This window comes from Panthera leo, chromosome F2 (genome assembly GCF_018350215.1).
Source record: "Panthera leo isolate Ple1 chromosome F2, P.leo_Ple1_pat1.1, whole genome shotgun sequence".
NCBI lineage: Eukaryota > Metazoa > Chordata > Mammalia > Carnivora > Felidae > Panthera > Panthera leo.
This window is the reverse complement of record NC_056695.1, coordinates 24192361-24264449: the sequence shown is the minus strand read 5'-3', so window position 1 is coordinate 24264449 and position 72089 is coordinate 24192361. Positions and strand designations below refer to the sequence as shown.

The 72089-nt window shown below is 36.7% G+C and overlaps 1 non-coding gene across 1 annotated transcript; it reads left to right on the top strand.

Moving 5' to 3' along the window:
* The first annotated feature begins 42591 nt into the window (after positions 1-42591).
* On the top strand, positions 42592-42697 carry LOC122211348. Its single transcript, XR_006198647.1, has one exon. It is a non-coding gene; the product is annotated as a U6 spliceosomal RNA (small nuclear RNA).
* Positions 42698-72089: the final 29392 nt, after the last annotated feature.

Here is a 72089-nt window from a genome sequence, read left to right as displayed (position 1 = left end):
CTCTTTCTTAAATCAATCCAAGACAACAGCCTTAAGGAACTATGCAGAATGAAGGGGCCTGGAACAGTCAGTTGAGTTAGTGGTGCAAAAGGGAGAAACCATGTTGTATATAGTCTCCCTTCCATCATAATTTATGCCTTTTTCACTTTTGGCTACGAATTGTTTATTCTCTGAACCCTGAGAAAGAATTATCACCCGATAAGGACTTTTTACTCTATCCACTGGGTTAGGCATTAAAACTAACAAATATTGGGCGATGAGTTCATTATCTCTATTATATAACCATGAAAAACCATAGACAATCAAGAAAGAGTATGTCTGTGAACAGGCTTAAACACATATGCAGCTTTTCAATAAGTCCATGTGATGTGATTTTGAAATATCTTCAGGCATCAAGGTAATGAAGGGAGGCTATAAACAATGCAGAGACACTGGACCATTATCTAACCTCATAAAAAGTGAAGCAAACAAACACACTTCTATATACCCCAACAAGGTAGAATATGAACATATGAAAATATGTTTATATTCATGTGCACTTATATGCATGTGGTAGAATGATGTCTCTGACACTTTTCAAATCCAGAGAAGGGGAGATTTACACTCATGTTGCCTATTACCTAATATCTAAGTCCTCAAACAAGCACAATAGCTTAAAAAGTGAATGTAAGTGGAAGAAACAATTCTCTCTTCCTTTCTCTTTTTATCTCCATTTAGTTTCAGTAAGTCAACAACTACTTAAGAATTCACTGTACCAAACAGTATGGAGAGTTAAAATGGAAAATGAAGGTTCAGTTTTCCCTAAAGTAGTTCACAAAATAATGGAATTAAAAGGACAGATATAAGTGATCTTTTTGTCTCAATCAGCTTAACAACCACAAGAACACCTGTTTAGGTGAAGAAAACCGCAATGGAGTGATCCATCTGCAAAAAAAATAAATAACTGAACTTCTGCACAAAACTTGTGCAAGGTGGGGAGGAAAAGGAAAAAAGAGATTAAATTGACTTTGAGTCTGGGTTAAATAAGAAATAATGTAACTATATAAAATTCACTCAAATAGTAATAAAGACTGTAAATGCAATATTATCAGCTTCTTGATTATTACTTATTAAACCACTCCTATACTCTTAGACTTCAGTAACTGTTGGCCCATACTACCTTTAACTGGAGGATTTAGATCACCTTAACTCCCATACAGGTTTCAAGGTCTATTCGTAGGTGCTGTAACAGAATCAGTCTATTTACTCCTACCTGATAACTTCATTATGTGGAAAGATCCCCACTGACATCCTCAGAACTTGAAAGCCTCCTCTATTCTCAGTTTTCATGATGAAGTTAAAGCTCAGAGAGCTGAAGTAACTTACCTAAGGAAGACTTGCTGTGGTCTAAATGTTTATGTGTCCCCAAAATTAATATGTGGAAATGCTAATTCCCAAAGTGATGGTGTTAGGAGGTGGGGCCTGTGGAAAGTAATTAGGTCATGGGGGTGGACCCCCCACTAATGGGATTACTGCTCATTTATGTAGTGGGAAAGAGACCCTAGTGAGCTCCCTAGTTCCTTTTGCCATGTGATTTAACAAGAAGTCTGCACTCCAGAAAAGGATCCTCACCATGCTGGCAGCATAATCTCAGACTTCCAGTCTCCAGAACTGTGAAAATAAGTATTTGCTGTTTATAAGGATCAATATGTGGTATTTGGCTATAGCATCCTGAAGGGACTAAGACAAGACTTGGAGTTAATAACAGATGCAGCAAGGCTTTGAAGCCAGGTGATCTGACTGCATAGGCCCTGATCTTTGTGCTACAAATTGGCCATCAACCCGATCTCTGTGTTTTTTGTTGTGAACATTCTAGACTTTCTCCCATCTTGAGTACTTTGCACTTTGCACTTTGCACTAGCTCATTCCTCTTCCTAAACCTCTCTTCCCCTAGTTCGCTGGGAGACAATTCATGGCCACCCTCAAATTTCTGCTTAAAGCCACCTCAATAATTCCAATCTTCACAACTCTACTTAAAATTACATCTCTTCACCCTGTACTCTTTATTTTATTCCACAATGCTGATCACCTCTAATACATAATTTACTTGTTCTGTTTCTGTATCTTTCTACACTACAGCAGAGATTTAGACTTCTTTGTCCACTGGTGGATTCTAAGCCCTTAGAGCAGTGACTGGCAATCACGGTTCACAGCCAAGATACTCGACTTGGTCAATGGAGCAATTCACCTTGATCGAATTCAACTGTTATGGGTAAAGAAATGTAATTGAATATGCAAGGACCATGCATGTTGAATAACTTAATGTTTAAATAACTACCATAAAAGGGAACTCCTATGTCACATCTTCCTTAGACTGCTATGAGTGTTAGATGTGTTGTTAAAAAACCACTCTCTGCCCCTTCAATGTCTACAATTGCTCACTAGTCCTATTCTCCATAGCATGTGAAGCAAGCTTTCAAAGGAAGAATTTGGGAATAAAGAAACAGGATAAAGGCCCAGAGACAAAAAAATATGAAGAAAAGAAGGATTGGATCAAAGAACAATACCTTTCTTATATTCACAGTTAATATTTCTCCTCATCTTGCCCCCATTGAATAACAAATGTGCTTATATTAGAATACTTTATTTCATCATAAACATTTATAATTCTGTTTATAATTTTGTACACTCTATCTTGAAATAAATATACCTGTATGTAAACATATACCCACCATGTTAAAAGTCCCAGTGGTCCTATTACCATCACCACCAGGAGCCCCCTCTAAGATAAACCTTGAACAGAAATCTCTCCAAATATTTTTTATGTTCATGTAGTAATATAAAAATGTTTGAAGTTGATTCATACAATAAATACTATTTTCAACTTTTTTTCATTAAAACTTAGATATTTTACTATGCCTATAGTTAAATTTTTTTTCAGTTTTGAGATAGAATTGTTGTACAACAACGTATAAGGCTGAGGTGTACGTGTACAGCATGACTTGACCTAAGTATTTGTGAAATGATTGCCAAAATAAGTTTAGCTAACATACATCACTTCATAGTTACAAAAAAGCTTTTTCCCCTTGTGATTAGAACTTTTAGGATTTACTCTTAATTTTGAAATACACCATATAGCTGTGTTAACTATAGTTGTGACATCATAATATGATCACCAACAGTTATTTATTTTTAACTAAAAGTTTGTAACTTTTGACCACCTTCCCCAAACTTCCCTCCACCCTCTGACAGCCAAAAATCTTTTTCTTTAAGCTTGCTTTTTGTTGTTTTTCAGATCCCGCATGTCAAATTGTACAGTAATTTTTTTTTTTTTCCGTCTGACTTCATTTTGCATAATTCCGTCAAGGTCCATCCATGTTGTCACAAATGGCAGGATATCATTCTTTTATATGGCTTAAGTATTGTATGTGAATGTGTGTGTTAATCTTTATCCATCCATCTGTTTCCATGACTTGGCTACTATAAATTATGCTACAATAAATATAATATACTGACTTCATTTCCGTCAGATATATACCCAGAAGTGTAATTGCTGAATCACGTGGTCATTCTATCTTTAATTTTTGAGGCACCTCTATGATGTTTTCCATAGTGAGCACACTAATTTACATTTCCACCATCACTGCACAAGGGTTCCCTTTCACATTTTGCCAACACTTGTTATTTGTTGTCTTTTTGAACGTAACCATTCTAACAAGTGTAAAGTGATAGCCTATTATGGTTTTCACTCACATTTCCCCAATGTTTAGTGATGTTGAGCAGATTTTCATATACTTTTTGACCATTTCAGTACCTTCTTTGGGAAATGTCTATTCAGGTCTTTTGCCCATTTTAATTGGATTATTTGGGGTGGGGGGTGCCATTGAGTTGTAGGTGTTCTTTATAGGTTTGGGATATTAACCCCTTGTTAGATGTATGATTTGCAAATATCCTCTGTCATTCAGTAGGTTACCTTTTTGTTAGCTGTTTTGCTCTGCAGAAACTTTTTAGTTTGCTGTAGTCCCACTTTATTTTTTTATGATGTTGCTTGTGCTTTGATGTCATATCCAAAAAAATCACCACAAAGACCCATGTCAAGAAGTTTGTCCCTTATATTTTCTTGAAGGATTTGTGGTTTCAGGCCTTACATATAAGTCTTGAATCCATTTTGAGTTAATTTTTATGGGTGATGTTATGATAGGGAATCTAATTTTAATCTTTTGCAAGTGAATATCCAGTTTTCCTAGCACTATTAAGGAGACTGTCTTTTCTCCATTGAATATTCTTGACTCCCTTATCAAATATTAGCTGTCCACATATGTATGGGTTTATTTCTGGCTCTCAATTTTACTATATTGGTTTGAATTTTCTTTTCCAGCACGTTGTGATAACTATAGCTTTGTAATATAGTTTGAAATCATGAAGTGTGGTGTTGTATTCATTCTCAGGATTTCTTTGACTAATGAGGGTCTTTTATAGTTCAATACAAATTTTAGAATTGTTTTTTTTCCCTAATTCTGTGGAAAATGCCCTCAGAATATTAATAGGAATTGGATTGAATCTATAGATGAATTTGGATAGTATGAACATTTTAATAATATTGATTGTCCAATCCAAAAACATGAGATTTCTTTCCACTTATTTCTGTCTTTAATTTCTTTTACCAATATCTTGTCATTTTTACTGTCATGATCTTTCACCTCCTTGGCTATATTTGTTAAGTATTTCATTGTTTTTGCTGCTATTATAAAATGGGTTTGATTTCTTTTTTAGATAATTCATTGTTAATGTATAGAAATGCTACAGATTTTTTGTATGTTTATTTTGTATCTTAGAACTTTTCTGAATATGCTGATCTAACAGATTTATACTGAAGTATTTAGGGTTTCTATATATAAAATCACATCATATGCAAATAGAGACAATTTTACTTCCTTTCCAATTGGTTGCCTTTTATTTCTTTTTCTTGCCTAATTGGTCTGACTAGGACTTCAGGTACAATGTTGAATAGGTATGGTGAGAGTGAGTACCCTTGTGTTTCTGGTCTTAGAGGAAATGCTTTTAACCTTTTACCATTGGATATAATGTTAGCTGTGAGCTTGTAATATATGGTCTTTGTCATGCTGAGGTGTGTTCTTTCTATACCTAATGTGTTGAAAGATCTTCATAAGGTCCCAGTAATTCATTTTTGCTTTTAATTCCCTTGCCTTTGGGGATGTGTCGAGTAAGAGATTGCTACGGCTGAGGTCAGAGAGGTCTTTTCCTGCTTTCTCCTCTAGGGTTTTGATAGTTTCCTGTCTCACATTCAGGTCCTTTACCCATTTTGAGTTTATTTTTGTGAATGGTGTGAGAAAGTGGTCTAGTTTCAATCTTCTGCATGTTGCTGTCCAGTTCTCCCAGCACCATTTGTTAAAGAGACTGTCTTTTTTCCATTGGATGTTCTTTCCTCCTTGTCAAAGATTAGTTGGCCATACGTTTGTGGGTCTAGTTCTGGGGTTTCTATTCTATTCCATTGGTCTATGTGTCTGTTTTTGTGCCAATACCATGCTGTCTTGATGATGACAGCTTTGTAGTAGAGGCTAAAGTCTGGGATTGTGATGCCTCCTGCTTTGGTCTTCATCTTCAAAATTACTTTGGCTATTCGGGGCCTTTTGTGGTTCCATATGAATTTTAGGATGGCTTGTTCTAGTTTCGAGAAGAATGCTGGTGCAATTTTGATTGGGATTGCATTGAATGTGTAGATAGCTTTGGGTAGTATTGACATTTTGACAATATTTATTCTTCCAATCTGTGAGCAGGGAATGTCTTTCCATTTCTTTATATCTTCTTCAATTACCTTCATAAGCTTTCTATAGTTTTCAGCATATAGGTCTTTTACTTCTTTGGTTAGATTTATTCCTAGGTATTTTATGCTTCTTGGTGCAATTGTGAATGGGATCAGTTTCTTTATTTGTCTTTCTGTTGCTTCATTGTTAGTGTATAAGAATGCAACTGATTTCTGTACATTGATTTTGTATCCTGCAACTTTGCTGAATTCATGTATCAGTTCTAGCAGACTTTTGGTGGAGTCTATCGGATTTTCCATGTATAATATCATGTCATCTGCAAAAAGCGAAAGCTTGACTTCATCTTTGCCAATTTTGATGCCTTTGATTTCCTTTTGTTGCCTGATTGCTGATGCTAGAACTTCCAACACTATGTTAAACAACAGCAGTGAGAGTGGGCATCCCTGTCGTGTTCCTGATCTCAGGGAAAAAGCTCTCAGTTTTTCCCCATTGAGGATGATGTTAGCTGTGGGCTTTTCATAAATGGCTTTTATGATGTGTAAGTATGTTCCTTCTATCCCGACTGTCTCGAGGGTTTTTATTAAGAAAGGGTGCTGGATTTTGTCAAAGGCCTTTTCTGCATCGATTGACAGGATCATATGGTTCTTCTCTCTTTTTTTTTTTTAATGTGATATATCACGTTGATTGATTTGCGAATGTTGAACCAGCCCTGCATCCCAGGAATGAATCCCACTTGATCATGGTGAATAATTCTTTTTATATGCTGTTGAATTCGATTTGCTAGCATCTTATTGAGAATTTTTGCATCCATATTCATCAGGGATATTGGCCTGTAGTTCTCTTTTTTTTACTGGGTCTCTGTCTGGTTTAGGAATCAAAGTAATACTGGCTTCATAGAATGAGTCAGGAAGTTTTCTTTCCCTTTCTATTTCTTGGAATAGCTTGAGAAGGATAGGTATTATCTCGCTTTAAACGTCTGGTAGAACTCCCCTGGGAAGCCATCTGGTCCTGGACTCTTATTTGTTGGGAGATTTTTGATAACCGATTCAATTTCTTCGCTGGTTATGGGTCTGTTCAAGCTTTCTATTTCCTCCTGATTGAGTTTTGGAAGAGTATGGTGTTTAGGAATTTGTCCATTTTTTCCAGGTTGTCCAATTTGTTGGCATATAATTTTTCATAGTATTCCCTGATAATTGTTTGTATCTCTGAGGGATCGGTTGTAATAATTCCATTTTCATTCATGATTTTATCTGTTTGGGTCATCTCCCTTTTCTTTTTGAGAAGCCTGGCTAGAGGTTTGTCAATTTTGTTTATTTTTTCAAAAAACCAACTCTTGGTTTTGTTGATCTGCTCTACCGTTTTTTTAGATTCTGTATTGTTTATTTCTGCTCTTACCTTTATTATTTCTCTTCTTCTGCTGGGTTTAGCCTGCCTTTGCTGTTCTGCTTCTATTTCCTTTAGGTGTGCTGTTAGATTTTGTATTTGGGATTTTTCTTGTTTCTTGAGATAGGCCTGGATTGCAATGTATTTTCCTCTCAGGACTGCCTTCGCTGCATCCCAAAGCGTCTGGATTGTTGTATTTTCATTTTCGTTTGTTTCCGTATATTTTTAAATTTCTTCTCTAATTGCCTGGTTGACCCACTCATTCTTTAGTAGGGCGTTCTTTAGCTTCCATGCTTTTGGAGGTTTTCCAGACTTTTTCCTATGGTTGATTTCAAGCTTCATAGCATTGTGGTCTGAAAGTATGCATGGTATAATTTCAATTCTTGCAAACTTATGAAGGGCTGTTTTGTGACCCAGTATATGATCTATCTTGGAGAATGTTCCATGTGCACTCGAGAAGAAAGTATATTCTGTTGCTTTGGGATGCAGAGTTCTAAATATATCTGTCAAGTCCATCTGATCCAATGTATCATTCAGGGCCCTTGTTTCTTTATTGACCATGCGTCTAGATGATCTATCCATTTCTGTAAGTGGGGTGTTAAAGTCCCCTGCAATGACCACATTCTTATCAATAAGGTTGCTTATGTTTATGAGTAATTGTTTTATATGTTTGGGGGCTTTGGTATTCGGCGCATAGACATTTATAATTATTAGCTCTTCCTGATGGATAGACCCTGTAATTATTATATAATGCCCTTGTTCATCTCTTGTTACAGCCTTTAATTTAAAGTCTAGTTTTTCTGATATAAGTATGGCTACTCCAGCTTTCTTTTGGCTTCCAGTGGCATGATAAATAGTTCTCCATCCCCTCACTCTCAATCTAAAGGTGTCCTCAGATCTAAAATGAGTCTCTTATAGACAGCAAATAGATGGGTCTTGTTTTTTTTATCCATTCTGATACCCTATGTCTCTTGGTTGGTGCATTTAGTCCATTTACATTCAGTGTTATTATAGAAAGATATGGGTTTAGAGTCATTGTGATGTCTGTATGTTTTACGCTTGTAGCGACGTCTCTGGTACTTTGTCTCACAGGATCCCCCTTAGGATCTCTTGTAGGGCTGGTTTCGTGGTGACAAATTCCTTCAGTTTTTGTTTGTTTGGGAAGACCTTTATCTCTCCTTCTATTCTAAATGACAGACTTGCTGGATAAAGGATTCTCGGCTGCATATTTTTCCTGTTTAGCACACTGAAGATCTCGTGCCAATCCTTTCTGGCCTGTCAAGTTTCAAAAGAGAGATCAGTCAGGAGTCTTATAGGTCTCCCTTTATATGTGAGGGCACGTTTATCCCTTGCTGCTTTCAGAATTTTCTCTTTATCCTTGTATTTTGCCAGTTTCACTATGATATGTCGTGCAGAAGATCGATTCAAGTTACGACTGAAGGGAGTTCTCTGTGCCTCTTGGATTTCAATGCCTTTTTCCTTCCCCAGTTCAGGGAAGTTCTCAGCTATAATTTCTTCAAGTACCCCTTCAGCACCTTTCCCTCTCTCTTCCTCCTCTGGGATACCAATTATGCGTATATTATTTCTTTTTAGTGTATCACTTAGTTCTCTAATTTTCCCCTCATACTCCTGGATTTTTTTATCTCTTTTTCTCAGCTTCCTCTTTTTCCATAACTTTATCTTCTAGTTCACCTATTCTCCCCTCTGCCTCTTCAATCCGAGCCGTTGTCGTTTCCATTTTGTTTTGCATTTCGTTTAAAGCGTTTTTCAGCTCCTCGTGACTGTTCCTTAGTCCCTTGATCTCTGTGGCAAGAGATTCTCTGCTGTCCTGTATACTGTTTTCAAGCCCAGCGATTAATTTTATGACTATTATTCTAAATTCACTTTCTATTATATTATTTAAATCCTTTTTGATCAGTTCATTAGCTGTTGTTATTTCCTGGATATTCTTCTGAGGGGAATTCTTCCGTTTGGTCATTTTGGAGAGTCCCTGGAGTGGTGAGGACCTGCAGGGCACTTCCCCTGTGCTGTGGTGTATAACTGGAGTTGGTGGGCGGGGCCGCAGTCAGACCTGATATCTTCCCCAGCCCACCGCTGGGGCCACAGTCAGACTGGTGTGTGCCTTCTCTTCCCCTCTCCTAGGGGCGGGATTCACTGTGGGGTGGTGTGGCCTGTCTGGGCTACTTGCACACTGCCAGGCTTGTGGTGCTGAGGATCTGGCGTATTAACTGGGGTGGGTAGGCAAGGTGTACGGGGGCAGGAGGGGCAGGCTTAGCTCGCTTTTCCTTAGGTGATCCACTTCAGGAGGGGCCCTGTGGCAGCGGGAGGGAGTCAGATCCGCTGCCGGAGGTTTAGCTCCGCAGAAGCACAGAGTTGGGTGTTTGTGCGGAGCGAGCAAGTTCCTTGGCAGGAACTGGTTCCCTTTGGGATTTGGGCTGGGGGATGGGTGGGGGAGATGGCGCTGGCGAGCGCCTTTGTTCCCCACCAAACTGAGCTCTGTCTTCCGGGGGCTCAGCAGCTCTCCCTCCCTTTGTCCTCCAGCCTTCCCGCTTTCTGAGCAGAGCTGTTAACTTATGACCTCCCAGATGCTAAGTCGCGCTTGCTGTCGGAAGACACTCTGTCAGGCCCCTCCGCTTTTGCCAGCCAGACTCGGGGGCTCTGCTTGGCCGGCAGGCTGCCCCTCTGCCCCGGCTCCCTCCCGCCAGTCCGTGGAGTGCACACCGCCTCGCCGCCCTTCCTACCCTCTTCCGTGGGCCTCTCGTCTGCGCTTGGCTCTGAAGACTCCGTTCTGCTAATCCTCTGGCGGTTTTCTGGGTTATTTAGGCAGGTGTAGGTGGAATCTAAGTGATCAGCAGGACGCACGGTGAGCCCAGCGTCCTCCTATGCCGCCATCTTCCAACCGTCTCATGTTGGGAAATTTTTAATTAATGATTCAATCTCCTTACTAGTAATTGTTTTGTTTAGATTTTCTATTTCTTCCCAATTCAGTGTTGTGAGGTTGAATTTATCCACTGTTTCTAGGTTGTTGTTTTATAGTGGTTCATAGTAGCTTCTTAAGATTCTTTGTAGATCTGTGGTATCAGTTGTTAATGCTTCCTCTTTCATGTATCATTTCACTGATTTGGGTCCTCTTTTTTCTCAGTCTAACTAAAGTTTTGTCAATTTATTTATATTTCCAAAGAAATAACTTACTTAACTATTGTTTTTCTGTTCTGTTTCATTTATTTCTGCTTTATCCTTACTATTTTTTTCCTCCTGCTAACTTTGAGCTTAGTTTGTTCTTTTTCTAGTTACTAAAGGTGTAAAGTTAGGTTGTTTATTCTTATTCTTTGTATTTTCTTGATACATGTGTTTAGAGCTATAACCTCTTTTAAAACAGCTTTTGCTCTACCCCATATGTTTTGGTATGTTTGTTTCTATTTTTGTCTCAAGATACTTTTTAATTTTCCCTTTAACTTCTTTAATCTGTTTGTCATTCAACTGAGTGTTGTTTAATTTTCATATATTTGTAAAATTCCAAATTTCTTCTTGTTGTTGATTTCTAGTTTCATACCATTGTGTTCAATATATACTTGGTATGATTTGAATCTTCTTAATTAGCTAAGATTTGTGGCCTAAGATATGGTCTATCCTAGAAAATGTTCTGTGTATACTTGAGAAAAATGTATATTCTGCTGTAGTTAAATACAATGTTCTGTATGTATCTGTTAGGTCTATTTGGTCTGTGGTCAGAAAGAAATCCACTGTGTCCTTATTGATTCTCTTATCTGAGTGATCTATCCATTGAGATTAGATTAATAAAGTTCCCAACTATTACTGTATTCATACCTATTTCTCCTTTTAGTTCTGTTAGTTTTTGCATTATATATTTAGGTGCTTTGATGTTTGGGACATACATATTTATTTATATTGTCTTCATGGAATAACCTCTTTATCACTATATAATGACCTTTTTTGTCTCTTGTGACCATTTTTAACTTAAAGACCATTGCATTTGGTATAACTACCTCTGCTCTTTTTTGGTTACCATTTGTTTGAAATATCTTTTTCCATCCTTCACCGACAGTCTATATGTTTCCTTAACACCGTAGTGTCTTATAGGCAACATATCATTGGGTCTTTTTTTTATCCATTTGCTATTCTGTATTTTTGTTTGGAGAATTTTGTTTAAAATAATTATTAGTAGATGAGAGGTTACTATTGCCATTTAATTAATTGTTTTCTGACTATTTTTTAGATGCTTCCTCTCATACTGTCTTTGTGATATGATGACATTTTGTGGTGGTATACTTTGATTCCTTTATCATAAACTTTTGTGTAACTTCTACAGGCTTTTTCTTTGTGGTTACCATGAGGCTTATTTAAAATACCTTATATTTATACCACTCTGTTTTTAGAGGATAAAAAATTAACTTCAATAACATTTCTAAACTTTAATTTTTACTCTCCCCCAACACACACGTTAGTTTAATATTAGAATTTACATATTTTTATATGTGTATTCATTAACATATTATAGTTATTATTTTGATAATTTTTTTAAACTTTTAAACTAGACTTGTAAGTGAATTACACATCGCTATTATCATATTAGAGAATCTGACTTTGGCTATTCTTACATTTACCAGGGAATTTTACACTACCTTTATATATTTTTATGATGTTAATTAAAATCCTTTTACTTCTGGTTGCGGGACTCTTGTTTGCATTTCCAGTAAGAGAGATCTAGGAATTTTGGACTCCCTTAGCCTTTTTTTTTTTTTTTTTAATTTGAGAAAGTCTCTCTCCTTCACTTCTACAGGACAGCTTTTCTGGATATAATATAATATAATCTAGGTCTACAGGAGTTTTTTCCCCAATATTTTTAATATATCATACCATTTTCTCCTGTCTTGAAAATTTTCTGTTTAGAAATTCACTTAAAGTCTTTTGAGGGTTCCCTTGTATATGTCCTGTTACTTTTCCCTTGCTTCCAAAATACTTTGACTTTTTTTTCTTCCAGTATTTTATTTAAATTCAAGTTAGTTAACATATAGTGTAGTATTGGTTTCAGGAGTAGAATTTAGTGATTCATCAGTTACATACAATACCCAGTACTCATCACAAATGTCCTCCTTAATGCCCATCGCCCATTTATCCCATTCCCCAACCTACCTCCCCTTTCACAACACTGTTTGTTCTCTATAATTAAGAGTCTCTTATGGTTTTCCACCCTCTGTTTTTATCTTATTTTTCCTTCCCTTCCACTATGTTCATCTGTTTTGTTTCTTAAATTCTACATATGAATGAAATCAAGCGATATTTTTCTTTCTCTGACTTATTTCACTTAGCATAATGCACTCCAGTTCCATCCACCTTGTTGTAAGTATGTATGTATCTATCTGTATGACATATCTTTACCCATTCATCAGTCAATAGACATTTGGTTTCTTTCCCTAATTTGGCTTTTGTTGATAATTCTGCTATACACATTCATGTGTGCCCCTTCAAATCCGTATTTTTGTATCCTTTGGAATAAATACCTAGTAGGGCAATTCATGGATCATAGGGTAGTTCTATTTTTTTTAAAGTTATTTATTTTGAGAGGGAGAGAGAGAGAGAATCCCAAGCAGACTCCACACTGTCAGCACAGAGCCCTGATGCAGGGCATGAACTAACGAACTGTGAGATTATGACCTGAGCCAAAATCAAGAGTCAGATGCCTAACCCACTGGGCCACTAGGTGCCCTGGGTAGTTCTATTTTTAACTTGTCCTTGACATTTAACAATTTAATTATAATATGTCTCAGTGTAGCCCTTTTCGGATTCAACCTATTTGGTATTATTTGGGCCTCAAGGATCTGGATGTCCATTTCTCTTCCCAGGTTTGGGAGTGTTTGGGCCATTATTGCTTTAAACAGACTTCCTGTCCTTTGCTCTTTCACTTCACCTCTGGTAATTCCATAATGTGTATATATATTTTTATGGTATCCTATAAGTCCTCAAAGATTTCTTCATTGGTTTTCATTCTCATTTTTTTTTTTTTTGCTCCTCTGCCTGGAGAATTTCAATCAGGTGTTCTAGGTCACTGGTTCTTCTGCATGGTCAAGTCTGCTATTGAAACCATTGAATTTTTCAGTCATTATATTCTTCAGCTCTAGGATCTCTGTTTGGTCTGTTTTATGGTTTCTATTTATTGAACTGCTTGTTTTGTCCATGCATTGCTTTCCTGATTTCATTTACCTGTCTAGGTGTTCTTGGGGTTCACTAAACTTCTTTAATGTGATTATTCTGAGTTCTTTGCAAGTTCATAGATCTGTTTCTTTAGTGTCACATTGGAGCTTTATTAGTTTCTTTTGGTTGTATCATGTTTACCTGTCTTTTTTGTGAGTCTTGATTCCTTACATTGTATCTGCAAATTGTAGTGAACAGAATTCTCTTTCAGACTTTACAGGTTTGTTTTTGCAGACAGTCCTTCACCAGGCAGCTCAGCTTAAAGTTTTGGACATGTCAGCTGATAGCATACTTGGGCAGGTGGAGCTTATTATCAGGGTCTTTTTGGGCAACACCTCTGCCCTAGCTCCAGGGGGTGAGTGGTGCAGCACTGCTTGGAAACAGTTGAGTAGTAATGCTGGCTTTGTTCCCTGTCTAATGGAGGCAGTAGGACAGGCTCCACAGTTCAGTTCTTTTGATCAGGCTTCCTTGATGGTCAGGACTAAGGATTATACTCAGCAGTAAGCAGGGCTGTATATTAGCTTCCTTGCCCAGATGAGGCAGCAGGATGGACCCCAAGGATAGGGGGCCCCATGGACCCCATGATTATGGACCTGAATTAAGCAGAATGTGCATTGACTTTCTTGGCCCAATGAAGCCACTGGTTTTGCTCTGCAGACATGGAGAGCTGCTGGCTTTGCTCTCTGATTAAGCACCACTATAAGTGAGGCTATAAGATGGGCTATGCAATTTTCTGTGGTTCTGGTTGCATCTAGGTGGGATGAATTGAGGGCTGTATTCAATAGTAGGAAGGCCTATGTATTAGTTTCCTGGCCTGGGAGGGCCCACTGTACAGGCTCCAAAGCCAGCAAAGCTTTTGTTTGGGGATCAAATTGGGAAGAACTCTGCACCAAGTTTTTGGCCTTAAAGAATCACTGTCATGGTTCTGCAGGTGGAGACAGCCATCAGCCAAGGTCTCCACTCAGATGGGCTATGCAAATTCCCAGGAACTCTGGTTTGGTTTCTTGGTCAGGCCAGCTGGGGGCTGCATTTTGCTTTGGGAGGGCCTATAAATTAGCTTCCCTGCCCAGTTGAGGCTGAAGAACAGTCCCAAGGCTGGCAAGGTTCTTTGGGGACTGTATCAGGTAGAACTGCACACTGTGCTCCCTGGACAAACAGAGCCACCATCTTGGTTGTTTTTTGTTTTGTTTTGTTTTAAGATACAGGACCACTGGCTGGGCTATCCAATCAAGTGTCAGTGTAATCAGGCCTGCAGAGTGGACAACACTGATTCCCAGGAGCTCTGGTTAGTTCCTGATTATGTCATTTTTAAAGGGTCTGATGATTATATTACATTTAACAAAGTTAACTTGTCTCAAATTCTTTAGCGAGAAATATTCTTTCCTATTTATCTCCCCAGTTCCTTACAGATTGCCTACCACATAGTAAGAGCTCAGTGAGAGAAAATATTTCTAACATTTGTTGACCTGTAAACATGGTTCAGGTGCTAGAACATGTGTGTCATCTAAAGCTTGAAACGACTATGCAGGTATAACCATATCTACTTTCAAATGAGCAAACTGCGACTTCGAAAAGTTTAAACAACTTGTCCAAGATTGCAGAGCTAAATGGTGGTGAGCCACTATTAGGACAAGTTTTAGGTCTGACTCTAAAGGCCATGCTTTCAGGCCCCATACCATACTGTGTTGAGCTATCATAAATACAAATTGAATAAAATCTCACTTGTAAAAATCTGTGTTTAAACCAAGTATCATGCCCTGTGTGAACTCTCTATGGAAGTGAAAAGTTAAGGGAAGAAAAAAAAAAGACTAAAGCCAAATACAGAGCTGAAAGAACACTGAAGAGGGTAGATAATGATCAGAGAAAAGGGCAGATGGAGAGGATGATGGGAAAGGAGACTGGAAAGGCAGAATCTCCTCAAATCATGGGGACCTTGGGGGTGAGTGTTAGACTAAGGAATACATCAATGGGTAATTACTATGGACTGTGATTTTAACATGAATTGATCAGAGTAGTGCTTCAGGAGGAGGCAGTGAGGGATAAAGTAGAAGTATCAGGTACAAATAATAGTTTTTCCATAATCCAGAAGAAAAGAAAGGAAGAACTGAGCAAAGTAAAGGTGTTAATAATAAAGAATAAGGATTCAGTGTGGGGGATATACAGAAATAAAAATGAGGAATGCATCTGCTGGTTGGATATGAAAAACAGAAAGGAGTCTAAAATGATGGTGTTAGAAAGTGTCAGAGAATGTGGGCCTGTGAACAGGCCTGATCAAGAAGAAAGGAATCAAAAGGAAAATGATGAGTTTAATTTTGGAAATTTTTATTTAAAAAATAAAGAACATCGGAGTGGATTACAGAGGGGAAAGTCTAAGTTATTCTTTAATATACCATCTCTTATTTCGGTGGGATACAAAGGGAAAATAAGAGTGAACAAAACTACAAATATTTAATGTCGACTCAATGTCAGTCCTTGGCTAGGTCTTGTAGTCTAGGAGGAAAACTGACACTTAAGCTGGTGATAACTGTGGAAAACTGAGAGGAATAAACTTTCAATGATTTCCATAGTTCTTACTCTCTCCACAAGGAAATCTAGAGAACAAGAGTACTAGAAAATGAAGAAGGGCTCAGTGTTACTCAACTCTCTCCTTACAGTATCAGAATGCCCTCACTTTGTCTCACTTCTGTTCATTTTTTTTTTTTAATCCATGTCCAGGATAAAGACATTGAAGACAGCTCATCAAATATAGAGCAAATGTGAACTTCCTTAGTTTGGCAGGTTAGGGGAGGACTGGTAAAATCAGAATTCAAAATTATCTCTGACAACTAAAATAATAGAATCTCAAGAAGTATTTTTAAATGATAAATATTTAGAAAAGTTGTTTTGTAATTTTTTATATGAAAAAACATAACCCATGGTTTCAAGTTCAATAAAAGCCAGCATGTAAACCTGGACCACATTAAGAAAGGTTAAATTTCAAATTCTTGGCAAAAAAAAAAAAAATCCATCATATTCTTTACTGGTCAGTACACATCTGAATAGTTGACTGAATTTTAGATACTCAATTTTATAGGGAATTTGGTAAACTTGTGCAGTATAAGGAGAATATTGATGAAGGGTATGAAGATTTATATCCTATTTTTTTTAAGTCCAAAAAAGACTCAAAAGGAGTAAGGGACAGAATACTGTCTTAAAGGAGTTCAAGTGTGGTAATACGGGAAGAGTAAGTAAGCTTAACCCAAATTAGGTCCAGAGGGCAGAACTAGAAACGGGCATTACCAAGAGGTATATTTCACTCCATTTGAGAACAAACTTTCTAAAAATTAAAGCTGTTTAATAGAATGGACTATGACATGAATAACCTGACTGAGATTGTAAGGCATCTATCTCTAGTATGGGAGGAAGTCACCTACTAGGTAGGAGGTTGGTTTTGATAACTTTGTGTGACTAGATGACCCTACATTTTCCAAATCACATGAAAAAAGAGGTATTAGTACAATGGAGAGGAAGAGTTAGAACTTAGAGTGTGGAACCTTGGATTTGAATCTTGATTCTGCCAATTGTCAGTTGTGTCATTTTACAAAATTCAGTTTCCTCCTATAAAGATAATGATAATACCTGCCTGACTTTATCCTTATGGGAAGATTAGGTGAGATAATGTATGTGAAGTACCATGTACTACTTTTTGAAAGACATGATAAATAGCTAGTTTTTATTACTAAATATCAAAAATTAGTCTCAAATCTTCTAATTGGGAAATTGAAACCATTCTGCCTTCATTAAACTTATACTGCAGGGAAAAATTGGTTTCTTCAGAAAGTTCACACCAAGCATCTTAAAACATCAAGTAGCAGGACTCCAGGAATTAATTAAAACCTTGTGCAAATGATGTTGTCCCTGTAAATCATTCAGCATCTATTTCTTAACTTTACCTATTGCTAAAAATCTTTATTACACTATAACTTATCCATCGGTACAAGAAAAGAACAATATTTGAATATCATTATATGTGTGAAGAGTTTATATTGTAGAATATTTCTATGACCAATAAGTACCATATTTTTCCATTTATTCAGTTTTGGCTTTGATGTTTTATAATCTTATAAAGATCAGGTCTCAGGCACAGTGCAGACTTGTTATTCTGCTCTTTCCTCTTTTCCTTAGAATTATCTTGCTTCTTTAATGTTTTCCAGACTGGAGTAGCTTTTCAGAAAAAGAAGGCCCTGATACTGGTTTGCTCCTATCGGAACCCATGCTAAGACAAGTTGTTGAGCCAACAGTGGGTGCCAACACAGTGATGCAAGATCTTTGCATACACTTTTTCGAGCAAATGCCAACTCTTTTCGTGCTATTTCCAATATCCAACCTGCTTGCCAGTATATTTCTAACATACTGCCGTCTGGTTTATCTGTGAGTTGGAGACAGAGCTATATTTTAACATTAGGAACAAGGCATGACCTCAAATCCCAAAGTTAAGCACTTGGTCTTCTCATTGAAAGGTACAGAATAAAGTGCAGTCTGAGAGTATACTGTGTGTCAGCATCAACCAAATACCCAATTACGTTAATGCTTATCCTCTCAAGTGTCAGAGATGACCTTTTATGTTTAGATTTAGTTATAAATTTGGAAATAGCGAGAGAAGTAAAATTCATAACACAAACTAAAATCAACATGCCAGTGTGTAATCTCTTTCCAGGAGAGCACAGTTAACAGTTTGGTGGGTGGTTTTTTTTTTGTTTTTTTTTTTTTTGGTTTTTGTTTTGTTTTGTTTTGTTTTGTTTTATGGACTTTATCACTCATCTTGGAACAAAGAAAGGATAAATGTGATACTATTATATTATTCCAAATATCTATTCAGTATCTAATATTTTCCAATACAGGATTTCAAAGTTTCTATCCTTTGGGGAATTTAATTGGTTTCATGAAAAGATGAATTAAGAGTCCATACATCTAGATTTTATTTCAAGATCTGTCAAGTAACTGTGTGAATGTGTGTAAATAACTTAACCTCTTTACAACTAGCTGTCTCATCCATATAACGAGGGAGTGAGCGAGTTTAGCTACCAATTCCCCACCTGTTCAAATGGTTTGATATTTATTCTCTTTGGGATTTCTTGACACCTTGCTAAAGGTAAAAATGGTGTGTAGTTATCTCAAGTTAATAACCTGTTATGTAAATTAGCTGCATTTTGGAATAGGAAAAAAGAATAGGGGCACCCAGGTGACTCAGTTGGTTAAGCGTCCAACTTAGGCTTAGGTCATGATCTCACAGCTCATGAGTTTGAAGCCCCACATTGGGCTCTGTGTTGACAGCTTGGAGCCTGGGGCCTGCTTCAGATTCTGTGTCTCCCTTTCTCTCTGCCCTTCCCCTGCTCATGCTCTGTCTCTCTCAAAAGTAAATGTTAAAAAAAAAAAAAAAAACAACCCAGAATGTTTGGGGTTGGCACAGATCAAAATGAAGTTGAATACAGTTAGTTTAAACCATGTGGTCAGGAAACTGAGTAAATAGTCTCCAATATGTAGCAGAAGCTTATTTGTCTACCTAGTTTTGCCTAAGTGGATAAAATTATATACAGCGTACATCTTTTCCTAAAAGAATTAGACTCCTAATTGATATGGTCTGACATAATACCTACATTAAAGTGGTGCTTTTGCTTTTACTAAACTACTGGTTTATTTTTTTTTATTGAAGTATAATTAACATATAGCGTTTGAGGTCTATAATACAATACATGATTCAATAATTATATACATTTCTCAGTGTTCATTGAGATAAGTATAATCTTAATCCCCTTTATGCATTTCACCCATCCCCTATCTGCTAAAACAGCTCTTTCACACACATTATGAAAGAAATCGTCTACCGAGATTTTTCCAACTGTCATTACTCTGATAACACCAAAAGTTCTCAAAAGAGAGCTTTTCTGCATATTACCTCATTATTCCAGACAACTGCCTTATGATGTAGATTACCTTATCATCCTTATTTGTCAGCTGAGGAAATGGAGATTCAGGGAAATTAGATCACAAAGAACAAACATTCAGAGAATCCAGGGTTTCAGCCTCTTTAGAATGTATATTTTTAAATTTCTCTTGTTTATTTTTCTTTCCCTTCTTTATTCTTTGTGATTGCCTCATTTTTTAAAAATATAATTCAACAAATGTATATTGAGCACCTAGGAGTCCAGCATTGGAATAGTGATGGGTAGGTTAAACAAATTATACGAATATGACTTCATTAAATTATTGTTAAATAGTTAGCATCAAAAAACCCCTCCCTATTCCATTCTTGATTCAGGGGTGATAACTTTTCATCCCTCTTTCCTACCTACCTCATCATACATAAACTCAATAATATATATTTTTTTACATAAAAGTAATTATTAGCATATTTCTGTGAAAACCTATTTGGTTTCTTTGACCTATTCCAGCCCAGAAGATGGAGAGTATAAGATACAAAAGATCTTACAACCAATAGTCTGGATACCTCCTAACATCCTGATTCCATATCTGTATTCTATCTAGAATTATGAACTGGTTACTAGATAGATAATTGCACAGCTATCTTCTAACCAGCACTCTTATCTACAGTGACCTTGTTCTATTAAATTCACAAATAGATGTCAGGAACATGGGACCAATAAAACAGGGGAAGTGCAGATATTTATTTAATCTGTTACTTAAAGCCCAAAGTATCTCCTTACCTCTGAAAATATGTTGTTTGTTTATACTTCATTATTAATCACATAATTAGTCTGTGCTATTTGGTGGGGGGGTGGGGGGGGGGAAATGGTAGCGTTCAAAAGTATGCTAACATTTTTAAAAGTTGGTAATTAAACAACTTTAAAGATTTTGTCAACATTCTGGTGTCTTAGTGTATATTGGAGGTTAGTGTTACAGATAGAATTATGCTTCATGTTTACAGTGTATAGACTCTGGAGAAAATCTAGCCTGTTATAGAAAAAAAACTAGAACAGGTTATTCTCTTAATATGCCCAAATGGGCCAAAAATGACCTAATTTCTCCATAAGAGAGTCCAATAGTAGTAACTTCCAATTTTTTTTTCAAAATAAGAAAAGTACTCTTTCTCACTTTTTCCTGAATTTTTAAAATATAAATGGCCTATAGACAAATTCCACATTTTTTGACTATAAATCTAAAATCTAATCTCAAGAGCTGGGAGTTTTAAATAACTGACAATACTTTTTTTCAGTATATCTAATTTTTTCCTCCAACAGTGAAAATTCATGTACTAAAAGAATCACATCAATGTAGTTTACTAGTCTGAGGCTTGAGTTACGCCAATAACAACAAAAATCAATTTAATTCCGAATAGAACTGTTGTCACCATAAAGGAAATTGTGCGCATGAGTGATAAACCATGACTTAGTCAGTGCTACCTACTTTTAGAGATTTAACAATAAAAAAAGTACTTATTAGCTTGGATCTGATTATTTCTGAAACAAGAATTCACCATACTATTTTATTAAAATATTATCCTTAGGATATGCAATGATATATCCCTTCTGTCCTCCTAAAGGTTCATTTTGATGATCAAGTTGTATCTGAAAAACATTTATATCCATCGTCTTTATGCTTTTTACTATTTATCTCAAAAAGTTGAGACTTCTAGAAATCAGCTAAGTATTTTAAATGGAAATAAAAGTTAAAGCAGTAAAGAAAACAAGATGACTTACATTCCCACTTCTCTATAATGAATAATATATTTGATATTTTAAAAAAGAACTGTATGATCCCATATGTTGATATTTTATTAGGAGTCCAAAGCCAGTTCTGCCAAATATAAAAGCATTGGATTGGAATGGGATCATTTAATCAGGCTGGTTCTTATAAAACCATTTTAATAGCCTTTGAGCAAAAGAGTCCATCTGATTATTGACATATAAGCCACCAACAAATAGGAAAATGAACATATTTCAGTGTATAGGTCCATCACTATGAAGTAAACCATTTCAGTCAACTTTAAACTGGTCTTTCTCCCTCGTCAATCATTACATTAGTCAAAGTCAATGGCCTTTTCCAGCTTTAGCTATGACAGTTGGCACAGGTGGCTCTAATTGGCACATTTTTGGCAACTTTTAAATTACAAAACAGACATTAAGAATGTATTCACTTTATTTTTAGAATTCACTTGTAAACAACTTAGTGATAGTACTTCAGTTAATCTATAATTTTTTAGCACTCTTCAAAGCCTTCCTATATTTTGGTTATGTGATCATTATAAAATTATTACTCCATGTTATTATTGAGGTACTAAAAATGAGAATGTCCCCCAAATTATAAATTGAGATATTAGAGCAGAGGTGTTCTCAAGGTAATAATGTGGAAGACAATCACCCTTTGAATTACAACATATATGTAGCTAGCTATTTGGGAATTTTTCAGAAAAAAAATCAGAACATTGTAGGAATCGTTATTTTCTTTTGTTTTTTACCTACACTTCTCATGAGAGTTGACAAGATGAGAGTCCACATCTGTGTTCTCTGTGCATTCTTTGACAGTTTGTGTCCTATAAGCCACCACAATTCTTAAGTGAAAGTATATAACAGAGCCCTTCTAGTTCAATGGAAAGAAGACCCTCCCTGTGTCCAAAAACTCCTCTAAGCAGGTGTTAGGCCAGGACTAGTCATCTTGAGAGAAGGGGCTATATCTTGTCTGTTTATAAACCAGGGCCTGCCTAGCATGGTACTTGTCACTCCATAAATACTCAGAAAATAATTATTTAATGGAATTAATGGATGGATAAATAGTACTGCACCTTAATTTCAGGAGACAGAAGATTTGGGGAAAGGAAAATAGCCTACCATTGTTCTCGTAGTGGAATTAAGCAATGCTCAAAACTCATATGTGAAGTTCATGCCTGTGGGGGACAATCTTCTGCTTTTAGAGAATGTGTTGCAGTGAAGAGGAAACAACATTACTGTTACTTCAAGGCAGAAAACTGAGCCTTTGCACTGTTTTTGTCATTTCTCTATGACTTTGTATGAATCATATCAGTTCTCTGAAACTTAATTTCATCACCTATCAAATGGGAAGACCAATAGCACCCTGAGTATTTCATGACTCATCCTATCAAGTGAGATGCTCTCTATGTGGAAGGTGACAATATTGTCATGACACATATAGTAAGGTGCATGCTCACCCTTTCTTCAGAAAGACAGCTGTGGGTCCTAAAATATTCTTAAATTATCAGTTCAAATATTTGTATTTAATATACTAAACTAATTGTAGAAATTAAAAATATTGCTCAGAATTTTTTTATAAAATTTAGAGCAAAACATGGTTTCCGGGAATTGTAAATATCAATTCTCGGAAAATACCATTTGACCTGTATTTGTGAGGAAAAAATTTTAATGCAAGTCTTATTTAAGCAGAAATCCAGCAAAATCCAGGGACTGTGAGACACTAACATGATGCAAACTAAATAAAAGAACATTTGACTATCCTAGTATTTTAGCTAAAGAACACTTTACCCCTAGAAGGCCTGCCCATAATGATGCACTATCCTCACTGGGAATGCTTCTGGTAGATGGCCTAACACTGTCAATCCACCTTGTTCAAGGTTATGCCCCCTTCCCAGGGAAGCCCACATCCAATGGCTGAGCACTTTACCCCACCTTAGACAACTCTGAAGGATCATGCCAGTTTCAGAGCTCCCCTTAGTGTTAGCAAAGGCCTCCATTGAGACCATCTCACAGCTCACCTCCTTAGCCCAGTCCTGCTTCCTTCTCTTTTAAGGTATGGATCCCAAGAGCATACTCTAAGAAACCTCCTACATGTTAATCTCCATCTTAGATTCTGCTTCTTCTAGAGCCCAACCTGCAACAATTCTCAAATTAAGCTTAGGAACTTTTTCAAATTGAAACTACTAGGTTTCTAGGTTGCACAATAGCAGCACCAACACAGTGTCTTACCTTGTTTTCATATTTACATTATTGTCCCACCATGTCCTTCACCTGGAATGATGGCTATTGCTTGACAAAATCTAAATCTCTTTTAAAAGCAAATTATATATCGCCTATAAAATTCCTCCTCTGTACCCCATAGCATTTTGGTTATACCAGTTGTTTAACAAGAGTTGCATTGCACGGTTGATTACTTAGATCAGTCTTTTCCGTGAAACTGCATATTTCCTAAAGGCAAGGAATATGCCTTATGTTTATAAATACAAGGTCTACTTTTATCATGGGCAGTACTCAATAATTATTTGACTTGAATTGAAAAATCTTATTACTACTGTAAATTCAAAGGATATATTCAAATTTTATTGTCATCTCAGCATTTGGTTGTAATAATTTTTCTCCGAGACCAATGTTTGGCTTGTTATCTGAGATTTTTATGATTATGAAATTTTTGATGAATAGACATGACATCTAGTCATATATCAAAGGCCACTAAATTTCATATTAAAGGAAGATACTTCCAAGGTAAGGAGAAAACTGCCATGAAGCCATTTTCCATTAAGTACCTCTACAGTACCCTGGAGGCACAGAAGGAAGACCATATTCTCCAATACATTTAAGAGAGGGGAAATTATTATGAGTAATTTACCAAAGCCATAGTTTCTATCTGGAAGGAAGGATGGAGTTTGGAGAAGTATGTGGTATTCAGAATAAGAAGGAATGTGTCCATATTCTCAATGACTTTGGAATTTTTTTTAGAATTCTCTTTGATAAGACATGGCCCAAATCACTATGCCTCCCACCTACATCAACTAAATGTGATGATAAAATACTAGTATCATGTTTTTCATTGGAATTTTATAAAAATCATAAGTTGCATGCAAAGTCACTTTGGAAAACATAAACAATGAGTGTTTACTCAATAATTGCAAAAACGGGGCGCCTGGGTGGCGCAGTCGGTTAAGCGTCCGACTTCAGCCAGGTCACGATCTCGCGGTCCGTGAGTTCGAGCCCCGCGTCAGGCTCTGGGCTGATGGCTCGGAGCCTGGAGCCTGTTTCCGATTCTGTGTCTCCCTCTCTCTCTGCTCCTCCCCCGTTCATGCTCTGTCTCTCTCTGTCCCAAAAATAAATTAAAAAAAAAACGTTGAAAAAAAAAAATTAAAAAAAAAAATAATTGCAAAAACACAACTCCATTCTAGGTGAAACAATGCCTACGAGTGAACATTTTTCTCACCACTACAAAAATTGCTCTCAAAATGCTAACACAAATATAGAAGGAAATTGTTTTTGCTAGCCTCTTTAGGGAGGTTCTTAAAAGTATGTTGATCCTATACCTGAATGACATTTTATGTGGTCAGATATTTGAAATGTGTGACCAACTATTTACTGGCTTTCAAGCAGATAGTTACAGGCTTGCAAAGTATACCAATATTTATTGAATACTTGGTGTGTGCCAACCCCCAGGAGTACAGCAGTGAACAAAATTTACTCCCTGTTTTCTTGAAGATTTACAGAATAGTGGAAGCACAAGTAAATTGAATCCTTAAATCTGTTTTCTGTTTTAATTATAATGGGAATGAATGAGTGATTAAATTATTGGTACTCCATAAATTGATAATTAAGATGCGCAAAAAAGAGATGGCAGGTGGATTATAAAAGATGTTCAAAGGAAAATTTGGAAAAGATTAAGGTCAGTCAGAGGTAGTCATTGCTGATTTTGAGTGTCTGTGGCATTCTGACATAACGCTTTACATCACACATCCTTTTCCATCTTTTTTGCCTGCTTTATGAATGATTTCCACTCAACATGCTTATTTGGAAAGACTCAGGAAAGAATGAGAACAAGAATTCACTCTATTTCCTTGGTTTTAGTCCTAGGTTTGCCTCTAACTAGATGTGTGACTTTGGGCAAATCATGTAACTTCTCTGATCCTTAATTTGCTCTCTGACAAATAGGAGTTTCGGCTAAATAAATTATTATGCCCCTCCTGGTTCTAAAATTCAGTCATCTCTCATTTAAATAGGAAGTTTGTATGAAAGAATTAAAAGAAATATAACCAAAAATACTATTTCTCATAAGGTATGTTTATCCTCAATTTTTATTATACTTACCAAAAATATTATATTTATGAATTCCTAGCATGTCACTTATAGCAACACATTGTACACAATTTCCCAGATAATATGAAAATGTGATTTACCCCTTTTCTGGAACTCTGAGGAAAAATTAATTTGATGTTTTAAAATAGATATGTTCAAAATAAGTTAAAGTAGACAGTTACAAGTAGAGCTTGAGGAGGCCTGGGCAGTCTTGACCTTAGAGATTACCCAGTTACTTCTAGTTATGGAAATTGCATTTTCCATATGACATGGGACACCAGGCACCCACTGCTGTTCATATCCCCACTGCTATCCATACTCCACTTACCCCACTTTTTTTTTTTTTTTTGAATTCCTTTTCAATGGACTCTCTTCCTTCTAAGACACACAGTGCTTGCATCTCTTATGGTGAACACATGATACTTGGTTCCTGGATAAGCTCTTGCATATATACATACTGAGAGGCTGGAGACAAGCAAGAACCACCCCCCTCCCCCCAAACCTGTCTTCTCCACTACTGTTAGCACTGATTCCTTGCAGCTTTCCACCATGATCTACTAGACTACATGCTTTGGGGGAAACCCACTGCCTACTCACAGGTCCATGTAACACTCTTTCTTGTTGCCACTTTGGCTTTCTCTTTGCCTAAGGGAGTGAAGCCACTTAGGACCCCTCTGTGAATTGGATTTTTCTGGTTGAAAGTTTATCTAAAGTAATAAGTGGTTTGTTGTAAAGAAGCAGTAAGTCTACAACTAGAACACCTTTGGAGACTAAGGCTGACTTGGGGACACTGGAATAGAACACAAATGGGCAGACCATTCCACTAGCTAAGGGGGCTACAATCAGGCTTCTGAACGTGGTATATCACCTCAACTTCAAAAGTACTTTATAAAAAATTCAAAGGCCATAAATTCACATTTTACCTGAATTTCTTTTGCTCAAAATAGTGTGTTGTGATCTATTGGCTGAACCCTTCCCACTATGAAAAACAAAACAAAATCCTATTTAGCCATGAAAAAGAATGTGATCTTACCACTTGTGACAACATGGATGGACTTAGAGGGTTATTATGCTAAGTCAGAGATAAATACCATATGATTTCACTTATATGTGGAATCAAAAAACAAAACAAAACAAAAAACCCAATTCATAAATACAGAGAACAGATGCACCTGGGTGGCTCAGTAAGTTAAGTGTCTGACTTCAGCTTAAGTCCTGATCTCCTGGTTTGTGGGCTCAAGCCCCTCGTCGAACTCTGTGCTGACAGCTCAGAGCCTGAAGCCTGTTTCAGATTCTGTGTGTCCCTCTCTCTCTCTGCCCCTCCCCGACTTGTGAGTGTACACTCTCTCTCTCAAAAATAAACTTGATAAACACGTATAGAGAACAAACTACTGGTTTTTAGGAGGGAGGTGGAGGGATGCGTGAAATAGGAGATGAATTGATACAAACTTCCAGTTGCAAAATAAGTCATGGAAATGAAAAGTGTATAGCATAGGGAATATAGTCAATAATACTGTAATAACTGGTAACCACACTTATGGTGAAAATCTAGTAACGTATAGAATTGTCGAGTCTGTTGCACACCTGAAACTAATATAACGTATGTCAACTAAAATTAAAATTCCATAAAATTGGTAAAATGCACTTAAAAGTGCATTTGCTGATGCAAGTCTCTTAATAAGTCTGTTTCCCTATCTGTCTAGAAGGGCTAGCAATATCCCCTCCAAAAACTTCACAAAGGAAGTTGTGAGAAATACAGTTATAATATAGTAGGGGAAAAAATGTTAACTTGTTTGCTATTGGTAAGGCTTCCAGTCAACAGTAGGCTATTAATAGCTAAGTTTTGAGGGAGTTAAAAGTTAAACTTTTGACCACTTGGGGACAGCATGCCTACCCCTCTCATTGTTCAAGGGTCAACTAATATAAAAATTCTTTGTGAGCAATAAATCATAAAAATATAGGCTTGTCACATCCATTACCTTGCTTAAATTATGCTTCAGAAATTAAGGTAGTTCAAAAGGGAAGCCATGATTTTCACTTTTTAAAAAATTCCGTTCCCCAAAAACCATTGACTATTAAATTGATCCCAAGGGAATTGGAGGGCGAGAAGGAGAGGAATTGTTTATTTTGATGTCTCCAAGAAGAATGACAACTAAAAGCAGTATGCATCCTGCTTCATTAGCCCTGTGTGTGAATTGGAGGGTAGAGAAGCTTCCTTGCTAGATGCTAACATTTGCTGATTGTTGCATCGTGTGCTAGTTGTGGGTGGACAGTATTCGACACTCCTCAAGAGCTCTTGGTTCTGATTCAGATGCTTCCAAGAGCTACTAAAGCACCCTCCACACTGAGAGTGCAGTCAGAGCTGGAAACCACTGCTCAGAGTGGCCATTGCACATGCTTCTGCATTTACTCTAATAGCAGACAGGAGCAGTAGGAAGCAAGGGGGCTCAAAGGTGTCTCCTGTAAGTAAATCCATAAAGAGCCTATATCCATATATGCAATTCATTGGATGCTGAGAAGCAACTTTTTGCCTAAAGTAACAGTTTATAATCATGACATTGTGGATAAAACATAAAACATGAAAAGAACATGAGGAAAAGACTGCTTCCACAGGCTTTACTGAATCCCAGTTGGGCTTCTTCTGGCCTTTCCACATTCCAAGTGTTATCCACTCTCTTCAGCATTTTGGCTTGAGAACAGCTGATGAAAAAAGAATTGATTGAATTCAGAACAGTCTTTCAGATGGCTGGAATAATCAACCTCCATAATTTTAGTCTTAATAACTAAATGCGATGGAGCGCTTAGCAACTCAAATGACTGCTCAGTTACTCCAGAAGGCAACTTGCAGCCATCTACAAGGTTGCTTTGTGCATCCAAAGGTCAGCTAGCTTATAGAAGAGAAGAAGAAAAGGCAATTGTAAGGGGATTAAATGATCACTCCTGATCTGTATTTAAATAAGTTCCTGCTGTTACTTGTTAAACAAGAAAAGGTTTGGAAGCTTCCATTTGTTAATGTTGTTCAAACATCTGCTATAGACATTCTACCAATTGGGCTTGGAGCCAGAGAACCAAACTATGAATGCTGCTAAAAGTCAGAGGGGCCCAGTGAATTGCCTAGAGGAAATGTCCTGCCACAAACATCTGTAGTTTTTTGGGTTTATTTTTCTCAGTTGAAAGGTCAGTATTTCTAGGGTTGCTGGGTCCCTCTACAGTGGTCTAAAGTTTTAGGCTGTACCCTGGAATCATGTGGGAGCTTTAAAAAATAGTTATGTACATCTCATCCCCAGCCCCAGAATCTCATTTAATTGTGCATGACCACTGTGATTTTTAACCACCCCCACGTGATTCTAATCTTCAGTAAGGCTTGAGAATGTTCTAAAAGGATAGGACTTGGTAGGTGAAAGATGTAAACACAGAGCCTCGCAATATAATTTAATTAGAGCAAATTTGGGCTCGTTTGTTCTGGTAAGTTTAGGCTGTTCTCTGAACAATGGAAAATTTCTCACCAATCCCCTGCCCTCTTGCCTCTAGCCTCCCATCACTTTTCAAACATCTCATTCCTTTTTATTATATTCCGTAACTTTCTGTAAATGCACAAGTTCTTTTTAATATCTTTTTGGGGGGAATTCATCATATTTGATCTGATTTCTTTCACATTTTAGTTTGACTTCATCGATATTCCTGTGTTCATTCTTTGAAAAGGATTTCTTGGATGGTCCTTATTCTGCTAGATTTATGTCATTTGCAAACGCTCTGCAAAATAATAGTTTGGGGAGCAGGAGGGCAAGGGGATAGAGCACTCTTATGCTTGTCATGAATAAGACAAGATACCTCCTAGGGTCACTGAAAGTCTCTTGGTAAACTTCAAATGTGAAAAGCCATTAATAGCTCTGCCTGATCTGCTGACTGCATTGTGAAAGGAGGTGAGCCTTCTGGTCTCCCGGTTTTCTTCTATCTGTCGCTGAGCAAACAGTGTGTACCACATGAGGTATTATTTAGACCTTGATGTGTTACTTGGCAATAAAGGAGGAAACACATATAATTTGTTAGATAATCTATCACAGACGTACATACAAAGTCAATTAGGAAATTAAAAAGCTAATTCTAGTGCCAGTTATAAATATACCCAATGCCCTGTTTGAGTACACACTCAGGATCCACTTTAAGAAGGGCAGAGGTGAGCTCCCTCTCCTGGTGTTTTATTGGCCTTTTTTATAAGGATCTGAGGTGCAAGAGTGGATTTCAGACCTGTAATAGCTTGTGAGACCCAGCTAGTTTAGGATCAGAGCCCCAGCAAGGAAATAACAGAGTTAAGCATTAGACGCAGGAAGGGGCCCTTTTTCTGTTGTTTTTACATTCTCTTGCACTTGAACAAAAGTTGTTTATTGTTTTAATAGAACTACAATCACAAATGTTGCCATGGCACGGATTCTGTCAGCATTTCCATTGTAACCTTTGCTTTCAGGGGGTTTTAACTCAGCCATAAAACTTCCTCTGGGTTAAAATCTGGCACCAAAAATAACTTGGAATCTCTAAGGCTCAGCCATGAAGGAAATAGTTGTGTGTGAGTGTGTGTTTATGTACCTTTAAAAAGAAATTCCTTAGACAGTTCTTAAAGAGACACCATAAAATATTTTCCCCCTGATTTAAGTGTTAAGTTTTTAACTCAAAATTTCATCTCTACCCTGTTAAAAGTGAATTCATTTAAAGCACTTTACTAATCAATATAATATGGAGATATGTTTCCCTTTACCTATTTGTCTCTCTTCCAGCATCCCTATAAAAAAGATTGCTAGTTTCTGTGTAAATAAGTCCAGTGTCACTATTCTTTGGTCACAGCTTATCAATCTTTTGAGTAACACAAACTGTTTATACAATAGTTTCCACAACACAGACCATAAAATGCTTTGGCTTTTGAAAACTACCATCTGTTCATCTTTTCTCTTAAACATTTATAAGAGGCATGAATTAAGTCAATAAAGAAAATGTCCTCAAGGGATTCAGGAGATGGGACAAGGTGGAAATTGGAAATAATTGGAAAATTCTAGTCTTATCTCACCCCTTCTCCTAACTTTATATGAAAACCTTAGTAAGTTTCAGAATACCTCTGGAAATAACATTTTTATCAAAAGGGTACATTTGGGTTGCACGGTCTCTTGATCCCTATACCTCTCTAAAATTTAAGAGTGTAAAGACATTTGGGGGAAATCCAAGACAGGCGGGGAAGGCAGGACCATACCTTGTGTGTGTGTGTGGGGGGGGGGGGGGGGGTTGGTTCTAGTAGGGGAAGGATTCTATCTTAGCATAGTGAATCAGTGTCTTAAGCCTATGACTTTGAACCTGTTTAGGGAGTGAAGGCAAAGTTTCAAGACCAAAGATGAATTTATGGCAACCAAGAATCCAGCAATGTTGTGGGGAGGGTGTAGCGGAGCTGGTCCTAGTAGTATAGTCCTAGGTAGACCATTCCTGAGATGATCTTGATCATGCCTCCTTTTATTTTGCTCACCTTCTTAAACATGTTTGCCAGCATCTCCATCAGTGCAGTATCTGATATCCTTTTAATTCCTTTTGTGTTTAATTTTATCAGAGTTAGGATGGTAATTGTTTGTAATGAAGCACCCTAACCAGAATAAATAGAACCTGTACCAGCACAAATTATTTTCCTTAGGAGGTATGTAGAATCTTTCTTTTTAGAGTGTGATCCTTAGACCAGCAGCGTTGACATCACCTAGGAATTGGTTAGAAATGCAGAATTTCGGCTCCTTCCCCGAACCTACTGAATCAAAATCTGCATTTTAATGAGATTTCCAGATGGCTCATGGGTACATTAATGTTTTAGAAGCATTAACCTAGTGTAGCCCTCTGTTTGAAGCATAAAACTAAGTTTAGCATACACACTGAACTATAGATTATCACTCCTTCAGATATTACCACCTCAAAATTTTTTCAGCTTAATATCATACTTAAAGCCTTAAGAAAATGGAACATTATAATATGCTGTGGGTCCCAGATGTTCTTTACCTTTGTATCTTTCTGGTATCTAGACACTAAAGAGGAGTTCAATAGTTTTTAGTACGTTGCTTTAGAATTCACAAATTTTCATATAGTCATTTCTTAAATATTTACTTATTTATGTTATATCACTCCCAGATTACTTCCTTTTTCTGGTACTTACTATTTTTCAAAAGGGCTAAATAGTCTCAGACATCCCTGGTGGCATGCAGAATTGAAGATGCCAGGATTCTCACAGAGCAAGTCAGAGTGGAGCCAGAGAAATGTTGATTTCCATGCTATACTTGTCATCACCTGTGTAAACTGAGAAAAGCGTATGTCATCTCCTCAAGATTCTTAATAATGCTATGCAAGTAGGCAATATCATCCCACTATAAAGGTGAGGAAACCGAGAATCAGGGAGATTTGTATGTCTTCCCCACAACAACCAGGTAATTCCCAGACTCTGGTCTTCACATTCCACATACATCACATTCTGTTATACTGCAGCCCTCCAAAAGAAGGCAAGGGGCTGGAGCTCAGTGAAAAGCAACAGATGCTAATCGAACATGGAGGGCTCCTAAAATTAGAAATTCTCAAGCCATCTTTCTTGTGCAATGTCTTCATAGAAGGAACAAAAGAGGGCACCTAGGTGGCAGAGTTAGTTAAGCATCTCAGGTCAGGATCTCATGGTGCTTGAGCTCCCCTTTGGGCTTCTCTCTCTCTCCTTCCCTCCCTCTCTAGCTTTCTGTCTCTGCCCCTCATGGGATTCTCTGCCCCTTGCTCACTTGCACCCTCTTTCTCAAAAGATAAAATAAAATAGAAATTCTGATATTAAAAAAGAACAGGAGACTTGGAGTCAAGAGACATGGGTCTTAATATTACCACAAACACTCTTTGTGGAACGAGTAGTAATTTAGTCTAAATCAACATGTTCTAATCTACAAAAGGAAGATAACTATCACTGATAAGGGAATTTTGTAAAAAGTACTTTGAAAAACAGCAAACAATTATAAAAATTTAGCTGCAGCACCACTATCAATTCTCAGGGCTGATAAATATGGCCTAATGGCCATTTTTATCTCACAATTACAAATGATAAAATCCTCTTAAAATTCACCATGCAGGGACATGGAGGAGAGGGAAAGACGACTAAGCTGGTCCATCACTAGAAGTGATTAAATGATGTGTCTTTTTTGTTTAAATATTCCAAATCTCGCCATTTTTCTGTCCTATCAGTTAATAAGAGGTATCTATTAAAATCAGCTACTGTGTGAATTTGTCTACTCTTTTTAGTTCTGTCACATTTTGCTATGTATATTTTGAAGCTATGTTGTTAGGTGCATACAAATTTAGAGTCACTATATCTTCTAGTGAAGTAAACATTTTATTATGAAAAGCTTTTTATCTCTGGAAATATTTTTGGCTTAAAGTCTACTCATCTGGTGTTAATTTAGCTCTATCACCTTTTTTTCAGTTAATTTTATCATAGTCAATGTATTTCTATGCTTTTGCTTTTAAATTTTTCTGTCTTCTTAAGTTTAATGGTATTCATCTATGCTTACATATAGTTTTTAAATCCAGACTGACAATATTTATCTTTATTCACTGGTATATTTTGTTTCATATATGCCATTCTATATTTTCTATACGTTCCTCCTCTTCGAGCTTTCTTTATCTCTTGCCTTAGATTTTATTTTATATATAATTATAAAAAAAATTTTAATAGAAAAATATTTATTGAAGTATAATTAACATAGTGTTAACTTAGTTTTATGTGTACAATAAGTGTAGTCTTAATCTCCATTATCTATTTCACCAATCCCCCACCCATCTCCCCTCTGGTAATCACCAGTTTATTCTATTTTAGACTCTGATTTTCTGTCTCTCTCTTTTGTTTCTTGAATTCTACACATGAGTGAAATCATATGGTATTTGTCTTTCTCTAATTTCCTTAGCATTCATATACCCTCTACATCCATCCATGCTGTAGTAAATGGCAAGATCTCATTCCTTTTTAAGGCTGAGTGATATTCAATTGTGTGTGTGTGTGTGTATACATATATATATATACCACTTCCTTTTTATCCATTTATATAACCCTGAACACTTGGGTTGCTTGTTTCTTTTTTTTTTTTTTTTTTTTTTATTTTTTAATATATGAAATTTACTGTCAAATTGGTTTCCATACAACACCCAGTGCTCATCCCAAAAGGTGCCCTCCTCAATACCCATCACCCACCCTGCCCTCCCTCCCACCCCCCATCAGCCCTCAGTTTGTTCTCAGTTTTTAACAATCTCTTATGCTTTGGCTCTCTCCCACTCTAACCTCTTTTTTTTTTTTTTTTCCTTCCCCTCCCCCATGGGTTTCTGTTATGTTTCTCAGGATCCACATAAGAGTGAAACCATATGATATCTGTCTTTCTCTGTATGGCTTATTTCACTTAGCATCACACTCTCCAGTTCCATCCACGTTGCTACAAAAGGCCATATTTCATTTTTTCTCATTGCCACGTAGTATTCCATTGTGTATATAAACCACAATTTCTTTATCCATTCATCAGTTGATGGACATTTAGGCTCTTTCCATAATTTGGCTATTGTTGAGAGTACTGCTATAAACATTGGGGTACAAGTGCCCCTATGCATCAGTACTCCTGTATCCCTTGGATAAATTCCTAGCAGTGCTATTGCTGGGTCATAGGGTAGGTCTATTTTTAATTTTCTGAGGAACCTCCACACTGCTTTCCAGAGCGGATGCACCAATTTGCATTCCCACCAACAGTGCAAGAGGGTTCCTGTTTCTCCACATCCTCTCCAGCATCTATAGTCTCCTGATTTGTTCATTTTGGCCACTCTGACTGGCGTGAGGTGGTATCTGAGTGTGGTTTTGATTTGTATTTCCCTGATAAGGAGCGACGTTGAACATCTTTTCATGTGCCTGTTGGCCATCCGGATGTCTTCTTTAGAGAAGTGTCTATTCATGTTTTCTGCCCATTTCTTCACTGGGTTATTTGTTTTTTGGGTGTGGAGTTTGATGAGCTCTTTATAGATTTTGGATACTAGCCCTTTGTCCGATGTGTCATTTGCAAATATCTTTTCCCATTCCGTTGGTTGCCTTTTAGTTTTGTTGGTTGTTTCCTTTGCTGTGCAGAAGCTTTTTATCTTCATAAGGTCCCAGTAATTCACTTTTGCTTTTAATTCCCTTGCCTTTGGGGATGTGTCGAGTAAGAGATTGCTACGGCTGAGGTCAGAGAGGTCTTTTCCTGCTTTCTCCTCTAAGGCTTTGATGGTTTCCTGTCTCACATTCAGGTCCTTTATCCATTTTGAGTTTATTTTTGTGAATGGTGTGAGAAAGTGGTCTAGTTTCAACCTTCTGCATGTTGCTGTCCAGTTCTCCCAGCACCATTTGTTAAAGAGACTGTCTTTTTTCCATTGGATGTTCTTTCCTGCTTTGTCAAAGAGGAGTTGGCCATACGTTTGTGGGTCTAGTTCTGGGGTTTCTATTCTATTCCATTGGTCTATGTGTCTGTTTTTATGCCAATACCATGCTGTCTTGATGATGACAGCTTTGTAGTAGAGGCTAAAGTCTGGGATTGTGATGCCTCCTGCTTTGGTCTTCTTCTTCAAAATTACTTTGGCTATTCGGGGCCTTTTGTGGTTCCATATGAATTTTAGGATGGCTTGTTCTAGTTTCGAGAAGAATGCTGGTGCAATTTTGATTGGGATTGCATTGAATGTGTAGACAGCTTTGGGTAGTATTGACATTTTGACAATATTTATTCTTCCAATCCATGAGCACGGAATGTCTTTCCATTTCTTTATATCTTCTTCAATTACCTGCATAAGCTTTCTATAGTTTTCAGCATACAGATCTTTTACATCTTTGGTTAGATTTATTCCTAGGTATTTTATGCTTCTTGGTGCAATGGTGAATGGGATCAGTTTCTTTATTTGTCTTTCAATTGCTTCATTGTTAGTGTATAAGAATGCAACTGATTTCTGTACATTGATTTTGTATCCTGCAACTTTGCTGAATTCATGTATCAGTTCTAGCAGACTTTTGGTGGAGTCTATTGGATTTTCCATGTATAATATCATGTCATCTGCAAAAAGCGAAAGCTTGACTTCATCTTTGCCAATTTTGATGCCTTTGATTTCCTTTTGTTGTCTGATTGCTGATGCTAGAACTTCCACCACTGTATTAAACAACAGTGGTGAGAGTGGGCATCCCTGTCGTGTTCCTGATCTCAGGGAAAAAGCTCTCAGTTTTTCCCCATTGAGGATGATGTTAGCTGTGGGCTTTTCATAAATGGCTTTTATGATATTTAAGTATGTTCCTTCTATCCCGACTTTCTCAAGGGTTTTTATTAAGAAAGGGTGCTGGATTTTGTCAAAGGCCTTTTCTGCATCGATTGACAGGATCATATGGTTCTTATCTTTTTTTTTGTTAATGTGATGTATCACGTTGATTGATTTGCGAATGTTGAACCAGCCCTGCATCCCAGGAATGAATCCCACTTGATCATGGTGAATAATTCTTTTTATATGCTGTTGAATTCGATTTGCTAGTATCTTATTGAGAATTTTTGCATCCATATTCATCAGAGATATTGGCCTGTAGTTCTCTTTTTTTACTGGGTCTCTGTCTGGTTTAGGAATCAAAGTAATACTGGCTTCATAGAATGAGTTGGGAAGTTTTCCTTCCCTTTCTATTTCTTGGAATAGCTTGAGAAGGATAGGTATTATCTCTGCTTTACACGTCTGGTAGAACTCCCCTGGGAAGCCATCTGGTCCTGGACTCTTACTTGTTGGGAGATTTTTGATAACCGGTTCAATTTCTTCGCTGGTTATGGGTCTGTTCAAGCTTTCTATTTCCTCCTGATTGAGTTTTGGAAGAGTGTGGGTGTTTAGGAATTTGTCCAATTCTTCCAGGTTGTCCAATTTGTTGGCATATAATTTTTCATAGTATTCCCTGATAATTGTTTGTATCTCTGAGGGATTGGTTGTAATAATTCCATTTTCATTCATGATTTTATCTGTTTGGGTCATCTCCCTTTTCTTTTTGAGAAGCCTGGCTAGAGGTTTGTCAATTTTGTTTATTTTTTCAAAAAACCAACTCTTGGTTTCGTTGATCTGCTCTACCGTTTTTTTAGATTCTGTATTGTTTATTTCTGCTCTGATCTTTATTATTTCTCTTCTTCTGCTGGGTTTAGGCTGCCTTTGCTGTTCTGCTTCTATTTCCTTTAGGTGTGCTGTTAGATTTTGTATTTGGGATTTTTCTTGTTTCTTGAGATAGGCCTGGATTGCAATGTATTTTCCTCTCAGGACTGCCTTCGCTGCGTCCCAAAGCGTTTGTATTGTATTTTCATTTTCGTTTGTTTCCATATATTTTTTAATTTCTTCTCTAATTGCCTGGTTGACCCACTCATTCGTTAGTAGGGTGTTCTTTAACCTCCATGCTTTTGGAGGTTTTCCAGACTTTTTCCTATGGTTGATTTCAAGCTTCATAGCATTGTGGTCTGAAAGTATGCATGGTATAATTTCAATTCTTGTAAACTTATGAAGGGCTGTTTTGTGACCCAGTATATGATCTATCTTGGAGAATGTTCCATGTGCACTCGAGAAGAAAGTATATTCTGTTGCTTTGGGATGCAGAGTTCTAAATATATCTGTCAAGTCCATCTGATCCAATGTATCATTCAGGGCCCTTGTTTCTTTATTGACTGTGTGTCTAGATGATCTATCCATTTCTGTAAGTGGGGTGTTAAAGTCCCCTGCAATGACCACATTCTTATCAATAAGGTTGCTTATGTTTATGAGTAATTGTTTTATATATATGGGGGCTCCGGTATTTGGCACATAGACATTTATAATTGTTAGCTCTTCCTGATGGATAGACCCTGTAATTATTATATAATGCCCTTGTTCATCTCTTGTTACAGCCTTTAATTTAAAGTCTAGTTTTTCTGATATAAGTATGGCTACTCCAGCTTTCTTTTGGCTTCCAGGAGCATGATAAATAGTTCTCCATCCCCTCACTCTCAATCTAAAGGTGTCCTCAGGTCTAAAATGAGTCTCTTGTAGACAGCAAATAGATGGGTCTTGTTTTTTTTATCCATTCTGATACCCTATGTCTTTTGGTTGGTGCATTTAGTCCATTTACATTCAGTGTTATTATAGAAAGATATGGGTTTAGAGTCATTGTGATGTCTGTATGTTTTATGCTTGTAGTGATGTCTCTGGTACTTTGTCTCACAGGATCCCCCTTAGGATCTCTTGTAGGGCTGGTTTCATGGTGACAAATTCCTTCAGTTTTTGTTTGTTTGGGAAGACCTTTATCTCTCCTTCTATTCTAAATGACAGACTTGCTGGAGAAAGGATTCTCAGCTGCATATTTTTTCTGTTTAGCACACTGAAGATATCGTGCCAAGCCTTTCTGGCCTGCCAAGTTTCAAAGGAGAGATCAGTCACGAGTCTTGTAGGTCTCCCTTTATATGTGAGGGCACGTTTATCCCTTGCTGCTTTCAGAATTTTCTCTTTATCCTTGTATTTTGCCAGTTTCACTATGATATGTCGTGCAGAAGATCGATTCAAGTTACGTCTGAAGGGAGTTCTCTGTGCCTCTTGGATTTCAATGCCTTTTTCCTTCCCCAGTTCAGGGAAGTTCTCAGCTATAATTTGTTCAAGTACCCCTTCAGCACCTTTCCCTCTCTCTTCCTCCTCTGGGATACCAATTATGCGTATATTATTTCTTATTAGTGTATCACTTAGTTCTCTAATTTTCCCCTCATACTCCTGGATTTTTTTATCTCTCTTTCTTTCAGCTTCCTCTTTCTCCATAACTTTATCTTCTAGTTCACCTATTCTCTCCTCTGCCTCTTCAATCCGAGCCGTCGTGGTTTCCATTTTGTTTTGCATTTCGTTTAAAGCGTTTTTCAGCTCCTCGTGACTGTTCCTTAGTCCCTTGATCTCTGTGGCAAGAGATTCTCTGCTGTCCTCTATACTGTTTTCAAGCCCAGCAATTAATTTTATGACTATTATTCTAAATTCACTTTCTGTTATATAATTTAAATCCTTTTCGATCAGTTCATTAGCTGTTGTTATTTCCTGGAGATTCTTCTGAGGGGAATTCTTCCGTTTGGTCATTTTGGATAGTCCCTGGAGTGGTGAGGACCCACAGGGCACTTCCCCTGTGCTGTGGTGTATAACTGGAGTTGGTGGGCGGGGCCGCAGTCCGACCCGATGTCTGCCCCCAGCCCACCGCTGGGGCCACAGTCAGACTGGTGTGTGCCTTCTCTTCCCCTCTCCTAGGGGCGGGATTCACTGTGGGGTGGCGTGGCCCGTCTGGGCTACTGGCACACTGCCAGGCTTGTGGTGCTGGGGATCTGGCGTATTAGCTGGGGTGGGTAGGCAAGGTGCACGGGGGCAGGAGGGGCAGGCTTAGCTCGCTTCTCCTTAGGTGATCCACTTCAGGAGGGGCCCTGTGGCAGCGGGAGGGAGTCAGATCCGCTGCCCGGAGGTTTGGCTCTACAGAAGCACAGAGTTGGGTGTTTGCGCGGAGTGAGCAAGTTCCCTGGCAGGAACTGGTTCTCTTTGGGATTTTGGCTGGGGGATGGGCGAGGGAGATGGCGCTGGCGAGCGCCTTTGTTCCCCGCCAAGCTGAGCTCTGCCCTCCGGGGCTCAGCAGCTCTCCCTCCCTTTGTCCTCCAGCCTTCCCGCTTTCTGAGCAGAGCTGTTAACTTATGACCTCCCAGACGCTAAGTCGCGCTTGCTGTCGGAACACAGTCTGTCCGGCCCCTCCGCTTTTGCCAGCCAGACTCGGGGGCTCTGCTTGGCCGGCGAGCCGCCCCTCCGCCCCGGCTCCCTCCCACCAGTCCACCTCGCCGCCCTTCCTACCCTCTTCCGTGGGCCTCTCGTCTGCGCTTGGCTCTGAAGACTCCGTTCTGCTAATCCTCTGGCGGTTTTCTGGGTTATTTAGGCAGGTGTAGGTGGAATCTAAGTGATCAGCAGGACGCGAGGTGAGCCCAGCGTCCTCCTACGCCGCCATCTTCCGGAACTCTGCTTGTTTCTTGACTACTGTAAATAATGCCACAATAAACATAGGGGTACATATATCTTTTCAAATTCGTGTTTTTGTTTTCTTTGGGTAAACACTCATAAATGGGATGACTGGCTCATGTGGTAATTCTATTTTTAATATTTTGAGGAATCTCCATATTGTATTTCAAGGTAGCTACACCAATTTATATTCCCACCAACAATGCATAAGGGTCCTTTTTCTCCACAGTCTTTCTAACACTTAATAATTCTTGTCTTTTTGATAATAGCCATTCTAACAGGTGTAAAGTGATATCTTATTGTGGTTTTGATTTGCATTTCCCTGATGATTAATGATGCTGAGCATGTTTTCATGTGTCTGTTGGCCATTTGTATGTTTTTAGAAAAATGTATATTCATAGGGTGCCTGTGTGGCTCTGCTGAGCTTCCAACTTCAGCTCAGGACATGACTTCATGGTTGCTGAGTTCAAGCCCCACGTGGGGCTCTGTGCTGACAGCTCAGAGCCTGGAGCCTGCTTTGGATTGGGTCTCCCTCTCTCTGCCCCTCCCCCACTTGTGTGTGCATGTTCTCTTTCTCTCAAAAATAAACACTAAAAAATGTATATTCAAGTATATTATATATAATTTTGTCATATTTTATTTTTAATATACTTTCTATTAGCTTAGTAGTTATTTTACTTTTGTGTGTGTGTTTACTCTAAAATTGCCTTGTCAAATAATAGCCACTAGCCATGCATAGGTATTTAGATTTGCATTAAAGAAAGTTGTGTTGACAGCACTGCAGAGGTTACAATATCCATCCTTTGCTAAGGTAAATTAGTTTTATCATTTTACATTAAACTTTACATTATCCTATTTACTCACCTCCATTTACTATTCATTTTAATTCAATATATATTTGAAGTACCACAAGACACTATTATATAACCAGCTTTTATTCATATTTACCTGTGCATCTGCCTTTTCTGTTACTCTGTTTTCACTATTTTTGCATTACTCTATCTTTTCATCCATCTTCCTTCTGCCGGAGGAATACTCTTAAGTGTTTCCTTTAGTGTGAGTGTACTGCTAAAGAAATTCTATTAGTTTTGATTATGTAGAAATGCTTTTATTTCACCTGTTTGAATAATATTTTAGCTGTGAATGGAATTCTAGGTTGGCAGTAACTTTATTTCAGTACATTGAAGATATTCTGTTGTATTATGGCTTTTATTTTTTCTGTTGGAAGTCTGCTCTTGGGGCTTATTGTTGTTTCTCTGGAGTCTATCTTCTCCTACGTCTGCCTTTAAGGTTTTATATTTTCTGATATTTTAGTATGCTGTGCCTAATGTAATTTATTTTTTTTATTGTAGATGCAGAGTCCAAATTCTTCTTAAGTTTTGTGGGGTTTTTGTGTTTTATTAGTTTTGAAAAATCTTCATTCATTACTTCTTCAAATATTGCATTAGCCCCACTTTTTCTCTCATTTAATTCTGCAACTTTGATGTTTGTAAGAATTTTCTAAATATCCCCTTAGTATTTTTTTCTTTTTGGTATTTTTCCACCCTTTTTTCTATTGTGCTTCAGTCTAAATATTTTCTTCTGGTCTCTCTTTCTATACTCTAATTCCCCTTTCAGCTATCTCTAATATGCTATGATATCCATTTTATGAGATCTTCAGTTACTTAATATTTTTCATTCTGGAGTTTTTATTAGCTTTTTAAAATGCTTTTCAATCCTTTGCTAAAATTTCCAAATTTTGGTTTATTGTCTTGAATACATTAAATGTAAATTCCAGGTCCGTTAACTATTATTCATGTGTCCTGAGTCTGACTTTATTAGCGGTTATTTTTCTTGGTTTTGAATTTTATCTCCTCAGATAATCATTTAATCGCTTCAGTTGTTTCTGAAGCTAAATAAATTATCCTTATTTTAATATGGATTAGAATTTTATTCACAACCAAATTAATTCCTTTTAGAACTTAATCTTTTGTATTTTAAAGCATACCTTTAGGTAATTTCTCCATCTGCTTTGCAAAAGTCTATAAAGTAAGCAATTCATCTAGCATATGTATTCTCTCTGATTTATGTTCTCAGTATCAATAACTAGGAAAAAAAAACAAATGCCTTGTGAATGTTACTTTATCTGTTCAGATAGGCTTTACATTAACACTATTTGCTACAACCTTACATATATTTTCAAGACATTTGTCACATTTTGAAAATTTTAGGCTCTATCCTATAATTTTTTTCTTAACAAATAAAAATATCTACCCTCTGAGTAGCCCTAGCATTATGGTGAATAAAAAAAAAAAAGATCTGCAGTTAGCATTAAGGTAGATTTTCACTGTGGGATGAAAAATTTTAATTGTTCTTAATGACTTCCTTTTATATGAATTATTAGTTTTAAATATTTCACTTTTTTATTATTTGAAAACCAGAAAATATATGCCAAGAACCTTTTTTGAGGAAAAAGAGAAAGTTCTCCAAATCAATTCTTCTGGCACACAAAACATTTCATAGTACCTAATCTGATTTCATACAATTACCTACATTTTCTCTTTGAACAACTTACCTTTGCTCTTTGGAAATCCCTGGAAAAATCAAAGAATACAATATAAGGAGGGACCATCACTAAACATCAAGGTCAATAACCATGACATAACAATCTACATTTGATGGCAAAGTTCCTTATAAACTAGTCCTCTTCTGGCTCATTTTTTTTACTTGATCTCTATCACCAAACTTCCTCTGATTTTTCCTTTCCAATTTTGTCTTAAATCTGCAAATTCCCTAGTGCAAAGATTTGATTTTCTGAATTTAGGGTTTCACACTCTCACTCAACTATTCGTATACAGTACAGAGTTCCCATTGTGAAGGGAAAATGAAAAGAGCCATTTCCTTGGACTTTATGCCTTTAGGAGCTCTTAATAGCCCTTTTATAAAGTAAAAGACAGCTTGACCTAATATTATGTGTATTTTCTCCTCCTGCACTAAAATTCTTTCCTCTTCTCCATTTCTCCCGCCACCACTTTGAGTGACTTTCCACTCCATTGTCTTTTCTTTGTATCGCATACTGCCACTTTTAAAAATTCACTTTTATCCTTAACTAATGTGATAAGTCTTTCTTCCCTTGTACACATTGTCCCTCAGCTATATAATAATAAACTATTCTTATGCTCACATTGACAGCACATGTACTAAAATTGAAATGATACAGAGAAGATTAGCATGGCCCAGCACAAGGGTGACGTGCAAATTCAGGAAGTATTTCATATTTGGGGGGAAAAAGAAAAATAAAGTATTCTGATTATTTTTGCTTCCTGAACCTTCTTTTCCTATACCTTTCTAATTGTAAATCTGGGCAATTGGAGAAAATTTTGCCTCCCTTACAAAGTTTCTCAACATACTGAAATTCTACCTATGTACATGTCTCATTATATGCTTTTTAGAGCCAGCATATTAACATATTTGAGGTGCTCACCAATTATTGAATGAATATTTCTACTGCCCAAGTGAAGTATTTTACACAATAACAAAATATTTAGACCAGTCCCTCTAACTCTCACATTTACCTTTACACTTAGAATTTGCCAATATATTAATCAACTAAATTGTAACATTGAATTGTTTAAGCTATCTCTAGCAGCCATTGGATTTCTGCATGAGGCACAGTTTCCTGACAAAGGTATTCCAGCAAAGTAACCCATCTGTTCTCAATTATTTTCCACATTTGTTTCATATTCAGCATTCATTGCCCCATTCTTAAAGTTTACATCATTTAATTTATTCTTGATATGTGCCTTATCTCTTATGAGGCCATCTTCTGTGAATTTCATTTGGCTCATAAGTTGTCCTTCATATGGTATGCAATCTTTTTTTTTTCACCTGTAACTATTCTGTGAGGTCCATTCTTCTTTGAAACTTCCTTTACTACTTCTGATACTAGGGAAACAATTAGATAAATAACCAGGTATTGAAATGCTTCTTCTCAACCTGCGATTTTATCTGCAATACCAAGGTAATCCATATGCTTTAAATAAGATCAAATGAGAGAATATATGTAATATAACATTTGATCATAATATGCTATAACCGCTTATAATTATTATCTGTTGGGAAGAAACCAAACTCAGGACTTCCTTTAGGAGTAGTAAATTTTCTCTCGTGTTAGCATAAAGAATCCTTCCCACAATTACCTGCTATCTAGTTAAGACCAAAAGCTTAATATAATCTACATTTGTTGAGTATTTGCCAAGTATCCAGCACTTAATCCCTGTGATTCATGTGTGTGTGTATATATATATGTGTGTGTGTATATATAGTACATATACTATAGTGTGTGTATGTGCATATAGTACCTAACTGACCTACATTCTTAACTACTATGCTATGACACTTTAAGGAAATAAGACACATACTGATTAAATTTTAGAAGAGTGAAAAAGAGATTGAACAGCTATAGGACCCTGGGCTTCTGAGAAGTAGCAACAAACTTAGACTTGGAAGGGTTCGTATTCCCATATACACAATACTCATATTTATGTTTTGATTCTCCAAACATTTTCAGTATCCATCATTGTAAGTACTTTGTTTCGTGAGTTGGTCTTTTGCTTTGTGCTTATAAGCAATATATTTGAAGAATAGAAGGAAAACATCTCATTAGAAAGGTAAAGTTCATTGAATAACAAACTTTTTGACAGTGTTCTGGTTAGATATAAAAAACACAACAAACATGTAGTTATATGTATCCACAAATTGGCTAGAGTATAAAACTGTATAAGGAAAAAAAGGAAAAAAAAACCTATGAAATCTTTAAATTGCTAAAGGAAAGAAAATGACCTTTCTTGTTCTTTTTACGATACTTTACAATGTCTCTGTGAAATAGGATGCAATGTCTGAATATCAAAGTAGAAATTTAAACAATAGCCTTGCCTCTCATAACCACTTACCAGATAGATACTTCATCGTACTCCTAACTTTACACATTGTGAATCCGCTGGGCTCTGAAAACAATAATAGTATAGTCCTTTTGGCCGAACATATGTCATTCCTAGTGCAATAAATTTTCATCCAACCAAAAAGGCGGCAATGAATTTTTTTGTGTGGCAAATTTTAATATTATCTTCTAACTGTATTAACCCTGAAACCTTCAACCTATGTGAAATTCTAATCCGCAGTTACTTTAGAAAGCAAAGATTTAGCTTACATCTTTTTCCAGAGTCATTAACACTGCAAGCGTAATTTCCAAAAGTAAGAACCATCTCCAGTGTTATGGAAACAGTTGTTCATCTTTCCAGGAAAACATACTCTGTCCTTTAGTATTCTAATAATTTAAACTTCCTAGTCATATTGAACAAGGGAGCATATCTATTTTCTAGTGGCATTCTTTAGTTTATCTTGAGGAAAGAAGTAATTTGAAGCAACTGAACCAGCTAAAGAAGTTTTTAAAGGAAATTACGTTTCATTTATTGTATCCTTGCTATGTATTGACATGAGGCAGCCCATACCTGAAAGCACTGGCTGGACAGTATTCCCTGAACTGCCATAATGACACCTTTCATTTTAATTACTATAATCATGACCTGTACTATATCTTCTCTCTCCTCTAACCAAATCATATGGTATTTGTCTTTCTCTGACTTATTTCACTTAGCATAGTACCTAGTTCATAGTTCCATCCATCTTGTAATAAATGGCAAGACTTTATTCTTTTCATGGCTCAGTAATATTTTACTATATATATGTATACCACATCTTCTTTATCCATTCATCTATTGGTCACTTAAGCTCCTTCCGTATCTTAACTATTATAAATAATACTGCAATAAATAGATATGCATGTATATTTTTAAATGAATATATTTTCTTTGACGAATACCCACAAGTGGAATTATAAGCCAGCTAAAGACAAATATCACATGATTTAATTTATACATGGAATTTGAAAAATGAACAAACAACAACAACAGGAAGATAGACTCAAAAAGAACAAACTGGTGTTGCCAGAGGGGAATGGGCAGCTAGGATGGGTGAAAGTTAGTAAGAGGTACAAATTTCCAGGTACAAAATAAGTCACAGGGATGAAAAGCATGGCACAGGGAATATAGTCAATAATATTGTAATATACTTTATGGTGACCGTTGCATAATGTCTATAATTGTTGAATCACCATGCTGTATATCTGAAACTAATTTCGTATTATATGTCAACTATACTTCAATTAAAGTTTTAAGAAAGGAATAACCAAAACCTTATCAATTTGTTTTTGTCACTGTTCTTTATTTTTCTTGATGGCTTCTTGTTTTTCAGTTTCTCGGCAGCCTTTTAAAAACAACTGTTAAAAAATCTCCTTAGCAAACTATGCAATGTTATTTTATGCTTTTCCAATTGAGATAATAATCCTGAAGAGTTAAACTTTACGCAAAAATTAGCCTTTTCCATCCAAGAGGACCTATTATGGTGTGGCTGAAGCACATTTTAAAATAGCTTTCTTTTACATGTGCTTATTTACCTTGTTGAGTTCAAGAACTGAAATTCCTACAGACTCACATAACTAGACAAATGAAAGCCTCTGCTCTGAGCCCCGCTGCAGTCCCTTTCATTAATCAAATCAGCACAGTTCATACATCTCAACTATGCCATCACCTATTGCTAGATCTCTTTTCTTTACCTCTTGATTACCCAAAGTCAATTTACAAACAAGTCTCATCACCTCTACCAGTAAAGCAGGAGGTTGATAAGCTTGAAAGAGCAAAAAATTGCATCTATGTTCAGTAGTTTCTAACTGAAATTTAATATTTGCTTTATGAATGACTCAACATAGTAACAGTGTCCATGACTTCATCACCAATACGAATTACAGATATTTTCATATATTACTATTATTTTAGCTATTTGCAATAGTATTTATCACTACTTTGCAATTACAGTGGTTATCAGACCCGCTACTAATTCTTCTTAAGTAGTGTATGACTGAAGCTACACAGGTATTGTTTCACAAATTTTTTTTTTACTGTTTTTATAATTACATTTTACTACCATGTTTTCTTTGTGCTTGTTTGCATTGTATGCTATGCATTTTAAACCATGATTCTAAAGGCGTTTTGTGGGTTTACCCACACACTGCCAATGGGGGAAATAAAACTATCCTGAATAATGGTCTTTCTCACTAATGCTACCACAACCAGCCCAAGTTAGACACGTTATCATCTTCAGCCTGGACGGTTGCAATAGCTAGGCTCTCTGCTTCTACTCTTGTTCCCCCAAAATGTTTTCCAAAAAACAGCCAGAGTCACATTTAAGTTTTTTTTACTATTTTATTAAAAATTTTTTTACTTCTATTTTTAAGAAAGGTAGTTGATCTATTAGTTTCAGGTGCACAACGTGGTGATGCACAGTTATATACATCATGAAATGCTAACCGCAGTAAGTGTAGTTACCATGTGTCACCGTACAATGTTATTGTCCCTCTACTGTACTTTTCATCCCTGTGACTGACTTACCTTATAACTGGAAGTTTGTACCTCTTAAACCCTTTCACCTGTTTTGTCCATCCCTCTACCCCCATTCCCTCTGTCAACCACTAGTTTGTTCTCTGCATTTATGAGTCTGTTTCTGTGGTGTTTTTTTTTTTGTTTGTTGTTTTGTTTTTTAAATTGCCCATGTAAATAAGATAATATATCGTTTTTCTGACTTATTTCACTTAGCATAATATCCTCTAGAACCATGCATATTGTCACAAATAGCAAGGTTTTATTATTCTTATGACCAAGTGATAGTCCATTCTGTATATATACCACATCTTTGTTATCCATTCATCTATTGGGGTTTTTTTCCATACAAATTTTAGGATTGCTTATTCTAGTTCTGAAAAATGCTTTTGTTATTTTGATAGAGATTATATTAAATGTATAGATCGCTTTAGGTAGTATAGACATTTTAACGGTATTTGTTCTTCCAATCCATGAGCATGAAACATCTTTCCATTTTCAAATGTCGTCTTCAATTTCTTTCATCACTGTTTTATGATTTTCAGAGTAGAGATCTTTCACCTCTTTGGGTAGGTGAAATTGTTTTTTAATTTTTTTCTGCTCTTTCATTATTGGTCTATAGAAATACAATAGACCTGTAAATTGACTTTTTATCCTGTGACTTTACCAATTTTGTTTATCAGTTCTAGCAGTTTTCTGGTGGAGACTTCTGGGTTTTCTATATATAGTATCATGTCATCTGCAAATAACGAAAGTTTTACCTCTTTCTTACCTATTTGGATGCCTTTTCTTTTGTTGTCTGACTGCTGTGGGTAGGACTCTTAGTACTATGTTGAATGTAAGTGGTGACAGTGGACATCCTTGTCTTGTTCCTCACCTTAGCTCTTAGGTATTCCCTACTGAGGATGATGGTAGCTGTGGGGTTATCATCTCCAGCCTGGACAGTTGCAGTAGCTGGGCCCAGGGCCTGGTGCTTCCAGGAGTGTCTCCAATGTGTGCTGCATGTGCTCTGCTGTTGTGTTCTACGTGCTTTATCCTTTAGGCCAGTAATCTGCAGAGGCTCTCTTTGACCTTGTGGGTAGTGTTTGGTCCCTGGTCTGAATGTGGCATGTTTTAACTAGGTGTGCCCTGGTCTGCTTGTGAATAAGACCTCCTTTCTGCCACCACCAGAACCAGAGCCTTGCAAAACTCCTGGGTTGAGAGAGTGTTGGCATGGGTCTTCTGGTCTTATTGGGGAGGGAGTCCACCACGCTGGGACCAAGGCAAGCGTGACTGGGAAGGGCATTTCCAACAGAGCACAGAGGGACAGGGCTTGGTGTAAGCAAGTCGGGTAGAGAGTTTTGGTGCTGTGCTGGTTCCCCCAGGTGGCCCTGTTCATATGTTGATGGCCAGGACAGGGAAATTGTACCTCCAGTTCCTTTGTTCCCAGTGGCATCTCTCCATGAACATTGCCTCCCTGGGACATGCTTGAGATGAGCAACTAATCTGCCTACTGCGTGCCCCAGGCACCGTTGAATTTGCTGTTTCCACACTGTATGTCTGTGGGCTGTTTGCCCTGCCTTTTCTCCAAGAGCAGCCCCAATGTCCTCTGAGCTTTCCCCAAGCCAATCATGCTGACCTTTAAAACTCCAGGCTTTAAGCCCTACTGGTTGCAAGAACTCATGAAATTTTTGGCTGTCTCTCTTTCCAAGCCAATTGCTATGGGAATTTGTTTTCTCCAGGCACTTCCCTGTATGCTAGTCTGCCTCTTGGCCTTCTTTGTGACTGTAGCTTCCTCCCCACTGCAGCAGTCACAACCCATTTCTCTCCTAAGCCACACCTCCACACTTCCTCCCTTCCTCACCGTGGCCTCTTCTCTGCCTTTAGTTGTAGAGTTTTTCTTCCAATCTTCCAATCAATTTCTGGGGTATTTAGGATGATTTGACATTTATCTGGTTGTAATCATTGGACAGGGGGAGCCTAGGGTGGTCCTACTTTGCCACCACTTCCCCTCACCTCCCTGCTTCTGCCTTTTAACCTTCATATTAGCTTTATAAGTGACTAATCTACCTTTAGAGTATATTTGCTTTTAACAGTGGAATGTTTTCCTTTTTTTTTTTTCTATTTATACACTTTTCTTATATACTTAAAGAAGCCTTTTAACATTTTCTATAAGGCCAGTTTAGTGGTAATGAACTCCTTTAATTTTTGTTGGTCTGGGAAACTTTTTATCTCTCCTTAATTTCTTTTTTTTTTTTTTTTTAGTTTATCTTAAGAAATAGAGAGCAAGAGAGAGAGCGGGGGTGGGGCAGAGAGAATGGGAGAGAGTGCAGGCTCCATACTGTCAATGCAGAGCCTGACATGGGGCTCAAACTCATGAATAGTGAGATCAGGATCTGAACCAAAATTAAGAGTTGGACGCTCAACTGACTGAGCCACCCAGGAGCCCCTCTTTTCTTCATTTCTAAGTGATAGCTTTCCTGTGTAAAGTATTCATGGTTGTAGGTTTTTCTTTGAACACTTTGAAAATATCACTCCTTTCTGGCCTGTAAAGTTTCTGCTGAAAAATCAATCATCTGATAAACCTATGGGGTTTCCCTTCTACATAACTTTGCTTTTCTCTTGCTGTTTTTAAGATTCTCCCTTTTTATCTTTAAATTTTTATTCTGTGTCTTGTTATAGACCTACTATGTTCTTTTTGTTTGGGGCTCTCTGTACTTTCTGGATCTACACTTTGTTTTCTTCCCTAGGTTAGGGGGTTTTCGGCTATTATTTCTTTAGTAAGTTTTGTGTTCCTTTATCTGTCTCTTTTATCCTTCTGGGACCCCTATAAGACAAATATTAGTGCACTTGGTGTTGTCCTAAAGATCTCTCTACCTTTTTTTCTTCTTGTTTTTGCTGTTCAGCTTGGTCGCTTTCCACTATCCTGTGTTGAAGATCGCTGACTGGTTCTTCTGTATCCGGTAATCTGCTATTGATTCCTCTACTGAATTTTTTCATTTCAGTTATTATATTCTTCTTCTCTGACTGGTTCTCTTTTATATTTTCTGTCTCTTTGTTAAAATTCTCACTGTGTTCATCCATTTTTCTCTCAAATCCAATGAGCGTCTTTATAACAATTTTATGTAAATTGCTTATCTCCATTATATTTTTCTGAACTTTAGTCTTATTCTTTCATTTGGATCATATTCTTCTGTTTTCTCATTTTGCTGACTCTGTTTGTTATACACATATTAGGTAGGTGAGCTATATCTTCTGGTCTTGAAGGCAGTGGCCCATCGTAGAAGGTGTCCTCTGGGGCCCAGTAGTGGGCCCAGTAGTGCAATATTCCTAGTCACCATACCAGATGCTCTAAGGGTATCCTCTGTGTGGACTGCATGCACCATCCTTTTGTGGCTGGACAATGATTGCTGTGGGCATGCTGGTGGGTTGGGCTGGCTTTCAATGCACTATCAGCAATAATTAGCTGAAACTACTGTGGGTGCAGTGACGGGCAAGCCTGGCCCCTGGTGTGGCTGGCTGAGTGTCCCAGCTGCATGTACTGCCAGCATGCCTGTTGGTGGGGCTAACTTCTTTCCTCCCTGAAGTAAGAGTCAATCTGGGGGGTCGACATTGGGTCCTGGTTGGGGCTGCCTGCAAGATGTAGCAGGGAAGAAGCCACCTTGGAGGGGTGTCTGGTGTGGTGGACATGATGAGTGTGGTAGGTCCACAGCGGAATGCCAGAGCAAGGCAAACAGTGCTAGTAAGGTAGACAAAGAGGGTCAGAACTGGCTCCAACAAGCATCTGGCCAGTTAGGCTGAAGGAGGGCAAAATAAATGGCACTCACTGGCACTTCCATTCCCAGAGGAACTCCTACAGATTCCTGACCCTTCATCACATGTCCCAAAAGTATATGTATAACCAAGATGCTTTTCAAATTGCTGCTTCTGTGCTAGGTCTTGCAAAGTGATATAGTGTGCTGACCCTTTAATAGCAGAGACTATTTTCTCTAGCCCTCTGGATCTTTCAGAGATCAGCCTCACTAATCTCAAAGCTGGGTGTTACAGGGGCTCCTCTTCCTTGTGCAGGTCCCCAGGGCTAAGGGTACCCAGTGTGAGGCTTGATGCACTCACTCTTCCACACTTCTGATATTCCTTTGCTTGTAAGTCCTCACATTGGAGATTTCCTGACCACATCTCTGTCCCTCTTACACTTCTTAATGTGGCCTTTGCTTTATATCTTTAGCTGTGGAATGTCTGTTCTTCCAGTCTCCAGGTCGTTTTCAGTGTGAGTTGCATTACATGCAGTAGTTGCCTCAGTGTGTCCCTAGGAGGAGGTAAGTTCAGGATTCTCTCCTACTCTGCCATCTTTCCCCATTCCTGGTCAATACAGAGTCACATTTTAAAAACATAAATTGAATGTCATCACTCCCCTATTTAAAACTACAAATGGCTTCCCAATGCACTAAAAAAAAAAAAAACCTTTAAATGATCTGCAGGTCCTATAGCAATGTGACCCCTGCCTACCTCTTCCCCACTTAATGTCAGCCTCTTCTCAATTCGTCTCTTAGATATCTTCGTTGATGAACCTGTCACCAATACTCATGTCGCCTACTCACATAGGAGCTGTCTCACTTCAGTTTTCTTTTCTGCAGAATTCTTGTCTCTGTTTGAAATTGAATTCATTTGTTTATTGAACTAATTTATTGTTTGGCTTTACAAGAAGAATATAAACCAGATTCTTAATGAAGGTATAGATCTTGTCTGTCTTCCTTTTCTTGAGCTATACCTAAACATGCTGTGAACTCCATGCATGTGTATGTGTTAAGTATAAGAACAAAAAGAAGCTATCCTGGCTGTAAGCCTTTAGAAGTGGTGTAGAATGCTAGAACAATAAATTCACAGGGCAAGTTATGTGTATAAGATAATATACTAGAAGATAGGTATCTGAAATATAACCTGTGTGTATTTGCTTGCTTTCCTTCTGATTATGCCTACTTTTACTCTAAAAGTAAGTGGCCCTCCTTTTATTAGGTCTCTTTTTAGGACCTAAGTGTTGGTGCACCAAAAATAAACCAGTAGAGGGCAAGCTAGGACAGGCTGCAGTTCTGAAAATAAAACAGATGTTTGTGGTCAGCAGTAGAGAAAGATCTATGTGAGACACCAATCAGCTCTGCATAGGCTTGGCTTAAATTCATAGTAAATAGAATTGCTAAAATACATCTATAATTTTATGTGCCTATATAGTGTTTGCTTAGTTTTCTTTTAACTGATTTAAACTGTTTCAATAGTTTTTTCTCCCAAGATGTTTTCATAATATGAGTGAATATATAAATTTTCTTCACACATCAATTTTGCAAAGTCACATAAGTGTCTTATACTAATTAAATAGACCTCAGTTGTCTACATTATTGCAGGTGAAGGGTTGAGCCAATATTTAAATCTCATGTGTATATTCTTTAGAATGTGTGAAGTATCCGACTTTGGTCAGGTCATGATCTCACAGTTTGTGGGTTCCAGCCCCAGGTAGGGCTCTGTGCTGACAGCTCAGAGCCTGGAGCCTGCTTCAGATTCTGTGTCTCCCTCTCTGTCTCTCTCCCTCTCTGTCTCTCTCCCTCTCTCTCTGCTCTTCCCCTGCTCAAACTCTCTCTCTCTCTCAAAAATAAGTAAACATTAAAAATCTTTTAAAAAGTTAAACTCAATATCAAAATGTCATTAAATTCCTTAAGCACACACAGACACTGGCTGGGGAAGTCAATTAACAAACAAATAAAGTACTACATTTTTACTTATAACTTACAATTTACTTCTCAAAAATCCATAGAAAGTTGGTATTTTGCCTGTTTTGTAGATGATTAAACTGAGGTTTGAGGAAGTTAAATAACTTGCTTAAACTAATCCTAGTCCTTAGGGAAGCTGAGATGCAAATCCAATCTACGTATTCTTCCCACTACAGTACAGAGTAATACTCAAGTTCGCTAGATTTCAGGTGCACAGAACTGGTTAACTGTAGTAACAGGAAAATTGGAATTAGAGGGAAAGGACATGGTTTATGGCTGAACTAAGCCAGAGATCAAACATAAAATGGCACAAATATTCTCCCTTTTTCATGCTTTTTTACACACATGGCTAATCACTCACAATACTGTTCCCTCACCAAATCCAGATAGAGCCTCAAAATCTTCCATAATGTAGCATGCAAAATAAGTTGTTACCAATCACTTGAAAATGGCAGAGGTAACCAAAATATTTGCCATCTCTCTTCTAAATAGGAGTATATTGAATAAAATTGAACTGCAACTGATTAAAGATAACCTATTTTCTGAAATAAAAATTGGACATACATTAAACACACAATGTAACTCATTGCCGTTTTATCCATGTTGACTGTTTCCCAACACCTTTAAATGTTTTATCTCATTTAACATGCAAGAAAGCCCCAAATTTGTACTTAAATCATTAGGTGCATACAAAGTAATTGCATTTTCCTTTAAAAAAACTTATTTTAACATTTATTATTATTGAGAGACAGAGAGAGAGCATGAGCATGGGAGGGGAAGAGAGAGGGAGAGACACACAATCCAAAACAGGCTTCAGGCTCTGAGCTGTCAGCACAGAGCCCGGTGTGGGGCTCGAACTCACAAACCGCGAGACCATGACCTGAGCCAAAGTCGGACGCCCAACCAACTGAGCCACCCAGGCGTTACGCATTTTCCTTTTAAATGTATATTGCCACTTATTTCCAATCTAAATAGTTAAGTTATCTAGCATTCTCAACATAAATGTAGTCTCCAAAAATCTAAGGTCTATAACTTTAAGAGCCAATATTTGTTTGAAAGTCATCATTATTATACTTTACCAACTTATTTAACACAATGTACTGAACATAATTTGTGTTCTTTGATATGAATCAATGTCAGTATTACAAATTTTGTAGTTTATATATGCTATGCACAATGTTATTTAATCTTCTTTGCCATTTATCCATTATCAATCAGGTCTTTTGTTTCTGCCTGTCTCCTCCAGATGAATGTCTTATCATGACTGGCTTATTAAGAACTATTATATAAACCTCTGTATTACTGATTCAAAAAGGCTAATTTACAGTTGCTGAATTCAAAGGAAAAGAAAGACATGTATTTGAAGGTCTGTACTGATCTGAATTACCCTCCAAAGAAGCCCAGAAATGGAAAGAAATTTTGAGGTGTTATCAGGGCTTGTAGAGTTGGCTCCTTGATCCACTAGCAACCACCAAAGTGACCTTGAACAACCCATTATAGCTTCTGGACTTTTCTGTTCTCCTATCAATAGAGTCAGACTAAATGTATGCCAAAGTCCCTTCTAATTCTAACATGATGCGGCCTATAGGAAATAAACCCATGTACATATTTCTTATTTTCCATCCAGACTCTTACCAAGACTCTTAAGTTTGATAAAATCTGGCTCTATTTACCTAAAACTCTAAAATTCCTCTCTTTCCAGGGCGCCTGGGTGGCTCAGTTGGTTAAGCGGCTGACTTCGGCTCAGGTCATGATCTCATGGTCCGTGGGTTCGAGCCCCGCGTTGAGCTCTGTGCTGACAGCTCAGAGCCTGGAGCCTGTTTCAGATTCTGTGTCTCCCTCTCTCTGACCCTCCCCCGTTCATGCTCTGTCTCTCTCTGTCTCAAAAATAAATGTTAAAAAAAATTTTTAAATAAAAATAATAAAATTCCTCCCTTTCCATCTGTCGAGGTGTACCTCAAATAATGTGTTCATCCAGACCTAAAAATCTGTTTTGCTCAAAGATTCCAATAATGTTGTATGCACACAGGAATACTATTTTCTTGACTGCCTCTATGCTGCCCCTACTCAACCAGGTTTGTTTGGAATAGAACAAAAGCAGAGAAAATTATAGGCTGCAAGATACTTCAATTAAATCTACCTGGGTCTTTGTCTATCCCAGTGACCAGCAATTGATCCCATTGATTCCATATACATATGTTTTTAATTCTTAAAAAATAATTTAATAATTTAATTTAAATAATGGCAATGTTTGCTGATTATAGCCCTGTACCAAGCAGAGGGACTGGCACGTTCCATGTATATGAGAATGATCTGTCAAATGAATGGCAGAGAATACATTCCTAGGTGTGTCATTCATAAAAGTCCCATAGGGTTTTCCTTTTATGCATATGCATTAAATGTATTTTTAGTTGACTTTGATGTTAATCAGAAAAAGAGATTTAGGCAGTAACTACACATATAATGAAATTTAAATAATTTGATAGAAAAAAAAGTGACTAATTCCAGGAGAAACATTTTAATGGTCTTTAATTCAACATTGTACATTTCTGAAGACACCCTATATGTCCGCATGGAACCTAGGCTTTTCCTGAGGAATTCTTCCATCTGTGGTTTCTTTACCTGCTTTGGTTGCCTTGAATTTGTCTCCCCATATAGAGTGCAATCTCTTTTCAGGTTATTTTCCCTGGCCTTAATCCACCAGTATTTGGAAACGTTGTTTCCAGGATTTATAATTTGGTTTGCATTACTACAGTCCAGGTAGAGCTGTCCCGACTAAACACCATAACCCAGGAAATAAGTATCATACCTCCCTTTCATTTCTGCTCTGTGGTTAAAAGCATTATGAATCTGGACACTTAATCTCCCTGGGCTTCAAGTTCCTTACCTGAAAGTAGTAATAACTATTACCTTACCTATCTCAAATCAGTGTGAGAACAACAAATGAGACATAAGGAAATATTTTATAAACTATCAATTATCATACCAATATAAAATATTGACCATTTTTGTAGCCTTGAATGTTTCAAATTCTGTATAGGACAAAATGAGACAGAAAAGTTGGAAAGAACTGCTTACCACATACCTATTAAAACTGCTATGCAAGGCATACTATTTAATATTCACAGAAACATTATGGAGTAGTCATTCTCTTTACTTAATTAACTTTATTAACCTTCCAAAAGGTTAAGTATCTCCTGTAAGACCACATAGCTAATTATCAGTGTCACACTGAGAATTGGAAGATTAATGTGTATCTATTTGGCAAAAATAAGAAAAGGGAACTAGAGAAACCATCAGTCAAGATTTGAGGGAACAGAATTCCGAGAAGTAGATAGGGTAGTGCCAAGCACAGAGAGAAAAAAAAAACAGGGTGATTCTTCAGGGCCTGCAGAAAAAGAATGAAGAAGTCAGGGAGACTAGCTGAGGATCTGAAGGAGACTGCACCCAGACCTGGGTACATTCTAGTTTTCTGCCAATTAAAACCTCAATTATACCTGTCTTTAAACACCTCAATCTTTAATATTAGGATTTTTGCCTCTGTACTATGAAAAATTGTGCAACCTTCCTCTGAGTTTTGTCAGTCTCGGAAATCACCATAGGCATCAAAGCCAAAATGTGTAAGCTTTTTCCCAATATTTACTGTAAATGTTCTGGATAATTGCACTAATCCATTAATTCTACCATACACAGGCAGCTGCTAGTGTATGGGAACACTTTGTACGTATCAGAAAAGCATAAAATATAGTATAATCCTGTAGGGATAGTATAGTTTTGGAAAGCAAGTCTCTTCCCATGGTAAAACTGGGATTTCAACTTAAAGTGACACAGAAGCATTTTAAAGACTGGTTATATGCGGTAAGTGATTTTCCCAATGTGAAAACTGGGTACAAAATGCATTTTACAGAGAGGAAATTTTTGACAGAAAGTTCAGTTTAATCAGAAGTCATAAAATTAGTGAATGAAGGGCTTACCTTTATTTAGAGAGAATTTGGCAAAAAAAAAATGTATTTTGAACTCAGTCTTAACAAGTAGTAAAAGAAAAGTTTTATTATTTCCAAAAGAAAAGATGTATTATTTCCAAACAAAACTTTAAGTCTTAACACAAAACACCTTTATTGTTTTTGATCCAGCTAGTAAATTTCACAGTAGGCATATTTAGACCATTAGCATGAGTCAATAATATGTCATCTGAAAACCCTCCAAATGCCAGGGAAGCAACAGAGACTTTAAGGAAACCAGGAATCCGTAGACAAATTTCAAATTCTGTGAGGTACCATTGAACCTGCAAGAGCAGTAGATTGACTAAATAATTATGTAGTCCATAGTTGTATGGTCCAGGGCTAGGTTCTTGTCCAACCTTTCTTTTTATAAAGCAAATCAAAATAGAAAATAGATTCCCAATGAATGGGCGGATTTATAGACTGTGCCTGTTCCACTTGTAGTTATTTTTGGCAAATCTCCTTGTTTTCCTATAAGGTATACTATTAAGTTAATCTCCAACTTTACCCAAAACCAAGAAAAGGAAAGGAATTTGGACTAGGGTTATGCATTCAATTAAAATCTTTTCTTAATTCTTCTTATACATATAGCAATGTGTATGTTGGCATCCTGGAGGGTGCTGCCCCATGCCCACATAGTATACCTCCGAGCTGGTGTTCTAGCTGTGCTTTGAGCAAACCATTCCAAACCTTTAAAATGCTGACAATTTCTAGGTTGTGTCATATGTGATATAATGAGTGAATCTCATGGTCATGAGCCCACTTTTGCACCTGCTCTTTTGTAAAGTAGGCTCTCTGGTCCAATGCCATGTTATGTGGGATCCCATGCTGGTGGATCAAGAACTCTGTAAGTCTTCAGTTAATGGAACAGGAAAGATAAATCCACATCTGAATGTTTCTCTTCCTATGGGAACAAATTACTAGCCTTTCCAAGATGAAAGGCTCCATTGTGGTCAATTTGTCATCAATGGTTAGTTGGTCTCCCCAGGAATGCTGCCATATTGGGAGCTGAGGATGCGCTTTGTTTCTGGCAAATTGGACATTCAGCAATGGCAGCAGCTAGATCAGCCTTGATAACTGGAGATACATGGTGGTCCACCTGTGTGTAGCCTCCATGTCTGCACATCTCAGCTACTTCTCTCCTGAGCCCACCATACCAGCAAACATCAATCAGCTTAGTATTTTTCTACTTGGTTGTTTACTGCTTTATCCAAGAAGGATGTTCTCTGATGGGTGTATCAAATACAAAGATCTCCATACTTTATGCTCATTCCCATATGTTAATCTACATATCTTTACCCCAGATCTCCTTGGCCCTCCTTCCCTTTTTTACCCCTTTCAGGTCCCTAATTAGAGATCTATGTATCTTCTAATCTCCAACCATTTCTTTTTACTCACAAAGCAGTTCACCAGGAAGATTTTTCCTTACCACTCTCTTTCAAGACTACCCCTTAAGGTCTTAGTGCAGCTGCCATCTATTTTCAGCTTAAACCCACATACCAAGCCGGCCCATCTGTAAAGTTAAGCTCAGGCATTTCACTCCTGTGCCAGCTGATCATACAGGACTTCCCATACAGTCATAGGCACAAGCTGAAGGGGTTCTGGTGTAACCATGATGGATGACATCTGGGCTAACTGCTCACACAGTTTGCTTATCACCCAGCAGAGTTTGTGTTTCCTTCTTCATGGTAGAAGGAGAAAAATGCACTAATTTGTCTTTCATTTCAGAGGGGATATCCTGGCATGACCCCTCACCAAAGATCTCTAAATGGTTTTCAGATATGGATGGTCCTTAAAATTTTGCAATGTTTATCTCCTACTTTTGGTATCCAAGTGTCTCATCAAGGTTTCCAATGTGACTGCCTGCTCATCTCACTAATAAACATAAAGTCATCAATGTAATGAATAGATATGATCTGGAGGATGCCAAGATGCTCCAAATATGTTTGGAACATATCATGACAGAGGGCATAAGATACCCCTAAGGCAAAAGTGTAAATGTATATTGTTGTTCATTCTATATAACTACAAACTTTTCTGATGGTACTTTAGCAAATAGCATGTGTTTCCCCAAATCAAGGCTCCATACTTCTATCTATCTGATGTCATATTAATCTATTCTCACAAGAACATCAGATATATCTGATATGAAGACCATGATCAGGAATCTAATTCAGTTAATCTTGCTGTAGTCTGCATTTAACCTGTAGGATCCATTTATTTTCTTCAGGGGCCAAAGAAGTAAATACATGTGATGGGAATCTACCCTGAATCCTTTAGATGAGGAGACAACAGACATTTTCCATGAAGATTGTACCTATTTTAGGCTGTAGACCACATTTTTAGTCTCTGTGGCATATTTTAACAATCTTTTAAAAATGTGGAAACCCCTATTGGCTTGAAGGCTATACAAAAACTGGTCATGCATCAGATTTTGCCTGGGATCTGTAGTTTTCCAATCCCTTCTTCAGATCCTTGTGATATTATTAATCTATTTCTACCATCTCTTCACCCAATATAGTTACTGATTTGCCACCTTGGCTCTGGTGTGGGAAGTAGTTTTAGAGGGTTTCTCCTTGTCTTCCCCACTATGATAGATCATACCCCTAAGAGTAAGACCCAATATGGGGGTTAAGCCAATTGCCAAGCATATCAGTCCCAATTATACATTTGAGGACTGGAGAAATGGTCACTGGGTGGGTCTTTAGACCCAGTGGACCTTAGAGTTCCATTTATTATCTGATCCCTATAATTTATTAGTCTTGTATGTTATTTGATTTTTTAAGCTATGGTTGTGAGTTTGATTAAAAAATTTAAAATTAAGGAAAAATTCAGTTGGGTTTTTCAGTCAATATTTGGAAAACTAGATGTTAATGAGCAAAACTACTTTGTTACTTGAATTACATGGAATTGCTGGGTAGGATGTATACAACATATTTTGTAAAATCTAGAGGTGCCAGAAATGAAGATATAGCTCAATGTCAGAGTTATTAAAAAAAAACTTAAATAACGAGCCCAAACAAGTATACGGCCTAGATGTAAATATTAAAGTGCTGCTGGATGGGATTTTAATGACCCTCTGGAGATTGGAGATGGGGCCTACAGGCTGTATACTTTGGAGTAAAACACCCTTGGTTAAAAGCCTGAGAGAAGTGTTCTCTTCATGAAACAAAAATAGAACCACTGTGCCCTCCAAATTCTGCCTTGCTAAGCCATACAGCTTGTCATCTGCCAGTGCTCTAGATGGAAAAAAGAGTTACTTGCAAGAAGCTAGAAACCCAAGATGGCTCCATGCTTGGATGATACATTCAGATTTACACCAACAGAGGGGGTAAGAACCCCTAAATTTGAATTTTTAAGAAACTTGGTTCAGAGACAGTTAAGAACCCAGGCAAATACAAAGCCAGTCTGTTGAGATTCTTCCATAGCCTAAGGCATGCAGGATTCCCAGACAAGAGAATTTCCACACATGTTAAGCTCGCAATGAAAACAGAAACCATAAGAACAAACCAACCCAGGAGAAAGAATTATCAAACATAACAAACAAGAGGATCATCATCATCTCCAAATCTGGAAATAATAGAATATTTTAAAATTTGTGAAATAAGGATTTTTACAATGTTTTACAAAATGGAAAAAGAAGACATGAAACAAAAAACCAGACAATATAAAAACTGTGATGGGATTAAAGAGTTAAATTTCCATGTATAATTGTGGAAAGTTAACAGACAATATCTATAATATATATATGCACATGTATTATGTGTATTGGAAAATCTAAAACCAAACAGGTGAAAATGGTTGCCTGTGAAAAGCAAACCAGGGAAAATGTAGATAAGAGGCAAGAAATGATGTGATGTTTTGTTTTGTTTTGTTTTACAAGCTCTTTTACACTACATATTTTTTTATTTTAATGTTTGCTTATTTTTGAGAGAGAGACAGTGTGAGCAGGGGAGCAGTAGAGAGAGAGAGGGAACCACAGAATCCAAGGCAGGCTCCAGACTCTGAGCTGTCAGCACAGAGCCCGACATGGGGCCCGAATACATGAACCGCGATATCATGACCTGAGCCAAAGTTGGACACTTAACCAACTGAACCACCCAGGCACCCCTACCTAACTTTTATCTTAATAAAAAAATAATTAGAAATTTTGTGAAGTAGAAGAAAGAAAATGTAAGGATCAGGGTCAGAAATTTAGAGGTATTTGTGGATTCAAAGTAATCCTGTGAGTAATGGAATACATGGAATGTATGTCTTAAAAAATAATAAAACTTCTAGTGAAAAGCAAATGTCTCTTGCCCCATCACTTGTGCAAATTTGTAGCAGACCCCAAGAATCCAGAACTGTATTTTGTGCCATTTTCTCCCTATGGGCATTGTTCAGAAACAAAAAGAGTACAGACATCATTCCTGAAGTCTCTCTTGGAAAATGTTATATTTTAAAAGGTCTGAAGCTGTCATTACGTTGGACATCTTACACTTAGGTCTTAATAGAGTTTTTATTTTGAAATACATCTGGGAAAGAGCTTCCAACCTTTTCAGTTCTTCGAGTCTCTCAGTCTTATTATAAGCCTATATCTATCGGGGCTCACAGCAAAAAGCCATGAAATAAAAAAAATGTCAATAATAAAAAAAAAAAAAAGGAAGACATCAATCCATGAAACATTGTAGAAGAAAGATCAAAATGACTTTGTAAGTGAAAACAGGAAAAAAGATGAAATTCATAAAGATAGAGTTTGACTTGAGAAAAGTGAAGAAAGGAAGTTCTCTTATCAGATGATCTTAAATGGGGGACAGAGATGTACAGAGTAATATAAGTAGAGACAAGAATTGGCAAATCTTAAATTTGGAACAGCTGTGAGGGACAACATACCATGGATATTTTTGGCACAGAGATTAAATTAATTAGCTTTTTTTTTTTTAACCAGAATGCTTAACTAACCCATTTGTATCACCCCATCTCTGTAAAACTGTAATGTAAATTTCAAATTTTATATTTTTAATGACTGTGAACTGATTGCACCACTGGAGCTCCAAAAATTTATATTTTCTAAAGAAAGCTTCTCATCATAGGAATTCCTCTCTAGTTAATATAAACATTATTCTAAAGTTCACATGGAACATTCAACAAGATCACATTCTGGGCCATAAAACACACCTTAACAAATTTTAAAGAATAAAAATCATGAAAAGTATGTTCTCAGAACACTGTTATTCTGTCAATAACAGAAAGATAGCTTAAAAATTCAAAATTATTTGCAGATTAAGCAACACATTTCTAAGTAACACAGGTCCAGAAGGTATTTTGAGCTATATGAAAATTACAACTTAGCCAAATTTGTAGGATGCGGTGAAAACAGTGCTTACAGGGAAGTTCATAGTATTCAGTGAATGATATAGATCAATCATCTAAACTTTCATCTTAAGATATTAAAAACAAAAAACAAATTCAATGTAAGCAAAATAAAGGAAATAAGAGAAATTATCAATGAAATTGAAAACAGAAAATCAAGAGAAAATTACTGAAATCAAAAGGCTAGTTTTTTGAAAACATAAATTAAGTTTCTATGCAGGCTAAGAAAAAATACATAAACTAATATCAGAAAATGAGGACATTACAGATCTCATGGATATTAAAAAGATACAGAGTACTATGAACAACTGATGACAAATTTGATAATTTAGATAGAATGGACCAATTCCTTGAAACACATGATCTACCAAGACTCATACAAAATAGACCATGTGAATAGGCCTATATCCATTTTAGAAATTGAATCAGTAATTAATAATCTTCCAAAATAGAAAGGACTGGACCCAGATTGGCTCACTGGTAAATTCTCCCAAACATTTAAGGAAGAAATCACACCATTTCTTTAAAATACCTTTCAGATAATAGAAGCAGAGGAAATACTAATTTTATAAGGCTCTAATACCAAAATCTCACAAAGACATCACAAGAAGAAAAAAAAAACTGCAGACCAATAGCTCTGATGAACATAGATGCAAAAGTCCTCAACAAAATATTAGTAAATCAAATTCAATCTATAAAAAAGTGTATACTTCTTTGTCCATAAATGACATGATCATCTATGTAGAAAATCCAAAAGAATTTTTAAAAACTTCTTACAAATAGTAATTATAGCAAGGTTGCAAGAATACGAGGTTAACACACAAAAGTGAATCACTTTCCTGTATATAAACACCAAGCAAGTGAAATTTGACATTAAAAATGCCATCTACTTCCCCTCCCCCATGGGTCTCTGTTAAGTTTCTCAGGAGAGAGGGCCAAAGCATAAGAGACTCTTAAAAACTGAGAACAAACTGAAGGTTGATGGGAGATGGGAGGGGAGGGAAGGCGATGGGCATTGAAAAGGGCATCTTTTGGGATGAGCACTCAGTGTTGTATGGAAACTAATTTGACAGTTTCATGTATTAAATATTTTAAAAATGCCATCTCACTTACATTACCAAAAAAGATATTTAGATATAAATATATAACTATGTACAAGATCTATATGAGAAACACTGTAAAACTGATGAAATGAAGGAACTAAATAATGGAGATATATTCCATTTTTATGGATAGAAAGACTCGATGTTGTCAAGATGTCAGTTCTTCCCAAATCGTCTTTGGATTCAATGCAATCCAAATCAAAATTCCAGTAAGGTATTTTGTAGATATTGACAAAATTATTCTAAAGTTTATATGGAGAAGTAAAAGACCCAGAATAGCCAACACAATATTGGAGGAAAAGAACAAAGTTGGAGGACTAATACAACCTGACTTCAAGACGTCAAAAAAAGCTACAGTAATCAAGATGAAAGACTAGATATATTGATTAAACAAAGTATAAAGCCTAGAAATAGAACTATATGAATAATATTCCAGTGATCTTTGATAAATGAGTAAAAGCAATACAATGAAGTAAAGATAGATTTTCAAAAATGGCGCTGGGAACAATTGAACATCCAGTTGGGGGGGAAAAATAAATGTAGACATAAGTGTTACATCTCTCAAAAATGAACTCAAAATGGATCACAAAACTAAACATAAAATTATCAAACTCCTAAAAGATAATTAAAAAATCTGGATGACCTTGGGTTTGGCAATGACTTTTTAGATAAAGTACCAAAGGCACAAGTCATAAAAGAATTGATAAGCTGAACTTCATTGAAATTAAAATTTTCTGCTCTGCAAAACACAAGGTCAAAAGAACTATAAGACAAGCCATAGAGTGGGAGAAAATACTTGTAAGACACATCTGATAAAAGACTACTACACGACGTATATAAAGAACCCTTAAAACTCAATAAGAAAACAACTTGATTTTTAAAACGGACAACTCTAACAGACACCTCACCAAAAAAGATATACAGATGGCAAATAAGCATATGAAAAGATGCTCCACATCATATTTCATCAAGAAAATACAAAGTAAAACAGCAGTGAGATACCACTGTGCACCTATTAGAATGGGCAAAGTCTGGAACCCTGAAAACACCAAATGCTAGTGAGGACACGGAGCAGCAGGAGCTTTCGTTCACTCGTGATGGGAATGCAAAATGATACTTTGGACGACAGTCTGGTGATTTCTTACAAACTAAACATACTCTTACTATACAAAGATATGTCCGCCAAAACAAAAAACAAACAAACAAAAATAAACAAATAAACCAACCTACACACAGATGTTTATAGTAGCCTTACTCATAATTGCTCAAACTTGGAAACAACCAAGATGTCCTTCACTTAATGAATGGATAAACTGTAGTATATTCAGATAATGGAATATTATTCAATGGTTAAAACGTGCGCGCGCGCACACACACCCACGCACACACAACTATTAAGCCATGGAAAGACTTGGAGGAAAGTTAAGTGCGTGTTACTAAGAGAAAGAAGCCAATCTGAAAAGTTGTATGTTGTTTCAACTACACGACATTCTGGAAAAGACAAAACTATGGAAACGGTGAAAGGATCAGTAGTTGCTGGAGATATTAAGGAGAGAAAGGATGAAGAGGTGAAGCACATATTTTTAGATCCAGTGTGATCTAATAAAACTATTCTGTATGATACTATAATGGTAGATACATGTCATTATAAATTTACAAAAAAAAAATTTCTTTTATTATAAAATATACACTAAGAACAAACTTTAATGGAAACTAGACTTTGGGTGATAATGATGTGTCCATGTAGTTTCATCAGTGATAACACATGTACCACTGGTGGGTGATATTGATAATGGAAGAGGCCATGCCTATGTTGGAATGGGAAGTATATAGGATCTCTCTGTAACTTCTACTCAGTTTCACATGTGAAACTAAAACACCTCTAAAACAATAAACTCTACTAAAAAAACTGTCAGCGTCTTGTCCCCCCAAACAGAATACTTCAGTGTGTAAAAACAGAGATTTATATCCCCGATTCATTTCTTTTCATTGGACACCAATAGGCTATGCATTCGTTGTTCATGATTTGATCGTATTTCTGATTTTCACTATATCCTTCAAAAGTAAATTGAGAGAGAAATACTATTGGCCACTAACCAAAATAGACATTGAAATACAAGTTGTCTTTTTTTTTCTAAAGAATGATTGACCTGCAACATTATATTGTTTCAGCTATACAAAATGATTCAATTATTTGTATATATCATGAAATCACCACAATAAGTCTAGTTAATATCTATCATCAAGCATAGTTGAGGTATTTTTTCCCTTGTGATGAGAACTCCGTCAGCAACTTTCAAATATGCAACATAGTATTTTTAGCTTTAGTCACCATGCTGTATATTACATTCACATGACATTTTAAAACTGGAAGTTTGTACCTTTTGATTCTTTCAACCTTTTCATTTTTCTACCTCCTACACCTCTGTAAACCACCAATCTGTTCTCTATAGTCTTGAGTTTGTTTTTTCGTTTTGTCTTGGTTTGTTATTTTGAGAGTACATATACAAGTGACATCATACAGTATTTGTCTTTCTCTGTCAGACTTAGTTTAGCATAATGCCCTTGAGGTCCATCCATGTTGCTACAAATGGCAAGATTTCATTCTTTTTTATGGCTGAATAATATTCCATTATCTATATCTATCTAGGTAGATTATCTATAGTCATATATATATATATATATATATATATATATATATATATATATATATATATGACTATATATTCATCCATCAATGGACATAGGTTGTTTCCATATCTTGGCTATTGTAAATAATGCTGTAATGACCATAGGGGTGCATATATCTTTTCAAGTTAATGTTTTTATTTTCTTTGGATAAATACCCAGAAGTAGACTTTCTAAATCATATGATAGTTTTATTTTTAACTATTTGAGGACCTCTATACTGGCTTCCATAGTGATTGCCCCAATTTACATTCCTACCGGGAGTGCATAAGATTTCCTTGATTTTTCATATCCTCACCAACATTTCTATTTCTTGTCTTTTTGATAATAGCCTTTCTAACAGGTGTGATGTGGTATCTCATTGTGGTTTTGATTTACATTTCCCTGATGATGAGTGTTTATTTTTGCTTTTTTTGCCTTTGCTTTTGGTGTCAAATTCAAGAAATTACACCAAGACCAGTGTCAAGGAGCTTAGTGCCTATGGTTTCTTTGAGGGATTGTATGGTTTCAGGTTTAATGTTCAAGTATTTAATCTATTTTGAGGTAATTTTTATCTATGGAATAAGGTACTGCTCCAGTTTATTCTTTTGCATTTGGCTGTCCAGTTTTCCCAGTGCCATTTTGTTCAAAAAACTGTCATTTCCTCACTATATATTCTTGTCTCCTTTGTCATAGATTAATTAACCCTATACACATGGGTATATTTCTGGGCTCTATTCTGTTCTATTGATCTATTTGTTTTAATGCCATTACCATGCTGTTTTGATTACTAAAACTTTGTAATATGGTTTGAAATCAAGGAATGTGGTACCTCCAGCTTTGTTATTCCTTGTAAAAATTGATTGTGTATTTGGGGTCTTTCAGGGTAACATAAAATTTTAGAATTGTTTCTTCTATTTCTGTGGAAAAAATGCCAGTGGTATTTTGATAGGGATTATATTGAATTTGTAGATTTCTTTGGGTAATATGGACATTTTAACAATATTAATTCTTCCAATCAATGAATATAGAATATCTTTCAATTTACTTGTGTCTTCTATTTCTGTCATCAGTGTCTTATTTTCAGTACACAGGTCTTACACATCCTTGGTTAAATTTATTACTATTTTGATGTCATTACAAATGAGCTTGTTTTCTTAATTTCTTTTTCTGCTAGTTCATTATTAGAATATAAAATGCAACACATTTCTGTATCCTGAAACTTTACTGAATTTATTGATTAGTTCTAACAGTTTTTGGTGGAGTCTTTAGGGTTTTCTACATACAATATCATGTTACATGCAAATAGTGACCGTTTTAATTCTTCCTTTCCAACTCGGATGCCTTGTATTTCTCTTTTGTGCCTAATTGCTCTAGCTAGGATTCCCAATAAAAGCTCTAAGCTTTTCACCATTGAGTATGATGTTTGCTGTGGCCTTGTCACATATGATCCTTAGTATTTTAAAGTGTATTCCCTCTATGCCCACTTTGTTGAGATTTTATATTATAAATTTATGTTAAATTTTGTAAGTGCTTTTTCTGAATCTATTGAAATGATCATATAATTTTTGTCCTTCATTTTGTTAATGTGATTTATCACCTTAATTGGTTTCTGGATGTTGAACCAACATTGCATATCTGGAAAAATTCCACAAAATCAAAGCATCTGATCATTTTAATGTATTTTTAACTTAGTTTGCTAATATTTTGTTGATGATTTCTGCATCTATGTTCACCAGGGATAGCCTATAATTTTATTTTTGGACTCCTTATCTGGTTTTGGTATCACTGTGATGCTGGCCTTGTGCAATGAGTTTGTAAGTGTTTGATCTTCTATTTTTGGATGATTTTGAGAAGGATTGGTATTCTTTGAATGTTTTCACTAGTGAAACCATTTGCTCATAAACTTTTGTTGAAAGGTTTTTGATTACTTATTCAACCTTCTTACCAGTAATTTGTCTATTCAGATTTTCTATTTCTTCATGATTCAGTCTTAGAAGGTTATAGATTCTAGAAATATATCATTTTTTCCTAAAATGTCCAATTTATTGATATATAATTGTTCCTAGTATTATCTTTTGTATTTCTCTGGTATCACTCACTTATAATGCCTTATCTTTTATTATTTTGAGTCCTCTTTCTTTTTTTTTTTTTTCCTGGTGAGTCAAACTAAAGGTTTATCAATTTGATCTTTTCAAAGAATCAGCTCTTGAGTTCCTTGATTTTTTTTTTTTTTTTGTATTGTCTTTTTTGCCTTTCATTTATTTCTGCTTTGATTTTTGTTATTTCCTTCCTGGTACTAAATTTGGGCTTTAACCTTGTTTTTCTTTTTGATTGTTTGTGGAATAAAATTAGGTTGTTTAATTGAGATTTGTCTCATTTCCTGAGGTTGACATTTATTGCTATGATCTTCTATCTTATAACTGTTTTTTCTGCATTGCACATGTTTTGGTATGTTGTATTTTCATTTGTCTTCAGGTATTTATTTCTCCTTTGATATCTTCACTGATATATTGTTCAATAGCATATTGTTTAATCTTCACATATTTGTGAATTTTTCACTTCTTGAGGGATTGAGCAAGGAACTGAGTGATTGATTTCTACTTTAATATTGTGAAAAAAGATGCTTGGTATGATTTCAGACTTGTAAAATTTGTTAAGAATTGCTTTGTGACCTAACATTTGATCTGTCTATGCTGGAGAATGTTCCATAAGCATTTGAAAAGAATGTATCTTATGTTACTTTTGGAGAGAATGTTCTGTGTATATCTGGTAAGCCCATCTGGTCTAATGTATTATTTAAGGCCAATGTTTTCTTACTGATTTTCTGTCTGGATGATCCATTCATTGATGCAAATGACCTACTAAAATTCTCTATTCTTATTATATTGCTATTTCTCCCTTTAGATCCATTAATATTTACTTTATATATTTAGGTTCTCCTATATTGTGTGCATAAATATTTACAAATGTTATATCCTTTTGTTATATTGACCCCTTTTTCATTATGAAAGCCCTTCTTTTGCTTTTACTGCAGTCTGTTTTAAAGTCTATTTTTTCTGATATAAGTATTATTACCCCAGATTTCTTTTGGTTTCTTTAGTATGAAATATCTTTTTCCATCACTTCACTTTCAGTCTCTGTGTGTACTTACATCAGGAGCCTCATAGGCAGTCTACGGACGGCTCTTTTTGTTTGTTTGGGGTTTTGTTTGTCTTGTTGTTTTCTTTATTTAACTTCTCTGTCATTTGTTTGGAGAATTTAGTCCATTTACGTTTAAGGCAATTATTGCTACGTATGTTCTTACTGCCATTGTTTTCTGTTGTTTTGTAGTTCCTCTGTTCCTTGCTTTTCTTTCTCTCTTCCCCTGTGGCTTGGGAATTTTTTTTAGCAGTATGCTTAGATTGTTTTTCTCTTTTGTGTATTTACTATAGGTTTTTGCTTTGCAGTTGCCATAATGTTTACATATAGCAATTTATATTTATAACTGTCCATTTTAAGTTGATGACAACTTAGGTTTGAATGCCCTCTAAAGCTCTTTTTTTTCTCTTCCTTGTTTTATTTTTTGATGTCACATTTAATATCTTTTTATCTTGTGTATCCCTTAACTAATTTTTGTAGTGATATTTATACTAATTTTGTATTTTAACTTCATACTAGCTTCATGTCTTGAATCCACTTATAAATTTTTAATCCACTACCCTTACTATATATTTACCTTTCCAGTGAGATTTACTCTTTCAAGTTTTCTTGTTACTAATTAGCATCTTTTCTTCTCAACCTAAAAAGTCTCTAACAATTCTTGTAAAGCCAGTTTAGTGGTGATGAGCTCCTTTAACTCTTGTATAAAAAAAAAAGCCTATTTCAATTCTGAATAACTTTGCCAAGAAGAGCATTCTTGTGGAAGTTTCTTTCTTTCAGTACTTTGTGTATATCATAACCATCCCCTTCCTGCCTGCAAAGTTTCTGCTGAAAAATCTGCTGATACCCCTATGGGATTTCCTTGTATGTAAAAAGTTGTTTTTCTCTTGATGCTTTTAAGATTATCTACTTGCCTTTAATTTCTGACATTTTAATTATATGTCTGTCTCTTTGAGATCATGCTGTTTGAAACTTTGGCTTTCTGGATCTGAATGTTTGTTTCCTTTCCCAAGTTTGGGAAGATTTCGGTATTATTTCCTTAAATAAATTTTCTGGCCCACTTGTTTCTCCTTCTGAGATTCCTCTATTGTGAATATTAGTATGCTTGAAGTTATCCCATTAACTCCTTAGGCTGTTTTCTTTTTTTTTTTTTTTTTTTTTTTTTTTTTTTCTGCTCTGATTGTGTAAGTTCCTCTGGCCTGTTTGAGTTCACTGATCCTTTGCTCTGCTTCATCTTCATCTAGACTACTGTTGAACCCCTGTAGCATTTTTTTTTTTAGTTCAGTTATTGTATTTTTCAGTCCTGCGAGCTCTGTTTGGTATTGTCTTAAATTCTCTTTGTTGAAGTTAACATTGTGTTTATCCATTTTTCTCCTGAGCTCAGTGAACATGTTTTGACCATAACTCTGTACTCTTTATCAGGTAAATTACTGATCTCTATTTGATTAACCTATTTTTCCTCAGGTTTCATCTTACTGTTCCGTTTTAGAAATGTTTCTGTTTCTTATACTTTCTGTTGTTTTCTATGCATTAAAAGAAGGATCCACCACTCCCAATCTTGAAGGATTGGCCTGGTGTAGCAGATGAAACATTGTTCAACCCTGCCCTAGCTCTTGGTTTTCTCTCAAATCTTTGTGATTGTCCATGCAGCCTATATTATTTTAAAGCCCCCAGTAATTGAGGGTGTGCCAAGACTAGTGTCCCAAATAGGAGGATCTCAGTCAACATCTATAGATTGGAAGCCAGACACTCATGCAGCAGCTTTCAAAGAATGCAAATATATGCTGCAAGCATACGCCCCACTGGCCACCAGAGCCAGGTGATCTGGAGGTGTCTCAAGTGGAAGTTGCAAAAATTGGGGTTGCAGACTAGTTTATAAGCTCTTTTCTTGGAGATACTGGTGAACTGTAATGAGGAAAAGAGAGGGCACAAGTATGACATCTTATGCCTTATGTTCCCTCAGACTACCTCTGTAGCTCCCATGTGTTGTGCCAAACCTGAAACCTACACCTTGGGCCAAAACTACAGGATTAGCAAGTAAGCTTCCTTCACAGAAAGGCTGGAAGGCTGTTTCAGTCTATTTTATGTACAGTGTCCTGAGACTGGCAGCCCACCAACAACTGTCTCTCTAATTTTTATAGTCCTGTGGGACCCAGATATGCAAGTCCCTTGACCACAAGAGCCAAGTAATGAAGGGTTATACTCTGGGCAGTGACCATAAAAACCAGGGCAGCAAATGTAAAGACTAGGGCACAAGATATGTATAAGAGCTCTTCTTCAAGAGATGCTGGCAGTCTAGACAGCAGCAGAGGGAGAGTGTGAAGATAGCTGCCCACTAAAGCTCAAGAAAAGTTTAAAGCCAGCCCTTAGATGTGTGTTAAATGAGAAGCCTGCCACTCAAGCTGCAGATAAGTTGATAAGCTAATAGACCTCTTTGATACAAAGATTGAGCTTCCAGGTCTGTTGCCTATTGCTGAGCCCTGGAGGTGGTAGCTGTTAAGAACTATTTCTCCATTGATGATTACAATCCTGTGGCAACCCATAAGCATAAGTCCCATTAACCTCCAGAGCCAAATGATGTAGAGGTGCCCCCTGGAAGCAGCTGCAAATATCAGGTCAACAGAAAAGGGTATAAACTCCTTTCCTTAAAATACCAATGAGCTGAGCTGAGGTAGAGGGAAAGCATAATCATTGTGTTCACCAGCCTCCCTTTCCTAAAAACATCTCTGTAGGCCCATATAAATGTACCAAACCAGATGCCTGTCCCTCAGGCCAGACAAAGCTCCTGGTCAAGCAAAAAGGCCTCTCTATCAGAAAGATGGGGGTTGTGTTTTATCCTGCTATCTGTGAAGTTCCTGGAGGGAATAATCTGCCAAAAACCATCTCTTTAATTGTTAAAATCCCATGGGACCCAGGAACATAAGCCCCCTGGCCTTCAGAGTCAGGTAAGCAAGAGGTGTCCTCTGGGTTTCAGCTGCAAAAACTGGGTCACCAGAGGTAAAAAGCAGGGCACCAGACATGTTTGTAAGCTCCCCTTTAGGAGATACTGGCACCCTGAGTGTTGCAGAAGGGAGCACATAAAGATGGTCCCCCCTGGCTAGAGAAAGGTAATGGGGAGGGCAAAGGTGGCACCCACCAAAAAAAGAGAAAAGAACAATTTAAACAAAGGTGCTTCTGCT